The sequence below is a fragment of the Nilaparvata lugens genome, chromosome 11, assembly GCF_014356525.2.
Source record: "Nilaparvata lugens isolate BPH chromosome 11, ASM1435652v1, whole genome shotgun sequence".
In the NCBI taxonomy this organism is placed as follows: Eukaryota; Metazoa; Arthropoda; class Insecta; order Hemiptera; family Delphacidae; genus Nilaparvata; species Nilaparvata lugens.
In genome coordinates this window covers 42,843,256-42,915,344 of record NC_052514.1, presented here as the reverse complement: position 1 = coordinate 42,915,344, position 72,089 = coordinate 42,843,256, and the positions used below count along the sequence as shown (strand labels likewise).

Below are 72,089 nucleotides of genomic sequence, written 5' to 3'. Positions count from 1 at the left end.
ACTATCTGCTTTGCCGAATGATGGACAAGGATAGCAACACCAATATCGATCAAATGTAGCTACGCAGTGTTATTCAGATGCAGCTATGTGTAAATAATAACAGGATGATGGTATGAGAATGAGGCTACACTTTAAAACTACGTCTCAAATCTGTCTCATGCATATAAATTGCCTGTCAGCTGCAATATGACCGAGCATGATGCATTCATTCTACAAGTAATTGTTTTCGCCAATCGATCCAGACAATCAAGTGGAGAGCTCATGTGGATTAATCTGATGGAACATATTTTATCCTGAAGTCCAGTCACCAGGTAGTGAAAAGGGCCGTTTGGGGAATTAATTACAAACAACAACATAAAATGAAAAGAATCTAATGAATACACTAGTGATTGGGGGATTAATTACAAAACAACAACATAAAATAAAAATAATCTAATGAATACACTAGTGATTAGGGGATTAATTACAAACAACAACATAGAATAAAAAGAATCAAATGAGTACATTGATAATATTGTTATACTCAAGTTGAAATCAATGTCTATTTGTATTGTATACAATTGTAATTAATATTGTACAAAAATGTATTTGTAATTTTTGGTAATAACGTCAATTCACTTTTGTATTGTAATCATTGAAACCCTCAACTTTCAATTTATTCACTCAAAATTCATACAAAATATTCACAAAAACAAAATGTTAAAATATTAGAATACTAGCTGGCCCGGCGAACTTCCTACCGCCAAATAGTTTAATGCATCTCATGACAAACTTTATCCGGATGCACACCTGAGGAGGCGCGATGCGGCATTTTATTTATATAGATAATTTTCCAGCTGCATAATTACTTTCCAGTTGCAATAATTTACTAAAAATCAATTGATACTGAACACCGACGACAGCACAATTATTCGAAACAAAGCAATGTCTTTAAAGCATGATTGATTGATTGTAAGTCTTTAATCAGGCCGCACTGCTTGATGGTTACACACAGAACAGTCATTTTGTTTTTAGTCTGGGCGTTTAGAATAAAATACATGGGCGATTATGGAGCAGCACACACTCTTGTCTACTATGTACCGACGGCTGTTGGATGACGCAATGATTATAACAGCTGATTTTCATTTCTGTGTGTGGCCAGATCACAGAAATTTTCTCCCATGAGGATTATATGTAAACTTTGAAGGACCGTTGGAAAGAGACCTGAAGTCGGATTATAAATTTGATAGGCCATAAACATGGTCCTGAACATAACGAACACAACTAAAAAAGTTATTGAATGTCAAAATTTGAGGCTCGATTTTTATTTATATAGATTTATTATTGAGAGATAGTCTCCGTATTTATCTCCTTCTTTGCCTTCTCTAGTTTAAAAAAATATTCACATCTGCGAGTTCCTTAGCAAGTTATCAAGCTTGGAGTATGACCTGGACTATAACTGGAGAAATAGAGTGTATGAGTATAATAATTGACCCAACACCTGTTTCTATCTGGTGGCAGAATCGAAAAACAGTCACTTGAAAGTGTCGACCAATCAGCAGAGAGTAGGGGAAGTTTGGAGGCGTGTCCTAGTAGGTGTGAGAATATGGAACTTGCTTGTGATTGGTCCTTCGGTTCAATGAATAAAATGGCTGATATCAATGTGAAATGTTTTCAGTTGATTTCTTGTAGTTCACTTCTTCCTCATTTTTTCTTCTTCTTCTTCCTCATCATGATTATGTTGTTGATTGATTTTATCATGATTATTATTACAGAAATAGGAAGAAAAAGAGAAGGAGAAAGAGGAAGAGAAGAGAAATGTATCCCACTCTTTTTTCTTCTTCTTCTCCTTCTCCTGTCTTCTTCTTGTTCTTCTTCTTCATCATATTCTTATTCTACTTCTTCATCATCATCTTCTTCTCCTTCCTCTTCTTCTCTTTCTTCTTCTGTCTTCTTCTTCTTCTTCATCAAAAACATCTTCTTCTTCTCCACACAACAGTCACATGCCTTTCGCCTACGTATCATAATATGTTAAAAATAAATGTTTTAAAAAAATATATAAATATAAATAATACTGTTAGAGATAGTAGCCAAAATAAAATCGATTATCTCACTATGTTTTGTATTCAGAATCATCATCTAGGATCTAACCATCTAGGCTATCCATGTTTACAGATGGATAGATACATCTACAGATGGGATCTATCATCTGTCTGTTTACGAGGGTCATTTTTTTCAACCTCCGATTGCCCATAAATAGAAGACGAATGTATATGAGAGAATAAGAGAAGACCACAGATGAGAGAATAAAATTCTTCTACTAAGAGTTACTTACAATAATGGTAGCCCTACTCAAACTGTTTAAACACGGCAGTGCAAGTTGATTATCCTTGAGCGGGGTAAAAGTCTGTGTGGACTCCAGTATTATGATTAATATTCAAAATAATAGAAAAAGCTATCTTTCTATCCATCTATCAATCCAACCTCTATCATCTACCATCAAAGTTAGTAGACAGAAGGTTGGTCACTCATCTATAGTATTTTCGTTGAAATGCAATTGGAGTGGGGGAACTGCAGCCGTGACGTAGGCTGTAGTACAGAGTAGGCAGAATATTGCATTCATGAAAATCATATGGTGTCGTATAGTCAAATTATATAACACAAACATTTTCTGACATGCAATCTTTCTGTTTCTGCTTTACAATAATTATTAAAACATTTCAATAATACAATCATTTTGCCATATAAAAGCAAAAACCCCACCTCCTAACCTTCCCTTTCAAACCCTTAAGGTTTCTTCATCTTCTAGGTCGTGTTTATATTTTGTAGTTTGGCTATACATCAGCTTGTGAATTTCGGGGATGAGATATTTTGATTCTCGTAGAACATGTGCTCGATACCAGCATGTGTTCAGTGCATTTACAATGAATGAAATTCATTGGATTTATCGGGATCGGTTTATCGGTTTATTGCGATGCATTGGTTTATCAAGATTTTTTAAGGGTTAATGTGAAATTATAATAGTATAACATTGTCTACTAACGCTTTTCCAGCTTATTAACTTTTTCGTGTCACGTTTTTAGATTCATGAAAAACTTTCAACTTCATTTTATTCATAAAAGTTGAATGAACTTGAAATATTTAACAACATCATTAGAATCGGTGATTCATTCGCTATAAGTATGGAGAATTTTAAAGTTCTAGGTCAATCTTGAGGAGATTATACGACGATATATTTGAAGATACAGTGAATAAACTATATGCTCAGTGTGGTTACTCTGGAACATTTTTACTACACGTGACGTCACGCTGGCGTTCCCCCCACCACTTTGAATCATACACCTGTGAGTGATCAACCTTTTGTCTACTAACGTTGATCTACCATAGGCTAGATATCTAACATCTATCAATCTACCCTCATTAACAATATTTTTCTCAATCATCCACAGATAAGTAGAAATATATCCAGTATTGCCTTTATCGTAATCCAAAATCTTACAGATTTCACCCCCGTTAACAATATCAATCTATTTAACAAAGGAGAATCAATATCAACTTGTAAAGCCAATTGTATCACAATGTATCGCTCCCTATGATATGCGGGTTGGGCTCATTGCAGGCAATTATCTGTATAGTGAGGTCCACGTTATAATGGCGGTATTTGATTAACACTAGTGTTGCTATCCTTGTCTATCATTCGACAAAGCAGATAGCGCTATACTTTCCTAGCTCCATAACATTGCCAGAACGTTTTTCAACAATGTAGAAATATAATTGATTAACAAAATATTTAATCACAATTGTGGAAATGGTTTATTCAATCATTGAGAAATGTTTTTCTGACTAATAGTATATAATTGATTATTCTAATCAGAATGAACAGTTGATATTACAACATTTATACTGGTATCAGCTATCCTCTACAGAAGACAGTGGCAAGGCATAGAATCGGCCACGCTGTTCTCCTACAGTGAGGTCCACGTTACAATGGCAGTAGAGAAAAATACGAGAAAAACGTTGCCGAACCTCTGTCTTGTCAATGCCTTCTATAGACAGTAGCTGATACAGGTTTATCAATGTAATATTAACTATTCAGCCTAGTTTAAAATAATCAATTATACTGTATTTCATTAAGCAATAAATTATATTTTTCAATAATTTCATAATGAATTTACATAATTAAGATGAAATATATTGTTAATTAATTATTTATTCTGCATTGTTAAGAGACGATCAACAGAGAAAAGCGAGAAAGAGATAGCGCAATCCGCTTTGTTGAATGATACACAAGGAAAGCAATAGCATTGCTAATCAAACACTGCCATTATAGCGTTGACTTCACCATATCTTTCTTCACTGCCATTATAACGTGGACCTCACTAGAGTCTGTGTGAGTGAGTGTATGTGAGTGAGTGAGTGTATGTGAGTGAGTGAGTGAGTGTGTGTAATTGTCACTAAGTATTTGACCTTTGACATTATTGTCACAGTCACTTATTATTAGTCATCCAACAGAGATAAGACTGCTGACATTCAAGACCAACTAGAAAATTCACTTTGAAAGTTCAGTATTATTTGAATACGAAACACTGATATTATCAATGAGAATTAAGCTGACAGTTCAAAGTATAGCTCAATCTATAGTGAGGTCCACGTTATGATAACAGTGGAAGAAGATAGGAAAACAGCGTGGCCGATTCTCTGCCTTGTCGCTGCCTTCTATAGAAGAACCTGATACCGGTATAACTCATGTAATATCAACTGTTCATTCTTGTTAAAAAATAATGAATTTATTCTATTCACCAAGAAATTACATTTTCAATTATTGTATAATGAATTTTCATAATTGAGATTAAATATTTTGTTTCTTAAATATATCTCTACATAGTTGAAAAGCAATCTCTCAACATTCTGGTATCAGCTATCCTCTAAAGAAGGCAAAGAATCGACAACGCTGTTTTCCTATCTATGTATCTATCTCCACTACCATTATAACGTGGACCTTAATAGAGATCACTTCTGTATCCCTATTCTCTTTGAATTGTAGCCCTGTCAATAAAACGAAGATTTTCCAACACAAAATGAGTAAATAGCGGAATTTATCAACAATCGCATCCCTGATCTGAATACAGTAGAAAATCTATTACATCAAATTTTAATTAATTCTATTTGTACATTGTAGAACAATCAACAATCTACATTAGACGTTGGGGAGCTAGAAAAGGATAGCACTATCTACTTTGTCGAATGATAGACAAGGATGGCAACACCAATGTTAATCAAATACTGTAGTTATAACGTGGACCTCACTATAGAACAAGAACAACCACAACATGATACAGTACCGTCAAACCGGCTAACTTGGGACAGTTTTCAACTTTGACTTGAAATTCAGTTCCATTATTATTTTTATAGTTTATTTCTCTTGTGCTCAAGTCTTTAATAATTCTTCAAATATATACATTCAATTTCATTATATTCCAACCTGTTCTGAAAAAAATATGGTGTCCCAAGTTACCCGCAGAGGTTGGGACACCAATATAATTTGCCTGAAATAAGACAATTGAGTGGTTGAAAACTAACTTCTGACATTAGATTTTGAATAATATGTTTCATATTTATAATAAAAATACTTTAACTGTAAAATAATTAAATAATGGATAAAATAATTGTGTTTAATGATTGAGTGTTCACAATAGAAGTTATTAAAGGCTCAATTTCTAGGTTAGTGATAGTAGATTTTTATGACTTAAAAAAGTATCTTAGCTGTTAATTAGATGTTCAAAACGTTATTAAATATTTTCAATGATGTGTTCCCAACAAATCCACAATGCCAAAACTCGGAATGAATTGCACAGACAGCTGGTAAATTGGAATTGGAGGGAAGGGGTTAAACTGTCCCAAGTTAGACTACTGTCCCAAGTTAGCCGGTTTGACGGTATCAAATCAATATGATACAGCATCTGCTTTGTGGAATGATAGACAAGGATAGCAACACCAATGTTATTAAAATATGACCATTATAACGTGGACCTCACTATAGAACAAGAACACCCACAACATGATACAGTATCAAATCAATATGATACAGAATCACCACATGATACAGTATGTTGTGTCATGATACAGTATAACCACACATGATACAGTATCAAATCAATATGATACAGTATCATCTCAACTTGATAAACAACACTATAATAATTTTGATACGTTCGCTATCTGCTTTGACGAATGACAGACAAGGATAGCAACACCAACGTTAATCAAATACTGCCATTATAACGTGGACCTCACTATAGTATGTGTTTGAGCTTGCAGGTCAAATATCGACCGACAGTTCCTGGATTTTATCAACTGTCATAATGAAACCAATGTGACATTTGAGTTGCCACTGAACAGTTGGATTTTGAGGAGAAACAATCCTATTATGAGATCCTCTTTTAACGGTCAGCATTAATTGAATTGTAAACGTTGTTCTCATCTATAGAGTACTAGCCGTCAGGCTCGCTTCGCTCGCCATATCCGTCTAGCCAGGGGGCTCCGCCCCTGGACCCCCGGCTGGATCGTCCAAGAATGAGATCAGCAGAATCGCTTCGCTCGCCTGCATTTTTCATTTGGGCATTTTTATCATATGTTAGGACAATCCAGTCGGGGGTCCAGACTAAACGGCTGGCTAAACGGATATGGCGAGCGAAGCGAGCCTGACTGCTAGTAATATAATATCCCCAGGATTGAAGTAGCAGTGCCCAATCAATTTCTCCGCGATAAATGCATTTAAATCTTCAACTTGGTGCCAACCTAACAAAGTCAACTCAACTTAATGCCAACCTGAAAAAATTATTAATTTAGTTGCCAGTTAACAACTGTTTCGAAGAGGTACTCTATCTAGATTATAGTTCTATAGTAACATGTGAAGTTGTTGCGACTATAAAGAGAAGAAAATTGCAATATTTGGGTCATGTAATGAGGGGTGAAAAGTATGAGCTGTTGAGACTTATATTGCAAGGAAGGATCATGGGAAAGAGGAGTGTTGGAAGAAGAAGGATATCCTGGCTGCGTAATTTGAGAGAATGGTATGGCTGCAACTCAAGGGAACTATTCAAGGCTGCAATCAATAAAGTGAAAATTGCCGTGATGATTTCCAACCTCCGATAGGAGAAGGAACCAAAAGAAGAAGAAGTAACATGTGATATGGAAATTTCAATTATAATTAAGAGATTGGGAGAAGAAGAATATACATGCTAAAAGACGAACTTTAAACCCTTAAAAACAACCCTTAGAGTTAAAATATTGCCAAAAGATTTCTTAGTGCGCCTCTAAAGGGCCAACTGAACATACCTACCAAATTTGAACGTTTTTGGTCCGGTAGATTTTTAGTTATGCGTGTGAGTGAGTGAGTGAGTGAGTCAGTCAGTCAGTGAGTGAGTGCCATTTCGCTTTTATATATCTAGATGCTGTCAGTTGATTTGTTAATATTTGAAAGTGAGGATCACGTTCAACAGTCAGCGTTAAATTGATGGGAAGCAATGGTATTTTTTACGAGCAATTCTGACCGTTAATATCTCGGAAATTCACATCAAACCGTGAGGTACAGGTTACAATGGCAGATTTTGAGATCAGTATTGGTGTTGCTATCCTCGTATATCATTCCACAAAGCAGATATCGCCATCCATTTCTAGCTCCGCAACGTTGCCAGATCGTACTTTAACAATGTGGAAATCTAATTGACAAAATATTTAATCTCAATTATAGAATAGTTATTTGTGCAACTAGTGCGCAAAGTGACAGTTTGCTGCACCGAAAGAAACGTTTACGCCCGAGCCGTAGGCGAGGGCGGAATGGTTTGTTGAGTGCAGCAGAGGAACTTTGCGCACGTATTGCACATTAAGTTTTTCCTACAGTTACCATTGAATATGAAAAGTGGGTAATTATGGGTAAAATTGCCTGAAATGCATCAAATGTTTTTCTGTGTAATTTTATTATTGATAAAAACCTTAATCCTAAAATCCTAAAGTCCTCGTTGTCCTTGGTTATAATATATAATGAATAATTAGCGCGTTGTGCTTGGTTGCACCTCTGCTCACTATAGCAGCCACAGCAGTCACTGTTACCAACTTCATTTTGATTTTGCTGCACTGGTGCTCCATATAACCTACTAAGTATTTTGCGTTGCCATGTTGCAAATCTGGAGTGCAGAAAAATTTTTCCCGCACTAGAGCGGAAAAGTGATTCTTTGCGTTCTGTTATCAGTGCAGCAAAGGCCACTTTTCAACGTAACTGTAGGAAAATATATTTTCTTGACGAATAAAATATCATCCAATATTTGAAACAGTATGAATAGTTAATATTACATCAAATATAGGCTACCGATATCAGAAATTTTCTTTAGTAGACAGTGGCAAAGCAGAGAATCGACAACGTTGTTCTATTTTTCTCCTGTTGTTATAGCTTGGACCTCACTATAGTATGTGTTTGAGCTTGCAGGTCAAATATCGACCGATAGTTCCTGGATTTCATCAACTGTCATAATGAAACCAATGTGACATTTGAGTTGCCACTGAACAGTTGGATTTTGAGGAGAAACAATCCTATTGTGAGATCCTCTTTAAAGTGTCAGCATTAATTGAATTGCAAAAGTTGTTCTCATCTATCGAGTACTAGCCGTCAGGCTCGCTTCGCTCGCCATATCCGTCTAGCCAGGGGGCTCCGCCCCTGGACCCCCGGCTGGATCGTCCAAGAATGAGATCAGCAGAATCGCTTCGCTCGCCTGCATTTTTCATTTGGGCATTTTTATCATATGTTAGGACAATCCAGTCGGGGGCCAGACTACGTCTGGCTAAACGGATATGGCGAGCGAAGCGAGCCTGACTGCTAGTAATATAATATCCCCAGGATTGAAGTAGCAGTGCCCAATCAATTTCTCCGCGATAAATGCATTTAAATCTTCAACTTGGTGCCAACCTAACAAAGTCAACTCAACTTAATGCCAACCTGAAAAAATTATTAATTTAGTTGCCAGTTAACAACTGTTTCGAAGAGGTACTCTATCTAGATTATAGTTCTATAGTAACATATGATATGGAAATTTCAATTATAATTAAGAGATTGGGAGAAGAAGAATATACATGCTAAAAGACGAACTTTAAACCCTTAAAAACAACCCTTAGAGTTAAAATATTGCCAAAAGATTTCTTAGTGCGCCTCTAAAGGGCCAACTGAACATACCTATCAAATTTGAACGTTTTTGGTCCGGTAGATTTTTAGTTATGCGAGTGAGTGAGTGAGTGAGTGAGTGAGTCAGTCAGTCAGTGAGTGAGTGCCATTTCGCTTTTATATATCTAGATGCTGTCAGTTGATTTGTTAATATTTGAAAGTGAGGATCACGTTTAACAGTCAGCGTTAAATTGATGGGAAGCAATGATATTTACGAGAAATTCTGACCGTTAATATCTCAGAAATTCACTTCAAACCGTGAGGTGCAGGTTACAATGGCAGATTTTGAGATCAGTATTGGTGTTGCTATCCTCGTATATCATTCCACAAAGCAGATATCGCCATCCATTTCTAGCTCCGCAACGTTGCCAGATCATACTTTAACAATGTGGAAATATTGACAAAATATTTAATCTCAATTATAGAAATGTATTATCAAATCATTGAGAAATATATTTTCTTGACGAATAAAATATCATCCAATATTTGAAACAGTATGAATAGTTAATATTACATCAAATATAGGCTACCGATATCAGAAATTTTCTTCAGTAGACAGTGGCAAAGCAGAGAATCGACAACGTTGTTCTATTTTTTCCTGTTGTTATAACGTGGACCTCGCTACAGATCAATTCTATTCCAAATAACCAATTGACATCTATATAAATAAAAATCAAGCCTCAAATTTTGACATTCAATAACTTTTTTATGTGTGCACCGAATTTCATTTTTTTTTTTTTTTTCAGTTGTGTGAGTTATGTTCGGGACCAGGTTTATGGCCTATCAAATTTATAATCCGTTTTCTGGACTCTTTCCTACGGTCCTTCAAATTTTACATGTAGGATATGGGAGAAGATTATTTTGTGAGCTGGCTACATACAGAAATAAAAATCAGCTGTTATAATCATTGCGTCATCCAACAGCCGTCGGTAGATAGTAGACAAGAGTGTGTGCTGCTCCATAACCGCCCATGTATTTTGTTCTAAACGCCCCGACTAAAAAAAAATGACTGTTCTGTGTGTAACCATCCAGCAGTGCGGCCTCAGGTTAAAGACTTACATGCTCTAAAGACATTGCTTTGTTTCGAATAATTGTGCTGTCTTCGGTGTTTAGAGTTAATTGATTTTTAGTAAATTATTTATTTTGCAGTTGGAAAATTATCTATATAAATAAAATGCGGCATCGCGCCTCCTCAGGTGTGCATCCAGCTAAAGTTTGTCATGAGATGCATTAACTATTTCGAGGTACGAAGTTCGCCGGGCCAGCTATTAGTTGAATATGTATTCTTAATTATAAAAATTTATTATTAAATCATTAATTCTCTTGATGATTTTTTAAAATTATTTCTATTAAAACTGGTCACTAGGACTAACCATTAATTTTGTCCTCTTATTTCTTATCCTAAAATATAAATTTTTATTGCTAAAGTCTTCCAGTGAAGCCTACAGTTCTAATCTATAATGATGAATGAAATATAATTTAGCCTTTATAACAAGAATGAACAGTGGATATTCCACCAGATATGTCAGTAACAGCTATCACCAATGGAAGGAAGTGACAAAGCAGAGAATCGGCAACGCTATTTCCCCTATCTTCCTCCACTGCCATTATAACATGTACCTAACTATGAATTATTTCTATTTCAAATATATCCAATTGAAGATACATCCCACTCGAGAAATTATTCAACAGTATGATTCAAATTTTACAATGATAACTCCCTCATCTAGAAGGGGATTTTCCTATGAAAACATCATGAATTAATCTTTTGAGTCATTATCAAAATCCGTGGAGGAACTTAGTTATCATTGATTCACTAATTTTTATGATAACTTTGATAAAACAAGCAATAATAAGGAAAGTATAGATAACTAAGTATAGTAGATGACCGTTAGTTTAATAATTTTTAGTCTCAGCTACATTGATAATTAGTAAAACTATCGGAAATCCTAGCTTAAATTCAGAGAACTGTAGTCATACATCATCAATATTTTTTAATAAATGAGGAAATGCATTTCATAGATATACTGATACAATGAATTACACATCTCAACGCGTTTTCCTCTTTGTGAGACGATTCTGTCATCTAATTTTTGAAAAATGATTTATGGTAACAAAAAATAATCAAGATGCATTTTTTAGGAATGATTTATGGTAAAAGAAAAATAATCTAGAAGCCGGTGGCAGGGCAGAGAATTGTCAAAGCTGTTCTCCTCTGTTTCTCCACTGTCATCTGTCATTATAACGTGGAACTTACTATAGGCTGGTAGTGATTAGAAGTTTTAGATTATAGTGGTTATAGAGTGGATTGTCCTTGTCTGACAATATTCAATTCAGACGTTGTAAATAGTTATTTGTGCAACTAGTGCGCAAAGTGACAGTTTGCTGCACCGAAAGAAACGTTTACGCCCGAGCCGTAGGCGAGGGCGGAATGGTTTCTTGAGTGCAGCAGAGGAACTTTGCGCACGTATTTCACATTAAGTTTTTCCTACAGTTACCATTGAATATGAAAAGTGGGTAATTATGGGTAAAATTGCCTGAAATGCATCAAATGTTTTTCTGTGTAATTTTATTATTGATAAAAACCTTAATTTATTGTCAAATTGAATAAAAATGTTGTCCTTGGTTATAATATATAATGTAATAATTAGCGCGTTGTGCTTGGTTGCACCTCTGCTCACTATAGCAGCCACAGCAGTCACTGTTACCAACTTCATTTTGATTTTGCTGCACTGTTGCTCCATATAACCTACTAAGTATTTTGCGTTGCCATGTTGCAAATCTGGAGTGCAGAAAAATTTTTCCCGCACTAGAGCGGAAAAGTGATTCTTTGCGTTCTGTAATCAGTGCAGCAATGGCCACTTTTCAACGTAACTGTAGGAAAAAATAATTGCAGTTCACATCTGTTCCACAGTATGGATCCCACAATTTAAATTGAAATGACTTTAATTGGAATGACAATATTGTCACAAACTATCGTTTATTTAGAAACGTATTACGGTTGCTGAAACTATCGTCAACTTTTGATAATCTCCAGTTTAATTCCTGTAAACTCCGATTTACACTATTAAACACTGAGTTTACTATAGTGAGGTCCACGTTATAATGGCAGTAGAGAAAGATAGACGAAAGACGTTGCCGACCCTCTGTCTTGTCAATGCCTTCAGTTCTATAGACGATAGCTGATACAGGTTTATTGATGTAATATCAACTGTTCATTCTCACTTGAAATAATCAATTATATTTTATTAAGCAAGAAGTAATATTTTTCAATAATGAATTTTCATAATTAATATAAAATATTTTGATAATTAATTGTTAATTCTACATTGTTAAAAGACGATCTGGCAACAGAGGAAAACGGGAAAGAGATAGCGCTATCCGCTTTATTGAATGATAGACAAGGATAGCAATACCATTGCTAATCAAACACTGCCATTATAACGTGGACCTCACTATAGTGATTGATAACGGTGTAACAACCGGAACTATTTTCCAGATTTAATTGAAAATAAGGCTTTGAGTGACAATTATTGGATGAATGAAGATTAAACAGTGGATCAAGTGGAATATAGTAGTTATCAATCAGAGTATGACTTTAATACGATGTAGATATGTAGTTATTTCGGATGAAATCAATTCTTTAGTCTTCTATTGTATTGCTAGAAGTGAATTGGAATATTTTTTACAGTACTATAATTCCATTTATAAATAGCAAATACTCTGCCAACATAGAAAATGAAGACAGACAAAAAAAAGAAAGAAACAGCATGTGTCTTGGCAAAGAAGCTTGAATTGAAAGTATCATCATTTTCAAATGAGGTTACTCCTTAGATTGATCGATTTTCCTTGAAAACTCTAATCAGAATACATTTATATATTTATACATTTATACTTATTGGTACAGTGAAGGTTGTAATATTGAGGTGCATAATGAGGTTCACATGGCAGTGGAGAAAGATTGATTGATTGAGTACTTTATTTATGTAGATTACAATATATACTGGCTTATACACTTATATACAATAGCTTACAATACAGCAAAATTATAGATAAATTTACATAATATAGATCAAGAAAATAATTATTGAACTGTATATGATATGAAAAAGCAATTTGTAATATAATAACTATAGATAATTATTATATTGTTATGCATCTACATAAATTGGCGGAGCTAATTTATTTACTTAATTTAAAGATAGGAGAGAACTAAGGTCTGGTTGCCCAAAAGAGGGTTAAATTTGAATCGTGATTAAATTCACGAGAACCAATCAGATAAGGCTTTTTCGAGAAAGAAAGCTTATCTGATTGGTTCTCGAGAAATTAATCACGATTAAAATTTTACTGGCTTTTGTGCAACCGGCACTAATTGTTTAATCGCAATCTTGACTTGTATGCATTAAATAGATGTTTTGATGGAAGTAGGTTGTCGATAGGTGAATAACCTTTGAAATACATCAATCAGAATCAGTATGCAGTTTGATGCTTCAAATTTAATTAGAGTTAAACTGACATTTATGATTGTTTGTCTGTTTTTCCGCGACACCTGTACAGATGTGTTACAGTATAGCGAGACAAACTCAGTTCATCAACCTCCGTTCGTTTTCCTGATTGTAATATGATATGCAAATATTCAACGCTGAGAAAAACAATATTATTCACACACTTTTCCGATGTTGCAGTTGATTGACTGCACGCAGTTTTTAAAACATAAAAATAGTATTTTATACATTGCAGTTCGGAATGGATCCAGGAACCATCATCTACAATCTATAAAATATATTTGTCTATAATTTGATAAAGCAAATAATCAGTTTATAAACGTACGGGATAGGAAATTCACGAATCGCATCGTCACCTCTGAACTACTGGACTGATCACTTGAAATTTTACATATTGATTCTTAATTCACCGAGGATGGATACAGGCTTATTTCAAATTCTTCAAGCTTTCAGAAGGTCAAGTTTTCAGTTTGTCAAGTTTTTAATAAGATCCTTCGGAGCACGGGTTACCTGCTAGTCTTCAATATTATTTTTTTCATGATAAGCTGAGAAAAAGCAATATTATTTGTTTCATGGTAGAAATAGTCATTTGGAAAGTTTTCTAGGATTTATTGAGGAGATTGGAAAGATTCATTTAAATCATGAGAAAAATTATTGATAAGAAAGCATAGAAGATATCCCATGATAATATAAGTCGTTCTTGTTCCAAATTTCAAGCAAATCTTTTTTCAACTCAAGCCGAATACTCTCGACTAATGTCTATTATTGGTGTTTTCTTGGGGTGATAATGTAAGAACAGCATAGTATGAGAGACTACCAGCGTTACATAGCTTCATGGAAAATAACTAATAGCAGATAGGGTATCGGCTTGAGTAAACAGTGAAATTTGTAACATAAACCATGTGTTATACCCTATGCCATGGGATATTTTCTTATGCTATCTTATCTCTATGCTATTAGTTTGTATTTTCTGATACAATAGGTCCCTGAATTCCGCAACTACGGTTCTCAAATATCCTTAATATTTTGCAAGGAAATGTAGCATTTATCAGCAAAATACTCAAGTAAGGTCAACTTTACAATGAAAGTATTTGATTAGCATTGGTGTTGCTACCCTTATCCATCATTCGATAAAGCAGAAAGGGCTATATAATTTTCAAGAGATTGAATATTTTGTTATTCCGTTATTTTGTTATTTTTGACGTGATGACCAACCCAGCTCATCTGGCTAGTTAATGGTCCTACAAATGAAGATTGAAGATTGAAAAAGATATTCAATGATATTTCTACATTGTTGAAAAACGTGACATTACTTGAAGTACCATACAAGTAAGTAGTAGTTGATGGGATTATTATGAATTATAGGCCTATCCAAAAATTTTGAGATATTACCGTACAGAAATTATAAAATACAGAGAGAGATCAGTAAACCCAAAATTTAATATAGAGTAAAATCATAAATTGTGGTTGAATTTATTAGAAAGAAGAATGATAAGAATTTTTTTAACAAGTTCAAAGCTACAACGTTATCGCGGTAATATGCCAGTTTTTATCATTCAATAGTCTATTGAATGTGTAGCCTTGCTAACCTTTATATGGAAACTGCAAACCTAAATTGATAAGTTAATCTAAATTTGAACCGGTACGTTGATTAAGTTTGCTCGGTACGTTGCTTGTTAAGTAAATGAGTTGAGGTGAAAATTATAAACTAAAGACTATCACCATCTGCAAATCCGAGCTTAATTTCTACATTTAAGTACAACATTAAAATGATAGAGAGAGGGAAAATGAGTTAAACTTGTGTTATCCCTCTCCCAAATTTGGAAAAGGTTACACATGAGCTTATCAGGTTAATGCTATATCCCATTTGTAGCATTGATATTGATCAAGTAATTTGATTCAATCCATGACAAAATTTAATATCAATTAGCACATCTTATGTTTGTTCTTTCTTCATTGTGATTGTATAAGTTACATCTAAACTGCATACACTGCAACAGGACGAATGCAACGCAAAATGCATTATTGATTTTGTCAGGATTGCACAAGGTTGTGATACAAATCACATCGTCAAAAAATAAATAACAAAAATTTCCAAGGAGATGACAGAAAGACTTTGGTAGCCTCAACAATCAAACTAACCAAGATTTAGCTGCATTTTAGAAACATGTTTTACATAACAGCTTTCAGTTATTGCATGAAAGAATCCTGGAATGACCTAATTTCGTTTAAACATTGTAAACTAAACAAATTCGTGTTTTTACGCTCAATCAACCTGATATCGTACTATAATGTCTGATCGTAAAAATAGATTACCTTGATTCAGGGTAGGTTTGAATACAACTTAGGGATGATTAGAGATTGTAAACTGTTTGATATTGAAGATTGTTCAATTGGGTTGGGTTTGAAAGTGTAATTAAAGCAATAATATGGGATGTTTAATTTGCATTTCTGATTTGAAACAGTCTGATGCTTTAAAATTGAGTACCTGAAGCATCAATTTAGGTGAACAGGAAACTGGATGTTTAGAAGATTATGTCTAGACTGTAAATATTATTCATCAGCTTGAACTTACCTGTGCTGTTATATTGCTGCCTTTGGAATTCAGGTAAGGGACCGATCGTTTCTCGACATGAACGCTTTTTTCCGAATTTTCATTTTCAGAGACTGGTCTGGTAACTACCATGGTTTTTCCAACCCCATCTTTGTAGCTGTAGACGTCCAAATTTTCAAAACCGGAGCATTTCGCGAGCCAAAAATTCACGACAAGTAAACTTGCCCACACAAGGTGATTACTCTTTTTGGCTTTAGCCATTGCACAAAACTAGCATCGCATTATTACAATATAATTGAATGCAACAAATCTTTTTCAAGTTTCAATAATAGATGACTGACAAAGTGTCTATCAGATCAGAAGAGCAGAATGAAAGTTTTGGTACGAGTACGAGCAGAAACGTAAACAGATGATGGAGAAAATACAGTATGGCCAACACTGTAGTTTCAATCTCATTGTTACGTTGGCAGTCTGCATATGCGCACCAAACTCAAACTGCAAGACATTGATTGAAAATATGGTGTAATCGCACGTCCAGTGCCAACTCACCTTTCATCAAATTTTTGGTTGGGATCGATTTAGTATGTTATTTTGAACCCAAAATCACAAGAAATAAACGGCGCTCACTATTGTTTTTAAAATAAACAAAGTTCAAAGTTGCACAATTTTACATGCATTTAACCTATTAGAGCCAGCCATTTTGATTATGGAATATCAAGATCAAATTATTGAAAGGTCGATACAGTACATATCGATGTAATACATATTATTCATTGCCAATATATCGATATATCAAAAAGGCCAGTTTCGTGGAACTGTGATCAGTTCCTAACCTAACCTAACCTAACCTAACCTAACCTAACCTTAACCTCGTTAATCTCGTTAGTAATCTCAGTTAATCTCGTTAATAAAGATTCTATTAGATTGAACATAACTTACCATACACATGATATACGAGTTTGTCAAATTCCGTTCAATGTAATACAGTTCATCTTGATACAGTTAGCAGTTTGCTTTTTTATATCAAGTGAATACATTTTTAATTCGTTAAAAATTGAATTTTGAAAAACTAGAGTATTGTTCAAATCCTGAAATATTATGTTTTAATAAATACATTATTAATACTTGTATCTTGAGTTCTGAATATCTTATATTTAGACCAAGAACAATTGTCTAAAATAATAATTCTAATTGAAATCTTTATTATTTCGAAAGTATATTAACTTTCCGTTCATAATCAATATATCATATGACATAATCAGTATATCAACTTTACTTACGTTCCATCTCTACACAATAGAAATTAGAACTAAAAATTGCTTGAATATGTAGCAGACGTTTAGTCAGTTAATAGAAAATAGTGTATAAATGTGACTAATCATGGCACAAATTGTATCTCAACTATTTTTAAAGATACCGACTTATTTTTTTCAATGGGAAAGGAACAAAAAAAATGTGTCTGTACTATAAATTTCAACCTAAGAGCAGAATTAAAATATCAAAAAAATTGAATTGAATTTCTGAAGTGGCACACAACAAATAAGAATGAGGTTATGTTAACAATGAAGAAAGAACAAACCACTCTCGGTCTCAGACAGCTCCGTATCGCACATGCGTTAGTAACGGTTTTTTCCCCGTTAGATCATTGAATGTAACGTTCTTTGTGATGATGGTTACCGAGCACCGTAACTGGAGCCGTCATTCCATTTTCATGAGGATCATTGAATGTAACGTTCTTTGTGATGATGGTTACCGAGCACTGTAACTGGAGCCGTCATTCCATTTTCATGAGGATATATTATTATCCAATGATGATTTATCATTAAATTCGATATAATAATCAATATACTATCATCATTTCATTCAATAAAAGAAGAATACTTCCCAATAATATAATTAATAGAATATAACGGTTGTTATTTAACTAATGTTAAAAAAACACTATAACTAAGTCAGCATAATTATTGTAATTTCAAAGCAAAAACCTAACCCCCTAACCTCCCCTTTCATATTTTAAACCTTAATGAACATAAATCTTTGTAAAAACCTGTAATCCCTTCCAGCATATTGCAATTTCAAAGCAAAATCCTAACTCTCTAACCTATCTTTTCACCTTTGAAATATCAAAAACCATAATTCTACATGTTTCCTGGCCCTTTCTAGCATATTGCAAATTTAAAGCAAAAACCTAACCTAACCTCATGAAACATTATTGAATGTAAATTGAAAAAGTTCTTTAGAAGTGAGATGGTTGTCTTTCATGGCAGCTGTTAACACTAAGAGTCCTAGCAAAGCATCGATTTCAACTGAATTGGTTGGTGATACAGTAGCAGATTGTTGTCGATAACTCTTACTTCTCATAGATATTTCTTCATTTGTGTATTTCACAATATCATCCACAATACTGGGGGAGATAAAAATTTTAAAACAGTCCACAGGTCTTGTAATATTCTGGGCATTATTGACTGGTCTTTGACGAAAATGAATAATATTTCTTCTTTGAGGTCTATTGGTTCTAGTTCTTGGCTTTGATGACCATTTATGTCCATTCTTGCCAGATAAACTCCTTTTTTTTGACAAAACAATATTTTTGTGACTAACTACAGAAGATAAATAAATATTATTTTCATGGGCATCAATACAAGTCACTTGTGATTCAAGAGATCTGTTGATATCAGTCACTTCTGTCATGTCAGTGCAGGATTCATCTGATGAATTGTCACTTGATGATGGATGATATTCGGCATCTTCGTCATCATCGTGGCTGTCACTGTCTATTGACATAGTTGTGAAGGTGTCACTGTTATTAGTTGTAAAATTTGAGCTTTGTTGACTGGTTGATGGCACATTTGGATCAAAAACTCCTGTTGAAATATTCCTATCAGATAAATCTGTTGGATTCTCTGTTAATTCATCCAATTGTATGGACTCTGATGAAGACTCTCCCTCCTGGTTTTCACTATTATGTAGGTGCAAAAGTATTGATGAACGTTGCCCACTTGCACATTGTTGTTGCTCCCCTTCTGATGGATGGTAATCAGGGTCTGCATCAGTGTCATCTGCAGAAGTTTGATGCTCTGATTCACATTCTTCATAATCTGATATTTCACTTTCATCATTGTCAATATCAGGTTCAATATCACCTTCAGAAACACCTTTTTCAAGTTCACACAGCACTTGACGTATTTCACTTTCGTCCTCTAAAGTGAAAACTGACCTTTCCCTATTCATAATGTTTTGTCTGTTAGACTACTGTTGAAAAAACAACACTACCGTTATTCATAAACACTCGTCTCTCAGACTACGGCACAACAAAAACACAACATAACCTCAAAACTAGTTGCAATACATCACCGATCGCATGCACAGCACTGACTGGAGAACTAGTTGGTAGATGAGAAGGGAGGACAGCCCTCCCCCACACTCCCTTCCCAGTGAACTACGATTTCATAGAATTCTGCGTCGTCTGACAGGCGAATGATTATGAATCTAGGGTTAACTTTCCGTTCATAATCAATATATCATATGACATAATCAGTATATCAACTTTACTTACGTTCCATCTCTACACAATAGAAATTAGAACTAAAAATTGCTTGAATATGTAGCAGACGTTTAGTCAGTTAATAGAAAATAGTGTATAAATGTGACTAATCATGGCACAAATTGTATCTCAACTATTTTTAAAGATACCGACTTATTTTTTTCAATGGGAAAGGAACAAAAAAAATGTGTCTGTACTATAAATTTCAACCTAAGAGCAGAATTAAAATATAAAAAAAAATTGAATTGAATTTCTGAAGTGGCACACAACAAATAAGAATGAGGTTATGTTAACAATGAAGAAAGAACAAACCACTCTCGGTCTCAGACAGCTCCGTATCGCACATGCGTTAGTAACGGTTTTTTCCCCATTAGATCATTGAATGTAACGTTCTTTGTGATGATGGTTACCGAGCACCGTAACTGGAGCCGTCATTCCATTTTCATGAGGATCATTGAATGTAACGTTCTTTGTGATGATGGTTACCGAGCACTGTAACTGGAGCCGTCATTCCATTTTCATGAGGATATATTATTATCCAATGATGATTTATCATTAAATTCGATATAATAATCAATATACTATCATCATTTCATTCAATAAAAGAAGAATACTTCCCAATAATATAATTAATAGAATATAACGGTTGTTATTTAACTAATGTTAAAAAACACTATAACTAAGTCAGCATAATTATTGTAATTTCAAAGCAAAAACCTAACCCCCTAACCTCCCCATTCATATTTTAAACCTTAATGAACATAAATCTTTGTAAAAACCTGTAATCCCTTCCAGCATATTGCAATTTCAAAGCAAAATCCTAACTCTCTAACCTATCTTTTCACCTTTGAAATATCAAAAACAATAATTCTACATGTTTCCTGGCCCTTTCTAGCATATTGCAAATTTAAAGCAAAAACCTAACCTAACCTCATGAAACATTATTGAATGTAAATTGAAATAACCTAAACCCTAACCCTTTCACATTCAACACTCTGGATTTCAAGCAAAATCCTAACCCCCTAACCTATCCTTTTATATTTAAAACATTATTAAACATGAATCTTTGTGAAAACCTAACCTAACCTAACCTAACCTAACCCAACCTAATCTAACCTAACCTAACCTAACCCAACCTAACCTAACCTAACCTAACCTTACCTAACCTAACCCAACCTAACCTAACCTAACTCAACCTAACCTAACCTAACCTAACTTAACCTAACCCTTTCACATTCAACACTCTGGATTTCAAAGCAAAATACTAATCTCCTAACCTATCCTTTTATATTTAAAACATAATGAAACATAAATCTTTGTGAAAACCCAACCTAACCTAACCTAACCTAACCCAACCTAACCTAACCTAACCTAACCCAACCTAACCTAACCTAACCTAACCTAACCCACCTAACCTAACCTAACCTAACCCAACCTAACCTAACCTAACCTACCCTTTCACATTCAACACTCTGGATTTCAAAGCAAAATCCTAACCCCCTAACCTATCCTTTTATATTTAAAACATTATTAAACATAAATCTTTGTGAAAACCTAACCTAACCTTACCTACCCCAATCTAACATAACCTAACCTAACCTAACCTTACCTAACCTAACCTAACCCAACCTAACCTAACCTAACCCAACCTAACCTAACCTAACCCAACCTAACCTAACCTAACCTAACCCTTTCACATTCAACACTCTGGATTTCAAAGCAAAATCCTAATCCCCTAACCTATCCTTTTATATTTAAAACATTATTAAACATATATCTTTGTAAAAACCTGTAATCCCTTCCAGCATATTGCAATTTCAAAGCAAAATCCTAACCCCCTTACCTATCTTTTCACCTTTGAAATATCAAAAACCATAACTCCACCTGTTTCCTAGCCCTTTCTAGCATATTGAGAATTTAAAGCAAAAACCTAACCTAACCTTATGAAACATTATTAAATATAACTTGAAATTACCTAACCCCTAACCCTTTCACATTCAACACTCTGGATTTCAAAGCAAAATCCTAACCCCCTAACCTATCCTTTTATATTTAAAACATCAATAAAAATAAATCTTTGTAAAAACCTGTAATCCCTTCCAGCATATTGCAATTTCAAAGCAAAATCCTAACCCTCCAACCTATCTTTTCACCTTTGAAATATCAAAAACCATAATTCTACCTGTTTCCTAGCCCTTTCTAGCATATTGCAAATTTAAAGCAAAAACCTAACCTAACCTCATGAAACATTATTGAATGTAAATTGAAATAACCTAACCCCTAACCCTTTCACATTCAACACTCTAGATTTCAAAGCAAAATCCTAACCCCCTAACCTATCCTTTTATATTTAAAACATTATTAAACATAAATCTTTGTAAAAACCTGTAATCCCTTCTAGCATATTGCAATTTCAAAGCAAAATCCTAACCCCCTTACCTATCTTTTCACCTTTGAAATATCAAAAACCATAATTCTACCTGTATTTTAGCCCTTTCTAGCATATTGCAAATTTAAAGCAAAAACCTAACCTCACCTCATGAAATATAACTTGAAATAACCTAAACCCCAACCCTTTTACATTAAACACTTTCATGAAAGTGTGAAAGTCAAATTTTATGAAATACTATTGCTGCATATCACTATAAATGCAGAACATATAAACATAAATATAAAAAAAAACATATAAACATGAATAGAAATAAATACAAAACCGTCGACTTGAATCTAAGATCTCACTTTGCTTGGTCAATTAATCAATAAATTATATTCTTCAATAATTTTATAATTTCACATTGTAAAAAGACGATCTGGCAACAGAGCAAATCTTTTCAATAATTTTATAATTTCACATTGTAAAAAGACGATCTGGCAACAGAGCAAATCGAAAAAGAGGCAGCTCTATCCGCTTTGTTGAATTATAGACAAGGATAGCAATACCAGTGCTGAGTAAACATTACCATTACAGCATGGACCTCACTACAGCGTTGTAGTTGGGTTCACTTTCAAAAACATTGACAACGGGCGAATTATATAATGGAGAATTTAACATTTTACTAGAGTAGTATTCAATTATATAGAAAAATTCACATCCATTGTGATGTTTTCAAGTTTTATTGACGAGATTGGTGGGAAAAATAAAACAATTTGAATATTTTCAAGTATTTATTGAAATAAACTCATTGAACTCAAATTCATAATGAAATACGAATAAATTTATTGCATTTTTCTAATGATAGCTTCTCTATATGTGCATCACTTATTGATAGTTCACAAATCAATATCGAATTTATTTATCGATCATCGATATTTGTAACAAAGTCCAGTGAATATTAAATTGATTTCTGGTCCCTAAACAGAAAAATATATCTTAATGAAGTACTGTTTGATAATATTTAAGAAAGATTTTGAAGTTTATCGTTAAGAATAAGTGATCTGCATGTTTTGAAGTGTCATTCAGGTACAATTGAAACCAATTTAACTGTGAATATAATATATTAGAGGTGTTTAAAATCTTGTGAACAAAGTGAGGTTAGTAGAACTAAATTATTTTTTTTTAAAATTATGATGAGTGAGCGCCGTTTATTTCTTGTGATTTTATGTTCAAAATATCGAAATGGAGCCTCTATCCACTTATGTGGTAATTTATTAAACATTCTCATTCCAACAACTTCATAGCTATCCTGAGATCTAGTCAGCCTACAGAAAGGTATTTCTATATTTCCGTTATTCCTAGTGTTGTGGGAATGTATATTTCTCATTAGCTGATTATTAGGCAAGTTATTTTTCGTATAACTTATAGGAGACAAGTAAAAATATACAGGTATATTTCTGTCAGTATACCTATTTGAGCGAATAACGGTTCACAATGAGCCAATCTTTCAGAATTTGTGATTATTCTTATAACTTTTTTTGAATTATCAATATATCTTGAACATGTGGACTATTCCCCCAGAGTAAAAGCCCATACGCGATTATACTCTGGAAAAAAGCAAAGTATGCTGATCTGACATAAGACTTGGGGACACAGCCTATCAAATTTTTCAGCAAGTATACCACTCTGGATAATTTGGAAGTAATATAATATTATTTAATGTGAGGCTTCCATGAAAGTTTGCTGTCAATAAAAACACCTAGAAATTTGACGCTATGATGAATGTTTTAAGCCGAGCTCGATCGGTTACATGGGACAGTAAAGCGAAACTATTCAGCGCAGTAGTTTTACCGATGGCCATTTATGGCTCTGAAATCTGGGGACTGAGCTGTCTCGAGCAGATATATTGAGAAGATACAACTCCACTTTTTCAAGAGGCTTCTCCTTCTGAATAGAAGAACGGCTAGTTGGGCAGTACGGCTTGAATCAGGAAGAATTATGATGGCGAATAAAATATTCTACAGAAACTTGATATGGCTTATCAAGTTAATGAAAATGCCAAATCATAGGTACCCGAAAATATGCTTCAGAAGACTGGTACAAATATATACCTCAAATAACAACCAGCGCTTGCTGGATAAAAACAAGTTTAACTGGGTGCATCAATTAAACGAACAAATCGCTGTCGCATCTACGCAGTTTAATTTTCTTGGTATTGACGGTACAATTAACCCCGAAATTGAGAGTATTATGTGGGAAGTGATTTCCAAGCACGCTATTGCTCTTCACGAAGCAGACAGAATGAGAGCATTAGAATCGGTCTCATGCCCGGCATATAGAACGTTGAACCCTGACTTAACTCTAGGCGAACAACTTCTGCTTCAAACAGTCTATACCTGGGTCAGATGTGTAGCTCAATTAAGTTTAGCTTCCACACTTTCGATGTATTTATTTGTTGACAATAAAAGTATTTTGATAGACTGCACTGAATTGTGCCCAATCTGTAATTTGCGAGAAGACGAAACAGTGTCACACTTCTTAGTGCGCTGCCCTATGTATACAGACGCAAGGAGGCAATATACTTACAAATATATTCAAAATGTAGTCAATGTCGAAGACCAATTAATGGTACTATTGTCAAATTTTAGCACAGAGAAAATTAAAAATTTATATAGCTATACACGAAGTGCGGTTAGAATTAGGGAATTAATAATGGATACAACAGGTTGAAGATTTAAGTTGAAATGCCAGATATTCAATTGTTTGTTTTTGTTGTCACTTCTATTGTTATTAGGACTATTTTGTTGCACTTATTTTGTTTTATCGTCATATTGTTATGGATAGTTATATTGATGTGTTATCTATCGATGTGTTATGCAATTATTTTAATAGCATGTAAAAATTTAAAATTTGTTAGAGACAGTTAAAATGAAACAGTAGTATTATTATCTATTGATGTGTTATGCAATTATTTCAATAGCATGTGAAAATTTAAAATTTGTTAGAGACCGTTAAAATGAAATAATAGTATTATTATCTATTGATGTGTTATCTATTGATATGGTATGCAATTATTTTAATAGCATGTAAAAAGTTGAAATATTGTTAATGTAAGAGCAACTCTTTGTATGAGCTAACGCTTTAAACAAATAAACTTATTTATTTATTTATAATTTGACATTACCCAAACGGCCCTCCATAGGTAAACTCTTCAAGCTAAAAATATTTTCTTGAGTTTTATCCTCATTGAGTGAAAAACCATTGGCTCTGAACCACTTTGAAGCTTTAGACAAACTGTTCTTAGCTTCAATCTGGAGGATTTCGAAATTTGAGTTTACATTGAAAAAAGTTGTATCATCCGCATAAATTATAGAATCAGCATTGCTTGTACAGAGTGGCAGATCATTAATCATGAATATGAACAATAATGGTCCCAAGACCGATCCCTGCGGCACCCCACTTTTCATCTCATTAACTTGAGATTTTTCCTTTCCTATGCAAACAATTGACCAAGCGAAGTGAGGTCTAAGATTCAAGTCGACGGTTTGGCATTTCTCTTAATTTTTAAATGTTTATATGTTGCGCATTTACGGCGAAACGCGGTAATAGATTTTCATGAAATTTGACAGGTATGTTCCTTTTTTAATTTCGCGTCGACGTATATACAAGGTTTTTGGAAATTTTGCATTTCAAGGATGATATAACAGGAAAAAGGAACCTCCTTCATACGCCACTATTAGAGTAAAAATCAAAATATAGAATTATTCATCATACATCAGCTGACAAATGATTATACAGATGTGTGGAGAAGCCAGTCTATTGCTGTATTTCCAAAAGGTCTATAGTTTCAATCAGGTACTTGTGGATGAGCATACTGCGTGAGATCTACTGATCACAGAACTACTAGTATTTATCAAGATTCAAAATTCGTTTATCGTCAGAACATTAAAAACAATAAATTATGCAAGACATCGTCAAAAATATACAAGCTATCACAAATTTAACAATAATCACAGGTCATAAAATTACATCACATTATTAAGTATTTCAAACTGTAAGGATAGCAGTCAATTAAAACAAATATTTAACATCAATATAAAAATTACAAATTACATCACATTATTTGTAGATTACATCAAATCATTTATACTGTAAGAACAGCAGTCAATTATAATATTTTTCACACAAATTTTGAACTGTCTAATCTGAGAACGTTTTTTCTGATATCTCACAGTACAATGGATATTTTTTATGAATAGCACAATCTTACATACGGTATCAGTTATTAATATGCAAGAAAGCTGGTCTATAAATTCTATTTTATAGGTGAATAGTCTTTGGATTATGTTATGATGTCTTGTGTAGAATTTTTGCTAGTTTGATTTCAAGCCAAGTTACTTTATTGACCATTGTTATAATCAGTTGTATCATAGAATAGAATCATATAGTGCTTTTGGATCAGACTCATCAAACTAATGAATGGAATAGAATTGGTTGGCGACCAGTCATGACTTGACCCGCTTTTTGAAGCTCACCAGAGGCAGCTCTCTTATTTCATCAGGTATCCTATTGAAAAATCTAATTACAGATATGGAAAGCTTTTCCTGGATCTTTCCAATCTCACCCTGGGCAGGATTATGTTTCCATTTCCCTGTGTAGCATGACTGTGAACCAGATTGGCACTGGTGTACAAATTAATATTCTATCTAACCGAAACCTAGCACTCGTATATGTAGGTGCAGGCTGTAGACCGTCTTCACTCGTGAATGTACAAACAATAGTTTACAGTGATCAATCCAACCAAGCAGCCCTCATCACAATAATTATTCTAATGGCTCGTTGTTCTGATAGCATGAAACATGCAATAGAATCAACTCTATTGTAGCCTATTTGCTTTGACTGCAAATTTCAAGTAAGTAGGCTACGCTATTATTACCCACCAATAACGCTATAATTCTATAGAGGAATCATAAAAAAAGTTATGTCACTTATGTTATTTTTCTCTATGATAATTCCAACCATTTTTCAACGTTTCTGCTCAACACCAGCTACAACCGCAATCAATAATAATTGTGAAGATGAACCTCACGAAGGTGTATATACTTGGATAGATCCAGTGGCGTAACTTACACCCCCGCTGCCCCCGCGGCGCGGGGGGGGGGGCCGGGTCCCTAGGGGGCCCGGATAATATGTAGGCTAATATAGGTTTTCTGAAAAAATCAAATTACCCGGTCTAGGGGGCCCGGGTAAGGGCCCGAAATGATAATTATGTATTGCACACTTTAAAAAGAAATAAACTAGACATTGGGAATTCAAGTATCTCTCATTTCCTCTTTTAGCTATAGGCCTATTCATCAAAAATTGATCGTTTATTTCCATCTCTTCTTTCCTCACAAGTTGATTCTTAACTCATCAATATAGATTCTAGATTCGTTTATTGTCAGATCATTTTTACAAAAACGCAAGACATCGCTGTTAACAATTTGCAATAAAGATGAAATTAAATTTGAAGTTGCATTTGTTGTCAATATTTGCATAGTGATGCAAGTCTTCGGGGTGATTTACAGCATTCAATTGGAATTTTAGTTTAATAATAATTATTAATTTTTAGTAAGATTGAAACAACAAAATCAATAAAAAATACATCATACAGTGGTACATGACAAAATTGTTATACCATCATAAAGGTACAAAAATACAAACATCGATCTATTCGCATTGAATAATTAGTATTTATTACACTGTGGAGGCAGCAGCAGTTGATTGAAATAATATTTTACACAAATTTGGTATATTGTTTCAACTAAAGCTCTATTCAACCAGGTATAGGTATCTGCTTATTGTACAATCTCTTTCCAAATTCGAAAAAAACTAAACATTACAGGTAATTATATACATTTTGTAACTATGAATGGTTCAGTTATATTTCTGAGTCACTCTCAAATAAAGGTCAACAATAATGAGCTTCACTATTTTTTCATTACATAGGTATGATGACTTCGGTAGCCCTACTCTTTTCTCTAAGATAAAATACTTCTTCACATTTCAAATATCTTTTTCATGCAATTATACCAGCATACACTTCATACTTTTCTTACTTGTCATTCAAGAGTTCTTTCTCTTTTTATTATAATGATTTCAGCAAATGATAGACGTTCAATGATTCAAGGATTCTATTATAGCCAGAAAGTACATACCTATATAATACACTAGGCCATGTCATTATAATAAAGTTACAAATAGAATTACAATAGAAACACAGCATAAATAATATAATTATTGTGTATTATGCAGTGCAACAGCAGACTTTAAAGCTATTCTGTTCTTCAGTAAAAAATACTGAAATAACAATAAACAATTACTAAACTACAATTCTATCACAGTCTATACAGCCTATTCTAATTTTAATCCATACCTACTTACAATGAATCTTGTGCAAAATAAAAATATAGAAACTATTATCACAGTAAATTCACTAATCATATAGTGCTTTTGGATCAGACTCTAATGAATGGAATAGAATTGGTTGGCGACCAGCCATGACTTGACCCGCTTTTTGAAGCTCACCAGAGGCAGCTCTCTTATTTCATCAGGTATCCTATTGAAAAATCTAATGCCAGATATGGGAAAGCTTTTCCTGGATCTTTTCAATCTCACCCTGGGCAGGATTATGTTTCCATTTCCCCGTGTAGCATGACTGTGAACCAGATTGGCCCTGGTGTACAAATTAATATTCTATCTAACCGAAACCTAGCACTCGTATAAATGTAGGTGCAGGCTGTAGACCGTCTTCACTCGTAAATGTACAAACAATAGTTTACAGTGATCAATCCAACCAAGCAGCCCTCATCACAATAATTATTCTAATGGCTCGTTGTTCTGATAGCATGAAACATGCAATAGAATCAACTCTATTGTATTTGCTTTGACTGCAAATTTCAAGTAGGTAGGCTACGCTATTATTACCCACCAATAACGCTATAATTCTATAGAGGAATCATAAAAAAAGTTATGTCAACTTATGTTATTTTTCTCTATGATAATTCCAACCATTTTTCAACGTTTCTGCTCAACACCAGCTACAACCACAATCAACAATAATATTGTGAAGATGAACCTCACGAAGGGGTATATACTTGGATAGATCCAGTGGCGTAACTTACACCCCCGCTGCCCCCGCGGCGCGTGGGGGGCCTGGGTCCCTAGGGGGCCCGGATAATATGTAGGCTAATATAGGTTTTCTGAAAAAATCAAATTACCCGGTCTAGGGGGCCCGGGTAAGGGCCCGAAATGATAATTATGTATTGCATACTTTAAAAAGGAAAATTAAATAATAATGGAAGTAACTTTTGTTAAAAAAGCTTTATTGTGGAAAATGACAGGTTTCATTCATTGTGTAAGAAGAAATATGCAATAGAACAATGTTATCAGTCTGGTTATTAAAATAATATCAAGAGAATACAAGTAGAAAATAATGTATAAGGCAAGAAAGAAAAACAATCATTGTTCAAATCTACTCGTAATAATAATTTATTATAGTTCCATTGACAGAGCTTCAATGATTGTGTGCTGGTAGTGATCGAGCTTATTGAAAAATTAGGAATGTTGTTTGTTTACAAATAATTAAAATTTATACATCCGGTGAGACAATCCAGACCAGACTGAGACTATTCAAACCACTTACTTATAGATAAGATTTACTTCTTTTCTCTCTGATTCAAACAAAGATTGTCAGAATGGTTCTAAAGTAAATCGTTATATTTTTTTTCTATCTTTAAGTAAGCATTGGAGGAAAGAAATTATTTTGAATTTGAATTTAACTATGAACTTGGAGGCATGTAGGAGACATCAAATCAAATGTTTTTATAAAATATTATCTTTACTATTTTAATAATTCATGAATCATAAGACTAGATACTACTTACTAACTCTTTCTAGCTCTAAAGGTTGGATTCTATATTTGTAGCTTAAAACATAATTCTCAACTTGAATTGTAGAATTCAATCGAGAACAAGTTTTATTTTTCAACGAAGATATGAAAGCTATGAAAGATGTACTTTCACATTACAGTTTGATGCTTGGGATTGAGGGAGAAGTGGGCTGGAGAAAGGTGGTACGATTTTAGAAGAGGGGCCCGGATTTTTTTGCGGGGGGGGGGCCCGGTTTGGAAACGTTACGCCACTGGATAGATCAGAATATGGTATTGACAAAAATTTTCATGAAACGTGTCTACTCGTTTAAATTACTCTCATCATAATTAATAAATTAGTAATTTATTATAATTACGATTTTTAATTAAATAATCAATCCCTGAAATCTCTATATTGTTAAAAATATCAATTGAACTTCACAAAATTGCAGGAATTTACTTATAATATATTTTTAAAAATAGTGAAATGAGGGTACAGTTACACTATGAGCAAGTTTGCTCAAATAAGTGCTTTCAAACTAGTAGTGGAAACTTACAGGTAAAAAAACAGAATCTGGTAACATGCATAGAAAGACCACTGAGAAAATGACACCACTGACATGCACTGAGAAAATAGAATCCAGGAATAATGCTGAATTAGTTCAATTCTCTCTGGACACATCATAACATGTTTCATCCATTTGAAAAAAAATCGATTTCACCTGTAAGTTGGCGCTACCAGCTTGAAAGTGCTTATTTGAGCAAGCTTGCACATAGTAGCCTACAACTCTGTACCCTTATGTTCTCACAATATTGTAAAATAGTGCCCATAACTTTTTTACAAAATTGTGGAATAATGTTCTCACAATACTGTGGAATAATTTCCTCACAATATTATGGGATAATTTTTCCACAATATTTTGTGAAAATATTCGGTTCAACACTCTATCAATATTGTGTTAATATATTTAAATATTTTAGGAAAATATCTTCCCAACATCCACCAATATTTTCTAATATCTTAGAAAAAATATTGAAGGTTTCATAAAGATATTGTCAGAGTATTCTGACAACATTGACCAACATTTCCAATACATTGAACAATGTTGTGATAATTTTTGTCACAATATTGAGACAATATTAAAAAAAAATATTTTCCAATATTGTGTCAACATTTTCCAATATTTTGTCAAAATATCTTAGCAAACATAAAACAACATTGCTAAAATATCTTCAAAAAATTTTTAAAGGTTTCATAAAGATATTGTCAGAGTATTTTCAAAACATCGACCAACATTAACAATATATTAAACAATATTGTAAAAACATTCCTTCCAATATCCACACAATATTGTTTTGCTACTTGGGAAGCACCTGAACATTCCAAGTGATGCCTTAAACACGTCATTAATTGCCAACCTCAGGAATGAAGAATACAAGTTTACAAATTACATTTATAATTCTCAATAAAACTTTATTTCAAAACTGTTTTGAATTTATTCAACTTTTATGTTGTTTATTCGACAGAGGCTGGCTCAAACAGCACTCTGGTTTGTGAACTGTATCAATTACATCAATAACTTTTTGGGGTTGTCTGGTGTCGGGTAGCAAGTTGAACAATTTAAATGGCAAGTGACACAATAACATAGGCCTACCTTCATGTCCAAATCCTCCTTGCTTCTAGGATCCCGGGTCCAGATCAATACGAGACGAGACTTGTCACAATAAATTAATAGATCACTTTGCAAAAAATCGACATTACGAGAAGTGAGCTGTTCGATTGGCTGGCAGTCGGCAACTGGACCATTATGCTATGCGCATCACCCTTCAATTGCCCCCTCCACCACACAACGCCAGACAACAAAGGAGAACATTGATATAACGTCTGAATATTCCGCCCACCTTGGAAGAACTTCCAATAACAAAAAAAAAAAAAAAAAAAACACCTATAACGAACCCTACTAGGGAAACTAGGAAAAAAAGGAAAATATCTTCACTCCTCAGGGACCATTGAGGAGACTTATACAAATGAGTAGGAGGCCCACGGAAAGGAGAGGATGGGATGAGAAATAATGACTATACAACCTGTTTAGAATCATTTGTTACTTCAGAAATAGAACTTTATTACTAGGCACTGTAGGTTATTCAACACTAGTGTATCTGATAAATTTCCGGTTAAATTTTAAGTCAACATATCGATTACACCAATATTTACTATCAAGTTATATTGATATTTTGAATATTGAGTTGAAGATTTGATTTTTATTGAGAAAAAACGTAATATTACAAGATTTCTAGATATAGCTATCATTCAGTTTACTGCTCATGTATAAGTGTATAAGAATTAATATTGTGGATAATAATATAACATATCTATTATTCCTTCATTATTCATTGTTCTTCTGTTAAAAATTACATTGATCTATAAGGCTAGTTTCACATTCATTCGGTTTGTTTCGTTTTCGGCAAATTCTGATAAGTGTGAAACGGTAATTCGGTTTGAATTCGGTACCGAATAGAAACCGCATAAAACCGAACGCCCACTTGACTCTAATAAATTCCATCAGGTTTCAATTCGTTGCTAGCAAGAGGTTACTTTCACACACTTTCGGTTCGTTTGTTTTCGGCCAATTCCGATAAGTGTGAAACGATGATTCGGTTTGAATTTGGTACCGAATAGTAACCACATAGCACCGAACGCCCCCTCGACACGAATAGGTTTCATTATATTCGAATTCGTTGCTAGGGAAACAGGAAAAAACAAAGTCTTTTACACACGCTTGCCTTTTATGTTTTTATTTTAACCTGATATTGTGATTATCTGTTTCAAAAATTTCCAAGTCAAAATCATATGGTCAATTCATTTCTGTTAGTTCACAGAAACATTTTTTTCTCAATGGATATAGTTTGCTGAAAAAATATGAAAGATATAAATTAAAACTTAGGGAGAATTTTTTTTTTAATTTTTCCTCGAATATTACATGATTTCATCAATGGAGAGAAGAGATGAAGTTTATATACCATGTGTCAAAACAAGGAACAAATTTTCAATTTGCATAAATAATTTCTCTGAACATCCAAAATTAACTTTATTTGGTGAATCATGAAATTTATCTCACAATCAATACATCCCATCTCAATACAGACTCCCTATGTGCTTAAAACTACCGTTCTAATACCAGTAAACAATTTTATAACAGAGTGACGTGTTTATTACAGCTGGTAAGTTCAGATGATAAATCATATTATGACAACATGATCTTGACTCATGATAATCTTCCCATTCTATGTTAGCCAACAGTTTCGAAAACATAGGTCTGTAAAATGGATTAATATATAATCATTAGCCCCCCTATAAAAATTTCTGGTCAGAAACTATCCCCAATATTCACACAAAATAGTCCCAAAGTTTAATTCTGTTCTGTCCAGTAGTTTATGATTCTATAACTAAGGAACAAACAAACTAACACAAACAGTCATTCATTTATAATATTGAAATATTACATTCTTTCTCAATTAAAATTGAATCTTCAATTCGATATTCAAAATATTAATAAAACTTGATAGCAAATATCGGTGTAATTGATATACAGACTTAACTTTTCACAGGGAATTTATCATATATACTAGTGTTGAACATCCCACCGTGTCACTGTAACAGAGTTCTATTTCTGAATAAACAGATAATTCTAAACAGCATAAAGGTTAATTAAATTTAAAATAACTTTAAAAATAAAGTTTTATTGAAAACAATAGATATAATGTTTGTAGACTTGTGTTCTTTGCTAATTGGCAATCGATGATGATATGTCTTGGCCAAAGACCTTAAAGATGCATCTCTTTAGATGCATCTCAAAGATGCATATCCCTAAAGATATCTCTTCAAGGTCTTTGGTCTTGGCTTCACCAGAAAAGCTACTTGTTCTGAACTCTCTCAAAATTTTTAATGGCTGGCTTATGTTAGGAGTGTTGGCTTCTGTTGAAATTTTCCTAAATAATTGAAATTTAAGATGTGTTATTTGTGATCTGAATGTTCCTGTAAAGTTTATTGATTTTATTGAACATACGTGAAATATAGATTTCAATTTTTCTTTTCATTTAGTGTTGAATTTCTCGTTTAATGTTGAAAGCCATAAGCCTGTTTTGAAACCTGTAAACGATAGATAAGTATTTTTTTGAGATACAAGATCAATTATTTCAAGTTTCAAAAAAGGTATGCCTAGCTACTGTTATTGAAAAATTAAATCCTATAGTGAGATAGTAGAATTGAGTAAAGTAGTAGGTAGGGAGTTGTCTTTATTGAAAGTCAACAGTAAAGAAAGTAGTATTGCCAAATTGAAGGTTAGGAAAACAGTAAATGAAGTGAATGTTTACATGAGACAGGTTTCTGTAGAGGTTAGGAACAATGTAAACAAAATGAATCTTGCTTTGTATCAAGTTGATGAATTCAACTTTCAACTGAAAATTGAAAAGGTGTATGCAAAGCATTATCTAGTGAACATGACTGACTTTTGTAAGCAAAATGGCTTTGTTGAAACAAATGAACCCATGAATAAAATCATGTTCTTGAAAAAAACAAAGCACTAAGTCACCATTGATGTGTTAGTATTCAAAGGTTGTTTCAAGTTGTTTACTGATATGATGAAAGTGAATCACATGATGAAAGGGTATTCCCCGGCACTATGTTATGAATAGGAATCCTGTGTCATGCCGGGATTCAGAATAGCAATGACCGTAAATACTATGTATGGTAAGAGTCCATAATTGTATCTTTGTTCTTTCCTGTAGCCTATTTTCTTGGCCCTAAATATTTTCAAATTTCGATTCTTCCCTGTCTTTGTGTAGTATTCAGTAAATTTCTTCTATTCTGCATATCTTAACCAATCTTGTCCATAGTCATTTGAATTTGTAAATTTAAATTTGTATTCTTCTAAAATAATATTAGAAGTTGATATTGTAGCTTATTTTCCCAATCTTTAATAATTGTTGATGAAACTAAACTTTTCTAAAATCTATCTATTGTAGTGTAAATAATTGTGTGCTTGTGACATAATTTTTAATCATGTATCACTTATGTGAAGTGTATCAATTTCATGTGTATATTGTTTTAGGGAATTTATTTACCCATTTTTCCTTCTTCTCTCATTTGCATTTTTTAGGGAACTTATTTACCATACCCATTATCCATCTTGATTTTCTTTATATTGTTGAAATGGTTTGTAGTTATTATACAGTCTTCAAATTCATAAATTATTTGAAAAATGGATGGTTCAATTTAGAAAATGTTGAAATTTAATCTGATGTATAAATTCTTTTGTTATAATAATAAAAACTTCAAAATTTGAAAGTATTAATGAATTGTGTCACCATAAATATGAAATGATCAAGATAAATGAAAGTTAATTTGAATAATGATGATTTTATTGAATGTAAAAGTTTTGTCATATTATTAATTGTAATGAGTTGAAGTTTGAATCTCTTCTAAAATTGAATATTAAATTGATGTCTTTTTTCTAAATTTTAAAACTGTTTTTCTTTATAAACTTTGATATGATTAATTATTATTTGAAATGGATACTGGGGTGTATGTAGAATTTTTAGTGGGGTTTGATGATTAGTATTTTGCTGGTATATGCAATTTTTAATAATTTAGGAATGTTTCATTTCGTGAAGGAAAACCGTTTCCAATTATAGAAATGAGAAAATAAAATTATCAAGAAAACTGCAATCAAGCCCTATTTTGGAAAGCCAATTTTCCAATTTGAAGTCTAGAGCTTAGGTAAATCTCGAGCTCGGAAACCGGCTCTATAAATTTGAAATGGATAAATTGAGAACAGGAACCTTACTGATTCTCCTTCCCATTAACTGCCTGTCTATTAAGAACGAAAGACGTGGGGAAAACTTGTGCAGAATGATCGGACAAAAATGTATGTAGACCCGATGACTTACAACACTATAATCCTCTATTTTAGTCATTATCTATTTCAGTCTTGTACTCAGGCCTGACTCTTGTTGACTCAGAGATTGTATAGTGTAAACTGAATTGCTTCAAAACAAGAACTAGAATTCAGTTGTATTATTCAGAACATCCTATTATATTAAGTGAGAAATTTCTGTATGAATCTATTTATGTATCTAGGTATGTCCAACGGATCTCGAAAACGGCTCTAACGATTTCCACGAAATTTGAAACATAGTAGGTCTATGATATAAGAACTCGATTGCACTACATCTCATCCCTGAGGAAAACTCTCTGAAGGACAAAAAAGGATAATAATTATTGATCCTTGGGAAAACAGCTGATGATTTCATTGTCTGTCGATGGGAGTGAGTGAACGAGTGCATGTGTGTGGGACTGTGAGAAAATTATGATTCAGCTGTGAACTACTGCATTCATTAAGTCAGGTACTCAAGCCGGTTGCACCAAAGCCGGTTAAATTTTAATACTGATTAACTCCAGGAGAACCAATCAGAGAAGCTGTATTTTCAGAATGGTCTTCTCTGATTTGGTTCACGTGAAATTAATCAAGATTAAAATTTAACCGGCTTTTGTGCGACAGGGCCTTTGTGAGAGAGATTTTTGTATTCCGCTGGGAATCTCAATCTCAATCCACTGTGATTGGATAGAACCTTTCTGTATAAACTATAAATATATTATTATCTCCTCTTTCGTAATACATTTTCTCCAGAGCGAAGCTCGGTCCCCCGATATTTAATGTTGAAGTTACCTGCTAAAGTAATTTTACATTCCAGTCTTACATTTATGAGTTATCCGTTCAGTCAATAGAGAGAATTTATCAAAAAAACAAGTTAATATCTCCACTAGGAGGTTTATATACACCACAAATCGAAAATCCAAATTTTTCTCAAAAATCCAACTTCACACCGTACATCTCAATGCCACCCATCACCGTCAATCTGTCTCCCAATAAGCCCAGGCCCAGCAAAGCGTTTGGTGGATTCACGGAGGATCGGCAGCCTTGATTGCGGGTTGATTTGGTTTGTGCTTTCCTCCCCTTCCCCCTCTTCCAAAGAGGCAAGATAACCTCTCTCCCTCACCCCTCCTTCATCCTCCCGTTTATCTTCCACACCAGCACTTCAAGAATAGTGCTCGAGAAGTCAACATCGTTTTCGTTTCGTTTCTCCTGTTTCCGTGGCGTTCGAGCTGAACGCAATTACCTTGTTTCGTTTTGTGATATATGTACAATATCATATAGGCCTACGCATAAAGACAGGATATTGTCAGCAGTAACTTCTACACACGAGATTCAGTCCACTTTCTCGCCAGTTCCAAGGTTAGTGCAAATTAAAGACTTACTTTTGGGGTTGTCGACGTTTTCGTGAATTAAATCTTAAGTGTACCCCAATCCATAGGTTTGGGGACAGGACGGGTGTTACCAGCGTTCTTGATAAGAATAGCAACACCCCTTTTTCTCAAACCACACCTACAATAGCTACAGGACAGAGTCATATTTTTAAATTTTATAAAATTTATTTCAACACATCTTCAGTAATGTGCAAAACATCAGGACTTTCATCTTCAATCAAAATTTCTAAAATATTAATCTTGTGGTATAGACCATCCAAGTTTTGATGAATTACCTTCAAATCATAAACATTCGTCCTCTTATTTATTATTATGGGTCTCCTACACTCAATGTCGCTCCTATAAAACTGCCATTATGGAGAGGGATCGCATGATCTATATTACAGTTACCTGGCACAATAATGTACACCATTTCTTTTTCATCCATCAGTTTTAATATCGATTACATCTCACAAGTTTAATCTCTAATCATCTATCATTTGTAAATTGTATTATATTTTAATTACATCCAGAAGTTTCTGAAACTAATAATAATTAGTGTATAAAATAGATACTGTATTCTGTTGTATATTAATAAATTGAAAGTTCAAAACTCATAAATGGAATTATGTAATCACGAATGAGCTCCGAATCACTTTCGTGTGTTCATTTACCTTTGAGGAAGTTTCCTATTCTGTTTCTCAAAGTCCCAGTGACTAGCGTCACGTCAGCGTCATCTGAAAATTGAAGATATGAATGTTACTCAAAACTTTAAATTCGAAAAAATCAATTGAATGCTGTGAGACTAAAAACTTTTCATCCAACAGGGACTGCATAACTGTTAACCATGATATTATTTGATGATAATTTATTCTCAATAAATAAATAAATGAATGAATAAATAAATAAATATAAATAAATTTATTTATTCACAAATAGTCAAAATTTGAGTTTCACTCAAATGACAGGTGACATGTCAGTATAATCTAATATTAAATTATTCCTATAGCTATCCCATAACTAATATATTGTAGATAAGAATCATCTATTCACAAAGTCAAAAAATCTACCAAAATATCTATCAAAAATCTATAATAAATAAATAGATAAATGAATGAATAAATAATTACATAAATAGATAATATACTATTATTTTAAAATATCGTCTATATCACATTACAAAGTCAGTCAGAATGATAGGAAGCAATTATTGCCACTTCTCTTCTTCCACCACCTTCTACAGTATACAGAGTGAAAGGGGTAACAGCCGGAGACAGTTGATTACACATGGAATTTGCAACAAAACATGTTGAGTAGAATGTTTTTATATTGACCTTAGTTTCGAGATGCATTGAGTTTTTGAAAAAATGTCTATAACTAGAAAACTTTCAGTGTAAATCGAATTTTAAGAAGATGGTTGAAGAAAGGAAGAAAATGTTAATGAGATTCATATGATTTGTTCCTTTTATTGACGTTCTTCAAGTTTTCATGAGTGCTGAAAGTTAAAAAAGTACATTTGACAAGTTCAAAGCAAAATTAACAGTTTGAATGCAAACGAGAGGTTCAAAAACGTTCAACAAAGAAGTATGTGATTCTAATTGGAAATATCTTCCTCTTTCTAACCTTAAACTTAGACTTAGATCTTGACTGATAGTTCTCAAGTTATTGACGATTTTCGAAAATATCAAAATAATCTATATATCTAGAAAACTAAGGTCTAAATAAGAAAATTTAACTATAGTGAGGTCAACATTATAATGGCAGTGTTTGATTAGCAATGGAAGTCCTATCCTTGTCTATCATTCAACAAAGTGGATAGCACTATCTCTTTCTCACTTTGCTCTGTTGCCAGATCGTCTTTTCACAATGTAGATAGAATTAATAATTAATCAACAAAATATTTCATCTTAATTATGAAATTATTGAAAAATATAATTTCTTGCTTAATAAAATATAATTGGTTATTTTAAACGGGAATGAACTGTTAATATTACATCAATAAACCTGTATCAGCTACCGTCTATAGAAGGCATTGAAAAGGCAGAGAATCGGCATCGCTTTTCTCCTATCTTTCTCCACTGCCATTATAATTTTGACCCCACTATAGACATTTTTTGTTGCAAATTACATATGGAATCTGTAGTCTTTGGCTGTTACACATTTCATGGGACACTCTATATAGCTATTATCAAAATCATCCCGGTATATCTGATCTAATATAATGATCAAAAATTTTTGAATCTCGAATGGATGTTAAGCCAGTGATGTGTAATGTGTAACATGTTTGATATGTAGTTTAAACATAACTTTTGTTATAGGATGGGCACGTTAAATTGACGGTCTTGGCTGAAGTATGACAGCCTTATGACAAAAGACAGAAGTATGACAGGCTCATAGATGGCTTAAGATTCTACTTCACATGCACTAAGCAAGCTGGAAAACAAGAATTTTTCCTGTTCTCTGCTCATTAACATCTCAAGAATGTTAACAGATATTGACTTGAAAATTCGCATGGTTCATCTTCATAGTTCTCCCACAGATGGACAATTTTTAATAATTACTTTCTTCTCTTAGTTTTCCTTATTTTGGAAATTTAGCATGATGATGTAATTTTTGAAGAGAAGCATCAACCAGCGTAATTAAAAACGTTGGCATATGGAGATTAACAACATGAATACAAATGAGTTGGAATTTTATTTAAATTCCTTATAGTTTCTGTACTAATTAATTAAACTACTGCTCTGAAGTATGGCATCCATATCTCGCCTCTCATGAGCTGGAATTAGAAAGAATTCAAAGTAAATTTCTAAGGTTTGTATATTTCAAGCGTTTTAAAATGTTCTGTCCTTTCAATTTTCCCACAGCTAACCTAAGAGCCATATTCGATATTCAATCCCTGGAAGCATCTAGGAGCTGTAAATTGCTTTTGTTCCTATATTAAATATTGAACAACCGTGTCCAATCAACCTACCTCCTTTCATTGCTGAATATATATGTGTCTTCAGTTTCACGGCGTTCCGGCTTCAGATTTCTAACTTTCTAGTCACTTCAATTCTCCAATCAACCGCTTGATGAATCTTTATAATTACCATAGTTTTCACCTAGACCTTTTTCATATGAATCCCAGTCAGTTCAAGAAGGCATGTAAGCGGCTCCACCCAATGTGACACCTATTTTTCCCACGCTAGACCTCATCAACTTACATAGAGTACCATATTTAGTAGATGACTTCCTTTCATTCTTAGTTCTGTTATCATTTATCTCATTATTGGAATGTTATTTGTATTTTCTTGATTCTCCTCTCATTATTTTCTCATATTGTAAATGATTTCTAGTACAGTATAATAATAGTATAGTATCTAGTATTTAGTATATTAAGTTTTCAGTATATTTAGATTCTCATCACATTTTTTTTCTCTTCACAAATATGAAATAGTTTTTTCCTTATGTCTTTCTCTCTATTTTTAAGTTTTTTTGTAAAGTGCTTATTGTAATTTTTTTGATTGGGGAGCAATTTTTGGGTTTTCCCGTGTGCTCCCATATTGTTGTAAATAAATAAATAAATAATAAATAATTGTGGAGGGAAATTGTATGATATCACAGAATTGAAGCTCAATAACAATGGTCTATTGCTACCCCCACCAATAAAAACCTTACCCATATTATTATCAACATAACTTTGTTCGAATTGAAAGCTCATATTCTCATCAAGAGATTATAGTATATAGCCCAGATAGAGGTTTTTTGGTCCGAAAAGTAGATAAAAGTAAAATATCTCACCATTGGTAGAAAAAGAGTGTTCTTTTTCTCGAAAGTTCCAAGGAATCCCCCTGGAGGGATTCCCAAGGAAACCCCCCCCACCCACAGCCAACCTCAAAGTTGAAAATGAAGGTAATCGCGGGAAATCAATTATCTCTGTAACCACTCATCGGAAAAAGTTCAACTATATGTCATTCGATTAGTACAACTGAATTGGTCCTATCAATTCTCCCAATGAATCCAACAGTTTTCTCAGTTAATAAGCACGTAGTTGCTAATGACAACGTTAGGAATTGGATTATCCTCTTTATTTGGGATAGATGCAGAAAAGTGACAAAGCCGTCCTATAACTTTGAAACGTAAGTCTCACACTTGGTTGCACAAGGCTGTTAACTTTTAGGGCCGTTTTCCGAGTTCGGGATTTGGCTGAGTTGTAGACTTTAAACAGCTGGAGTCAGGAAATTGGCTTTCCAAAACAGGGCGTAGTTGTAGTCATTGTCATATAGTCACGTTTGAATTAAATTTCGAAAAACTGGAGAATCTAACACAAAATAAGATAGAGAGGAAATAGTGTAAAGTTCCAGCTATTTTGAATTATTTAGGAGTGTTCAATTTTGTCTAGGAAAAACGTTCCCGATTATAGAAATGAGAAAATTAAAACTGTGACTAGTGTCATAAAAACTGCGACTAGGCCTACGCAACGTTTTGGAAAGCCAATTTTCTGATTCCAGCTGTTTGAAGTCTAGAACTTAGCTAAATCCCGAGCTCGGAAACCGGCCCTAAATCCTGATAAAATGCCACGAGAGCCAATCAGAGAAGCCTCAGCACAGAAAAACCTTCTCAGGTTGGTTCTCGTGGAATTGAATCATGATTGAAATTAAGCAAGCTTTAATGCAACCGAGCCTCAGTGTAGGAGGATGGATCTAGATATATTGTTTACTCACCGGCTAGTTTGACTTCGTCTTTTGCATCATTTTCATAAGTTCTGTAGTAAGTGAATGTTATTTGGGCTGTGTTCCCATCCGTGACTCCCTGCTGTATTCTCATTGCCTTCACTTCTACTCCTTCATCATCTGGGTAAGTAATTTGCATCACTCCAATTGTACCGTCATAAATTGCTTTTATTCGGTAGAAAATGGAATTCTTCTGCAAATAATAAATGGATGGAAATTCAAAGGAATAATATTTGGAATGAATAAATAAACAAATCCAGGGCTGATACGTTTTTTAAATAGTTTTGAAATAGTATATTTCGCACCTAGGGCCGAAAATGAGTCTTTTCCAGCTCGAAATCGGTTTTCAAGTCCGAGGCCGTAGGCCGAGGTCTAGAAAAGATTGAGAGCCGGAAAAACATTTTTGCCCGTGGTGTGAACGCTATTTTTCGCCACACAGAAAAATAAACAATATATAGGCCTATATGAGAATAATTGTTTATTAAGCACTTGCAAAAGCAAAAGTGGAAGGCCATAGCTCTAGCAAATCTGAGGTAATCTGAATATCAGGAAATTGTCCAAGTATTTTCATTTTTTATTCTGAATTATCTAAATAACCTAAAAGATTATGTTCAATTATGTGGGAGGTTGGGTTTATACTTTTTTATTCTTTCAAATGACCATAAGATGATATTATCATAAATGTTTCAATTATTATTGAATAATAAACACAAATAATGAAAAGTTTTTTGATCAGCTGTTTTAGCACACTTGAAATTTGGCCAATCTGAATGTCAACGTCAACAATGCTTGTTGTTGTCGACTTTGGAAGTTTAGGTTAGAAGTTCTATCCTACTCTGAAAATTGAATTTGAATAGTTTATAATATCTTATTTGTATTTCATTCATCCAAATAAAATTTTAGTATCTTATTGCAAAATACTTTATTCAATTTCTAGAAGCATAAACTGATTCCGTTTCATAAACTATTTTGTAAACATGTTCACATCAAATTAGAATCAGCTGACTTCAAGGTTATTTTACAGCCCTAGGGCCGTAAAAATTCTACCGGCCTGTTCAGAAAACAATCACTTTTGGCCTCCATATGACGCATGAAAAACAGCTCATTACATCCAAGTGGGGCAAAATAGTTATTTGTGCAACTAGTGCGCAAAGTGACAGTTTGCTGCACCGAAAGAAACGTTTACGCCTGAGCCATAGGCGAGGACGGAATGGTTTCTTGAGTGCAGCAGAGGAACTTTGTGCACGTATTTCACATTAAGTTTTTCCTACAGTTACCATTGAATATGAAAAGTGGGTAATTATGGGTAAAATTGCCTGAAATCCATCAAATGTTTTTCTGTGTAATTTTATTATTGATAAAAACCTTAATCCTAAAATCCTAAAGTCCTCGTTGTCCTTGGTTATAATATATATAAATAATAATTTGCTCGGTGTGCTTCGTTGCACCTCTGCTCACTATAGCAGCCCAGTCACTGTTACCAACTTCATTTTGATTTTGCTGCACTGTTGCTTCATATAACCTACTAATTATTTTGCGTTGCCATGTTGCAAATCTGGAGTGCAGAAAAATTTTTCTCGCACTAGAGCAGAAAAGTGATTCTTTGCGTTCTGTAATCAGTGCAGCAATGGCCACTTTTCAACGTAACTGTAGGAAAAAGTATTTTCCTCCACCTCCTGTCTAAAGAGATTGCTTTACTCCCTGGAACATAATACTAAATTGTATTATGAATGGACTCTTATATATAAATGGATTTCCATGGAAGAAAGAATCAGTGGATTGGCTGCTTTTACACTTTTGAATAAGTGAAAGGAACAGTAAAGCTGCTGCGTTTACACCAAAGTTATTAACAGAATGTAAAAATTTCATTAACATATATGTTTGTCAAGTTTCATTCAATCTAATAGAATCTATAAGAATTAAGTTATTAACATTTTGTTAATAACTTTGGTGTAAACCAGCTTAAGCGATAGGCTATGCCAGAAATTCCAGAATACGCGAGAGATCCATGGATACCAGAGTCAACAAATTCCAAATAAACTTGATTTGGAATTCAATTTTCAATTGTATCAAGCAAAAATAACATGATCACTGCTAATTTGATAACTGTCAACGAGAAATATTAATTGCCAATGGATAAAATCGAGGTCAACTCTTAAGCCCCCCCCTCCCAATATTCCAAAAATTTGCTGCAATTAGTCTACTATTCTATAGAGCACTTTCAACACATCAATTAATTATTATTCAAATGATTAGACTCATTAATTTGTATGCCAAGCTGTGGCCTAATTTCTTCATCTATTGCCAATATATATGCGATAGAGGGCAGATCATAAGATGCTCCTAGCAAATAGTAGGTCCGTGATATAAAAATTTGAGCTGAGTCTCATCTCGGAGATAACTTGAGAGGAAAAATTGATCATCCAAGTGGCAGCTGATTGAAACAGAAATTTCCATCGTTAGTTGAAAACTAAAGAGAGGAAGAGAGAAAATTAACAGCTGTGATTATAAATTTTTTAGCAATATAATTTGAAAACATTGCATGATTCAATAAAAATATTCCCTGGGCCCTGTTTCATAAAAGTTACAAGTCCTGTAATACAGGAGAATCACCATTCCAATTACATGCTCAATATAGCCGATAAAATCAGCTGTTCCTGTAATACAGGATTTCTAAATTTTTATGAAACAGGCCCCGATGTCAAGATGAGTACATAAGAGCAGCTGGATGACACCATAAGTCATCGCTAACTTAATTGCTTTTCTAAATACTCAGTTGAATATATATTTCAACAGTGTCGAATGTGTTGTTCAAAATGAGGTGATAGCAACGCAACTAATCATCTAGGGAGAGCACCTTTTCACATACAAAATTCTATGACAGTGACGAGACCATAATTAATTTAATATTCAAGTTATATTCAGCATGCAATTTTTGTTTGTATGATGGATCTCAAAAACGATTATAACGACTTTGGTAGAATTTAGGTTATAAATATTTTAAAAAATAATCTGTTCTTTTAATTCTCATAGCGAAGCACGGGTACCCTGCTAGTTTACTATAGTAGTCCCTCCACTAGTGGATAGGAAACTTTTTTATTTGAAACAGATGCTAAGCTAGGTAGTCCAGTCAACGAAAAATTATAGAGGGAAAATTTTACAACACAGTTTTCGACCTCGCAGCTCTTTTGAGGATAGTAAGGGGATGAACATATTGAAAGTGCTCACACCTACCCCCGGTCTAAGGGGGTGGGGGTGGTTTGAAAGTACCATATTTTGGTTTTTAGCACATATCTCTAACAATATCCTTTTGGATATTTTTGTCGAATACAAAATTAAAGCTAACAAATTAGCCTACAAGTTTTATCTGTAAAATTTTCCTATATCTTTCCCAGTTTACTAGGTATGAGCTCCCGAAGGTGTGACATTTCGAAGAAAACCCCTTCCGGCTCTGATTTTTCATCTTTTTGGCCTTATATCTTTTTAACGATTGATTGAAAAAATCCGTGCTAATCATGAGCTCATAGAACATCATATTCTCTCCAATTTCATGTATCATTTCACTATTTTACGCATCTCCCTACACGATTGTTGTTGAGCCGTTATGGTAATGAGTGTAAAATCTTCAGTTCAACAAAAATTGATCAATAATTGCCAGGGAAATTTGGAAGGAACGTTTGGAACACAATATTTGACTCCGCAGCTTTGTTTTGACTAGTTAGAAGGTAACCATTTCAAAAGTCCTCATCCCTACCCCTTGTGCTTGAGGAATGAGGGTGGTTTAAAAGTTTTGTTTTTCCATTTCCGGCTTACACACATGTATCTTGGGAAACAATGCATTTCAACGACATGACCAACTGAACAAAAATGAAGCAGGATAAAAATTCCCTACAAGTTTTGTTCATTAGAGTTATGTGATATCTCCTTCAGTTTTCGAGATATCCACTTTTAACAGTTTTTCAACTTTTTGCACATTCAGGGCGTTTTACTCAACAATGCACTGAAAAAATAAGTACTGAACGTTGGGCTGTAGAGGATTCAATTCCCTTTAATTTGATGTAGGCTATCATATCAACATCATGATAATAATTGTCTAAAAATGTTTTGTTTGGATTGATTTATTAGTTCGCCTGTGGTACGCCCAATATTTGTTCCACGTTGTTTTAGTCAACTGTCGATTCAAACGAGACTGAAAGTATTAAATGAAAAAGACTATGAAATTGTCAAAAAACGCAGATTCATTGATAATTAGAAAGACCGGTTTCGGTTATTAAAACCATTGTCAATCTCACCACAATAATATCAGTCTGGTTATTAAAATAATATCAAGAGAATACAAGTAGAAAATAATGAACAAGGCAAGAAAGAAAAGCAATCATTGTTCAAATCTACTCGTAATAATAATTTATTATAGTTCCATTGACAGAGCTTTAATGATTGTGTGCTGGTAGTGATCGAGCTTATTGAAAAATTAGGAATGTTGTTTGTTTACAAATCATTAAAATTTATACATCCGGTGAGACAATCCAGACCAGACTGAGACTATTCAAACCAATCACTTATAGATAAGATTTACTTCTTTTCTCTTTGATTCAAACAAAGATTGTCAGAATGGTTCTAAAGTAGATCGTTATATTTATTTACTATCTTTAAGTAAGCATTGGAGGAAATAAATTATTTTGAATTTGAATTTAATTATGAACTTGGAGACATGTAGGAGACTTCAAATCAAATGAATTATTAACTTTATTTTTTTAATAATTCATGAATCTTAAGACTAGATACTACTTACTAACTCTAACTCTATGGCTACTTTCACACGATAGGAGACGTGCAACTTGAACACTGAACAGTGTTCACGTTTTTTTGTCGAAGTATATTGAGTCAAATCGAGTCTTTCACATGGTGACCCCGAGCCAGGAACCTCCTTTTGTCACGTCTTTTCCCCTCGAGGCAAACAGAAACCGGCTTGCATCGAGATACTAGCGGACAAATCGTCGCTTTCACATGGTGATTCCTACGTCTCTCCGGTCACCACTTTTTCTCAAAAACTATCTTTCTTGAGAATGAAGATAGAAAGATTCTGATTTCGGATTTGGATTCAGCGACCCCAAATTCCTTAAAGCATAAGTCCCGTTTTCGAAAATATCCGAAAACAAGGAAGTTATGGCTGTTTTTAACAGAGCTTTCTATTATCATAATTATAATCATACGGTAAAAACGAACAGGTACTGTACTATACAGTACGTATGTACTGTAGCTATTATAATACAACTTACACTGTATTCGTGTAGGAAATTTGGTAGGATATTTATCTTGATTTCTGAAAATACACCAAAAAAAGGGAGTGTGATAATTTTGGAAAACCAAAGTTTTCCTGCCGATTGAAGAAACATTAAAAATTAGTCTAAGACATTTTATGTCTTAGACTAAAAACGTGTAACAAATATCAGATCACTATTCAAGCTATCAAGCATTTCATAAATTTATTTGTTTCCTCATGGCAGAAGGTTTGCGCCCAACGTTTTCACTTAAACATTCTGTGATTAAATTGTGATAGAACACAATATCGTATTGATCTTCTAAATCCAGTTAGGCCAGTTTCACACGGCAGAGTCCTCGCTCCTGGAAGATCATATTTCATATTTTGCAGCTCTCCTGTGCTTTCACATGGGGATCTTACGAATAAGCCGACAGATCTAACAACTACGCCGACGTTTGCTCAAAGTATGACTCATCACTTTTTCTCAAAGTCTAACTTCCTTAAAAATATAGATAGAAGATTTCTGATTTCGGATTTGGATCCAGCGACACCAAATTCTCTAGAGAGTAAGTCCCATTTTCAAAAATACCCGAAAACAAGGGAGTTATAGCTGTTTTTAATATAGCTTTCCATTATCATATGATTATATAGTAAACGTACTAAGATAATAATACTCCTGCCTCACAAAGGGACAGGCAAAGGTTTCAAGAAGTTTTTGAACACCTGAGAAGTTTAAACATAAACATTTTCAATTTTCAAAAGTTCTCGTTTTCCAAAAAAATATTGAACTATGAAAAGATGAATCCAAATATGAAATCATAAATCATCTCCACTCATCACCCAATAAAATAGAAGGAGAAGGAATGTTGTACAGTAAACTTCACTGAATTTCAATTGTCATTCAACAATCTAATTTATCAGGTTCAAATCATTGAATATCACTTTAAATTCCCAGCAATTATTGACTATTTCTTTTAAACAATCAGAAAAATCTATTATGAACATACAGTATAAACATTGTGCTGATCTGAATATGGTAATAATAGGAATTGAAAGAATAGAAAATGTCATGCCATTCCAAGTAGTGATGTCTGTGTATTAGAACTGCTGAGTGGATAATGCATACTGAAAAAGTCATGAATAGTTCAGACCAGCCTGGCAACTTTAATGCTTTTGAAACCGGAATCTTGTTTTATTTTTATTAAATAATGATACAGAATGAAAACCATGTACATAGTATGAAACATGAGTAAGATTAACATAATCATGACTTGTCGATTTTAGTTGCTGAGCTAGCCATACTAGTCTGACAGAAAAAATATATTGATAATTATATTAATAAGGTTCCAGTTATATCATATAAGGATCCAAAGAACTTCAAGAACTGGCATTGTAAGTTCTAAGGAATTTCAGAAGGATAAATTGGTGGATACCTGTATTCATGACAAGCGTTTTAAGGATCAACTAGAAAAACCATAGTTGGTCCTCATTATTCTCTATTGTATACATGGTTACTGATAATCAGTCATCAACTATCTTTCTGATTTCCTTATTGGTATTCCTCAAGAACTTCACGGAAGCAGCGGTAAGAATTATTGATCACCAGTCATTGAACCCTGTGGTGATTGATTATATTTGGAAAGTTTATGTATCTACCACTGAGCTAGAGCTGCGGTTTGAACCCAGCAATTTTGCGAGCCAGACGGCCTTAACTTTTTGCGAATTTATTCGCAAAATAGGGACTTTAGCAACCGCTCTTATAAACATGAAGAACACTGTATCATCTATAAAGGATTTACAATTTACCACTTCACACTCTGAATAGGTAGAACGAATTAATAAAAGTCAGGTAACATGTCAAATTTCAAACAGAACAAAGTTATTCAGCAATCGATTCAGGTCAAGAAGACATACTCAATTTTCAATCTATACATTTTGGGAACCTGCTAACTTGCTGCATTTAAATTTGGGCCTCGGTCATTCTATGAAATTAAATTATGAGCTTAATAAGAAAAACAACAAAAGTTTGGCACTCACCATTTTAACAATATTCAAACTTGGACTCTTCAGAAACACTCACATACGCTTTAATAAAACTCACTATACTTTACCTTTACTTTACCTTTAATTTGAATGACTTAAGGATGCTTGAAAGTTTCAAGAAGTATTCCAACATGTTCATATTTGTTTATTCCATTTTTCTTTATGTTATTTAATTTTTCTTATCTCTTCAACGTTGATTTTGTTTGATATGAATCTCGAGTTCATGATGTATTACAATGATTCAAGAGAATGAAGAGTGCTTGAAGGTTTCAAGAAGTGATCTCACATGTGTAATGTATTTTTATTTTTCAAATATTTAATTTTTTTTCAACGTTGAAAATTGTCATACCTTTTTTTTATCATATTATCACAACAACAGTAATGTCTAGTACTCATAAAACTAATGCATTTTGCTTCTCACAAATTTATTTGCGGAAATAGCTCAGATTGTATATCTTTGTACAATTAGATATTTAGTGGGAGCTCCACTTTGTTCAAGTCTGAATATGTAGTAAAATACATAGACTACATATAAATATAAACTTTCTTGTCTCAATTTCTTTTTTATATTATTTCATTTATTTTTTCATTTAAAATACTTTAATCACTTATCAGTGACTCTTCATAGTCATGTAACCTCTATATCTCTAAAATAACTCAATTATCAAATAAACTATTATTTTCTCAAATTGTTCAATTAGAAAACTATTCATAGTGTCATTGCATATGGTTTTTTGTACTGATATATAAATTTTCTCGTTTCTTAATTATCAATATGTCTGATTTCATAAACGAGCTGAAGTCAATTTTTTGTGATCATTCAAACGCACTAAAGATGTGTCATATCAATGCCCAATCTCTACCGGCACACTTTGATGAGTTCAAATTGATGCTCTCACGTGTTAATATTGATGTTATTGCCATAAGTGAAACGTTTTTGAAGCCAAGTCTTCCGTCTAGCTATTTTGAAGTCCCTGGGTATACCCTATTCAGGAACGACCGAACCGGTAAGGGTGGCGGAGGTGTTGCTGTGTACATTAGATCGCAGTTTCCGGCCAAAGTAGTTGCATCGTTGCCCCAATTATACTCATGTTCACCTGAATTTCTGATGGTTGAAGTGACGGTTGGCTCAGAGAACTTGTTGGTTGTGGTTGTATATCAACCTCCCAAAGCAGGTAGATTGTTGATCTTTGAAAGCGACCTGGTTAATGTTATGCATAGGTATCAGCATCTAATCACTCTAGGGGATTTCAATGCAGACCAGATGAAGGATACATTTGAAAGTAGGCAGGTGAGGTCCCTATTCGAGTCGATGAATATGACAATTCTCGATAGTTCACCCACTTTCCATACTGAGACTTGCCACACGTTGCTTGATCTTGCGATAGTCAGTGATCCAGATTTTGTCCTATCGAATGATCAAATGTCATTCAGTATGTCAGCTCATGATTTGATCTATATCATCTATAGTCTTGAACATAACATCAGATATACTTCAAATAGTAAAGGCAGGAATCTGAGGGATATTGATCTGGACCGTTGCTTTGCTGATGCTGTGGAAAAGTCTTGGCACGATATTGTGCATTTGGATGATATTGATGATAAGGTGAATGCTTTCAACTCCATGGTTTTGTCAATTTTTGATCAACATGCACCGGAACGTGACTTCAAGATCAAGCGTAGACCATGCCCTTGGTTTAATAAGGAGATATCTCTACTTGAGACAAAGAGACAGAGGCGTGAGAGAGACAAAGCTAGGCACGACCATTTGAGGACCGGCTGCAGTGTAGACTTTGTAAGGTATAAGACTTTGAGAAACCAGTTGAGCTCAGTTTGTAGGAGAGCTAAAATCCAATATTATAATCGGCTATTTGATGGTAAGCAATCTACTTCAGATATCTGGAAGAACGTTCGGAAGGTTGAGATTGTCCCTCCGAAGTCAAGAACTACAGCTGTAAATGTGTCCTTGGACCAACTAAATAGGTTCTTCTCCACTCCGTCGCCGCCCTCTTCATTTTCTCACCAATTATTGAACTATGCCATGATAAACCAAACCAATCACACACTTCCATGTGAAAAATTCTTCTTTGCTTACATCCTTCCTGAGAAAATCTCCTCAATTATCCTTTCAATTAGGAAAAATAATAAAGGTGTTGATGGCATTCCAATAACGTTCTATAAAATTATATTACCCATTAACCTTCCAGCAATTACACACATATTCAACTTTTCCCTACAAATGGGAGTTTTTCCTTCACTTTGGAAGCACTCTTTAATATGTCCCGTCCCTAAATTAAGTAGTCCTTGCTCCCCTGAAAACTTCCGTCCTATCAGCATAGTTTGCACTATTTCTAAGGCGCTTGAGAGGGTGGTACATGAGCAGACGACATCATACCTGAATTCATTCAATTTCTTTGATCAAAATCAGTCTGGCTATTGCTCATCGCATAGTACATCTACAGCTCTTTTGAAAATAACAGATGACATTCGTAATGCCATGGACAACCGTATGTTCTCTCTCCTTGTCACATTTGATTTCACTAAAGCCTTTGATAACGTTTGTCATTCAATTCTGCTACATAAACTTGCAAATCAATGTAATTTTTCTTCTTCATGTCTCCCCTGGTTTGAATCCTACCTAAGCAATAGGTATCAACGTGTGAGAGGAGCAAAACTTCAGAGTGGTTACCTGTTGTAGCAGGCATTCCTCAGGAACAATACTTGGTCCCCTCCTCTTCTCTATTTATATGAATAATCTCCCTCAAATTTTTCATGACATATCATACCATATTTATGCTGATGACCTTGTGTGTTACAATCACTTTCCTTCCGACAATGCTGCTGACTCTATTGCCGCGATGAATGTTAACATTCAGAATTTGATTGTTTGGGCTAATGCGCACTGCTTGAGACTCAATGCAAATAAATGCAAAAGCATCATTATCGCTTATGGTCGGTTGTATAACCAAATAGATTTTAATACACTTGCTCGAGTAATGCTGGCCAATCATGCTCTGCACTTTGAAAGTTGTGTGAAAGTCTTGGGCATACAGCTTGATAAAAATATGAATTGGTCAAATCAGATTTGTGAACTGACAAAGCGAGTGTTTGCCACTATGCACCAAATTGAAACGGCTGAAAAATTTCCTTCCAACCCACCTTCGTGTTTCACTAGTACAGAGCTTGGTAATTCCCATCATTGATTACTGCAGCATCGTTTATAACGACATTACTGAGGAGCTGAATTTGAAATTACAACGATCGCTCAACTATGCGATTCAGTTTATTTTTGATGGGAGAAGGGATGACCACATCACTCCATATTACAGGAGGTTAAATTGGATGAAGTTGAAGGAGAGGAGACAATACTTCATGTTGAGTCTTGTTTATCAGCTGATTGTCAAGGGGAGAGGTCCCCAGTATTTGAAGGAAAGATTCACACTCCTGGCTCATATTCACAGCAGGAACACGAGACAGCATGAATACTTCCTTCAAATACCTCGTCACCGCACAGTTATGTATAATAACTCATTTACGGTCACGGCCTCAAGACTTTGGAACGATCTGCCCAATGATGTTATTTTTGCGGCAACCTTGGGTACATTCAGGTCCAGGCTTGTTGCTCTGTTGAATGAGAATACATAGATATGTTTTTAGCCACAATCTTTTTGTAGATGTTGTGAATACTTTTTTATCGGAAAATTGCAATAATCGTTTTACAGTAACAATATTATTTTGCTTGTTTTGCTGGAGTATTTGAGCGTTTGATTGACACCTACTAATACCTGTAAATCATAATATCCAATGGCATTTTATTTTCGTTTAGTGTATGTATTATTATGCATCTTACATTTTTTGTTAATTATTTTAGAGTTATATAGAATTATTATCTAAATATTATCATATCTCTTATTATTATGAGAATGTAATAGAATAATTTATGTTATGTAGCTGTGTTATCATTTAAGATGATTTGTAAAACTATAATTTTGTAACCATGTTACGATAGGCGACAAGCCTAGTAATGATTGTAAAATAAAATCTATCTATCTATCTATCTATCTATCTATACTTGAACTCACAATCACAAATAATTTCCTGATTCTACTCCTACTAACTCTATAAAATTTGGTTTCCTATTCAACTAGATAAAAATCACTGATAACTGAAAACATAACAATTTGTCCCTCTGAATGGGAAATGGGCCCATTCAGAGGACCGAGGCTCGCACACCGTTACATGTTTTCCCAGTTACGTCTCAATTCCAACTGTGGCCTTTTCACTGAAAATTATTCCCCCTCCACAAGCGTTGAGCATAACTTCCAGTGGAAAAGCCAAAGCTGCAAAAGTCAATGCTCGTACAATTTTCAAATACAGTGGCTTTTTCGACAAGAAATTGAAACTGCATTTGAAAAATGCACGAAAATTGCTTTAATTTCGACAACTAAGCAACAAGTTAGCAAATTCAAACAAGACAGAGTCAATTCTCACATTAAAAACGCAGGGTTCAACAAACAGTAAAATCAAAGTTCATTTCAGTTCAATAACCTGAAAAATAATATAAGATACACACAAACAACTACAATAATACCCACTCAATATCACACTATTACATTACCCTCTTCCCTAAAAAAGACGATTTCACCAAAATTTCATTCACTCTTAATTTGCTTTCACACTAACACTTGACACTATTATCTGGTCGACATCAAGCCTTGAGCTGGGACCTAGAAAAGCCCTTCGATATGGATGGGGGTGGTCGAAGAGATGCACCCATGCACCCGACGGTAGTACCCAGACATCTCAGCCCGTGGTAGGTGGTTGACATCAGCCAGAAAAATTTACTAACACTGTAGCTCAAAATAGAAATGACCGGGCCCTTTAAAATTAATTCAACTCAAAATATTCACTTTTCGGGTATCAAAATTGCAGGAGAAAAATGGCGGATAATTGCTAAAAAACCATGTTTTTCACGATTTTCTCAAAAATAACTTGACCGATTTTTCTTCAAATTCATACCCTGTATAGTTATTTATCAGCTCTATCAACTGGCATAAGTCTCCTTTCTGGGAAACCAATGGAGGGTCCACCCCATCCTTTGGAAATGGACTTAGTAACCTCCTTCTCGTGCATGAGGTAGGTAGGTAGCTCAGTTCATAAAAAGAGCACATAGTCGAGATATTTCATCTGTAGAACAACTGTTTTGACGACTTTAAAAAAATGACGACTGAAAAAAATAATCGAATTTCACAATTCACACAAAGAAAAAGTACTCTGAAAACAATTATACATACACATATACTGACAGAAGTCTGATCGTAGTTTCAAATATGAGCAAGGAAAGTTGTGTGAGTGTACCACACCAGATTTTTACATTAGGAAAAGCAACAACAGTTATTAGGCTGTTCTAATAAATTGCCCCTTTCTTTCGCCCAAGTTTTATTTTGGCCGAATTTCCTCATTCTTTGCAAACAGAGTCCACAACGGACCCTTCTGAAGTTTTAAAAATACCCTCCATATATCATACTGAATTATTAAAATTTAATCGAAACAGTTCAAGCAGTTTTCGCGATGTCGGATATACAAACAGAATTGGTCTTGATAGAATAGGATGAATTGATTGAAGCAACTCCAGTCATAAAAGTTTGTTTTATGAAAAATAAAAATTATCTATACTCCCAGGAATAGGTAATAGCTCTGATTGAAGCAGCAGTGCCCAATCAATTTTTTCTCAATAAATGCATTTTAATTAGTTCTTCAACTTGGTGTCAGCCTAATGAAGTCATCTCAACTTAATGCCAACCTGACAAAATTATTGATTTGGTTGCCAGTAGTCAACAACTGTTTTGAAGACGTACTCTCTTTAGATTATAGTTCTATAGTAACATATGATATGGACATTTCAATTATAATTAAGAGATTGGGAGAAGAAGAATATACCTGCTAAAAGACGAACTTTATATCCTTAAAAATCACCCTTAGAGTTGAAATATCGCCAAAAGATTTCTTAGTGAGCACCTAGGACGTATGAGGAAGCTATATTACAAGTTTTGTTGCAGATTTTTTCCAGAAAATCATGATCAGTGAGTCAGTGAGATTAGAATTTTATAAGTATAGATAATGAACACTTTGGTGATAGAATATCTCACTATAACTGAAAAGCAATCGATAGAAAATACTCTGCCAATTATGGCTGCCATCTTGAATTTTTCTATGATGACGAATATTCTCATTGTTTCCATCAAAAATATTTTTATTCTACTTGTTATAATGAAGAGATTGAGACCATTTTGCAAATTTTCATCATGAAGTGGATAGTCATGATAAAAACTATTCTATAGTTGTAGTTTTCACCTCATGCTTATGAAAAACGTACCAGATAAAACGATCTAATCTGATACAATCTAACATTTTTTTATTTCTTGAGTTTTGGAAGTTCATAACTAGTAAAATTTACATTTAAGAGGCAAACTCTATATGAAAAGAATTGTGGGAGAAAGTTTACGAAATATTTTCGTGAAAGAAACAGCTTGATATCTTGAACGGTTATAAAAAAAACGACATAACAAAACCCTGAGAATTTTGGGGGTGATCTTGTTTTGGAGGTGTTTGCATGTTATTCCGACTGATCATCATTGCCTTTCTCATTATACTTTAGTCCGAGAGATATTACTTTTTACACGGCTCTTTCTCGAAGACAGAGAGGGTGGATACTCTTTCCTTCACTAATCACTGGCACTACCTAACAGCATTCTCCCTACTATTGTGTCAGAGCATCCAGCATGCTTACTCCACTACTTCACTCTACACTCACTCTGTCCATGCTACAAGCAGTGAGTATAGAATGTAATAATGGCTACAAGGAGAAATCGGTTTCCCCTCTTCGTGTTAAAAATGTTAATGTTATATCTCTCGGACTATAGTCATAAGGAAGAAATTGAGACATCTTCTACAACTGTTACCCGGAAATGACCACGGAGTACCTTTTTTGTACATTTGCGCCCTTGAGCATATCGAGAGCCTTCTACAATGTAACGATTTGATTTGATTTAATTGATGACCGCTTGAATCGATTTATGAATTAATTGAAAAATTGAGAATTTTATTAAACATTACATCACTCTTCCATGAATCACTTTGGTTTTTGACGGATCTTCAGGTTCAAGTAGTTCCAGCTGAACATACGATCCTCTGCTTACAAAATATGATTGAGTAATAGTCTTAACTTTTGCACATACTCCATTAACATGCCTGAAAAGTAATATCAAATTCAAATACAAATTTACTAAATATGCAGGTAAAGACAAACAATTGAATATACATAGGTAGCCTTTTTTTTATATTCAATACTATAGTAAGGTTCACGTTATGACAGTGGAGGAAGATAGGAGGAAAACGTTGCCGATCCTCTGTCAGTTCTAAAAACATCCAAACATCTGATATCAGGACCTCTAACTTATATTATAAATCTTGCATTGAAAACTAATGAATTCCCAAGTGAGCTAAAATATACTATTGTGAAACCCCTATTCAAAAACAGGAATCAGAAAAAACTTAGTAATTGAAGTTGCTTTCCATGACACTGTGTTACTAGTAAATATTTGAGAAAACACTTACTTTTTCTTGGAGTCTTGAGGAATGCATTTCACTCCTGAAGAGGAGCTTCATCAGCCTGACACCAGGGGCGCTTGCTCTTATGGGTTGGACTGTGTGGCCAAAATGTGGGAAAATATTACATTTGATTTGAAGTTAAGTTGATCATTTAATAAGTTGGATTTGTCATAGTGGAGGTGTTTGAAAATTTCGTATTGTTCTAGTGTGTTGAGTCTCTGGCTTTTTTGAAGAATGTGTAGGATTTCGATAACTGTGTGTATGTTTCTGTGATTGTGTCCTGTGGCTATTAAATGTTCTGCATATGTAGATTCTGAATTTGAATTTACTGCTTTTATGTGCTCATTGTATCTTATTTTGAAGCTACGGCCGGTCTGTCCAATATAGAATTTTGGACATGTATTACATTTTAGTTTATAAATTCCTGTCTTTTCAAATTGTGAGCTGTCTATTTTTCATGTTTTTAGTTGGGTTTTCAAGTTGTTGTTGGTTCTAAATGCTGTTTTGTAGCCTGATTTTTTGAATATGTTTGCTATGGATTGTGATTTTTGATTGAAATATGTTAGTGTAACATATTTGTTGGGATTTGGGGGTTTCTGTTTCTTGTTTTTCATTTTATGAAGTATTTTGTCTATTACATTGGATGAGTAGCCATTGTTTTGTGCCAGATATTTTATAGTGTTCAATTCTGTCTGGTAATCTTCTTTTGTAAGTGGAATGCTTATTAGTCTATGGATCATGGAGTTAAAGGCAGCAAGTTTGTGTTGTGGTGGATGATTTGATGTTTCATGTATGAGTGTATCTGTCATTGTGGGCTTTCTGAAGATACTAAATCTTGGTTTGTTGTCCTGTTTTGATGTGGAGAGGTCCAGAAAGTTTAGGGCTTTGTTGGTTTCATATTCTGCAGTGAAATGTATGCTTTTGTGTATTTTGTTCAATTCTGAGAGGAGTTGATCGCATTGTCTGGCATTTCCTTTGTAGAGTAGTATTATGTCATCAACATATCTTTTCCAATAAATGATTTTTTCTGCATGTTTATTTTTGAATATTTTTGTTTCTTCCATGTGTTGCAGGAAAATTTCAGCTAGTATACAGGAGATTGGGCTTCTCATTGGTAGGCCCTCTTTTTGACTGAAGTATTTTTGATCATGAGTGAAGTAATTTTGTGATGTTATGATTTTTAATATTTCTATTGGCTCTCTGGTGTGTTCTGGTGGATTGTTCTTGTTGTTCAGTATTTTTTCAATAATAGCTATGGTTTATTTTACTGGGTTGTTGGTGTAGAGGTTCTTGATGTCAAATGATGCTAGAGTGGAATTATATGGAATGTGAATGACTTTAATTTTATTTACAAGGTCCAAGCTGTTTTTTAAATATGCAGGATGCTGGTCAACTAAGGAAACTGATACCAGTAGACCAACTTGAAAACCCAACTAAAAACACGAAAAATAGACAGCTCACAATTTGAAAAGACAGGAATTATAAACTAAAATGTAATACATGCTCAAAATTCTATATTGGACAGACCGGCCGTAGCTTCAAAATAAGATACAATGAGCTCATAAAAGCAGTAAATTCAAATTCAGAATCTACATATGCAGAACATTTAATAGCCACAGGACACAATCACAGAAACATACACACAGATATCGAAAGCATACACATTCTTCAAAAAAGCCAGAGACTCAACACACTAGAACAATACGAGATTTTCAAACACCTCCACTATGACAAATCCAACTTATTAAATGATCAACTTAACTTCAAATCAAATGTAATATTTTCCCACATTTTGGCCACACAGTCCAACCCATAAGAGCAAGCGCCCCTGGTGTCAGGCTGATGAAGCTCCTCTTCAGGAGTGAAATGCATTCCTCAAGACTCAAGAAAAAGTAAGTGTTTTCTCAAATATTTACTAGTAACACAGTGTCAGAACTTCAACAAAGTTACTTAATAATTATCGGCCAATAGCAATTTCGCCAGTTTCTTTCAAGATTTTTGAAAGAGTTGTACATGAACAACTCTCAAAAAATTTAGAAATAGATTAGATCCTGTTCAAAAATCAATATGGGTTTCGCAAAGGTCATGCAACTAAGGATGCTGTTTTCATTGTTGTATATGATGTGCTGGAGAGCTTGGATCAGAAAAAAAACATGCAATGGGGATCTTCTGCGACCTCTCCAGAGCTTTTGTCCTTTCAACATGGTTAATCATAAATGTTTGATTAAACAGACTTCCTAGAAAACCCATGGTTATTGTTTTTTGTAAAGTTTTTGTAGAAAATTGAATTCTTGATTCAGAAAGAGATGCGCCAGTTTGTAACTTCGCAAGGTATCATTCTTCAAAATAATTTTAATTCGATTTAAAGTTGAAAAACTTTAAAATATAATGGCATAGTGAAATGGGTGAGTAATTCAGGAAGTGAGTAGAATAAATATTCAAATTCTAATGAATAAATTGAATTGTGAAGTACAGTAATTGAAACATTATATGAGATATTGTGAATTTTGGAAACTGTTTCCATGTACAATCTTGGATTGACATGCAGTGAATATTGATGAGAGGATAATACGAGAGTATTGGTGAAGAACAAATTAAGAACATACTTTTTACTATGCTGAGGTCCTCGTTTTATTGACAATGGAGAGAACAATCTCTGCCTTGCCACTGCCTTCTATAGAGTGTAGCTGTTATTGGTATCAGATGTAACATAACCTGTTCATTCTTGTTAAAAATAATCAATAATACTTTTTTCGACAAGATAAAGCATTTTTCAAAGATTTGATAATGAATTTTCATGATTCCTCTGTTGTATATCCATACTTTTTCACTGTTGAAATTAAACTTGAATTTTAAGTGACAATGCACTTTCTTTGTATAGTGACGATCGTTTTGACCTGTTGTTGGTCATCATCAGACCTGAAGTGCATTTTCACTTCAAAAGTTTTTTAAAATTAAAGTTTAATTCCATGATTCATTCATATTTTTACATTATAAGAACCGATCTGGCAACGTTGCTGAGCTAGAAAAGGTTTGCACTATCTGCTATGTCGAATTGTAGACAAGGATAGTTACAACTAATGTTGTAACTACTGCTATTATAACGTGGACCTCACTATAGCAACAATCTCATGAGGTTTGTTTGGTCATAGCTGAAACAGATATTCTTCAAATTAAGTGGAGACTACACGATCTTTAGTTAATAAATTATCAGAATGGATAACGAATTTCATATTTCAGCTCCCTCAAAATATCAGATTTGTTGGATTAAATTTTGAAACATGGACTGAAATCACAAGCCATGCTACCCACATTCAGGCTTCTGATAATATTGAAATCGCTCGAAATTACATCTTAAATATTGATTATATTGGAAAGATTTATCACAAAATTGAGATATTTCAGTTTGTACCTATTTGATTGCTTCTGTAACTTATCATCAATTGTTTTGTTTGTTCTGTTGGTTTAGTTTCGTGGAACTCCTTTTCATTTCTCTTTTATTCAGTTAACTAGTTCATAGTATCATAGTAGTACTGTAGCTCAATGTACATAAATATTATTGTCATCGTTGGTAATTGCAAAACCATTAGGTACCATAAGCATAACTATTAAATAGTTATGCGAACTTTGTTGTTCAATTATACAGTAGTCTAATGCTTGTTCTATTTATAATCTTGCTTTCTTTCTTTATAATTATAATCTCTTTCACCTCATCTCTGGAAAGTTTCCACTTTTATTTTTTTAGGTACCTACTTTAGTTATAATAATTATCAACTCGTTTGTAATTTTCTTTGTGTCTTTGTTTGATCTTTTTTTAATAACCTACCTGCGCACAGGTTTAAAACCTATGCAGGTATCATTTTCCCTCAAATATTACCCGTAATTATTTATAATAGACATAATAATTATTCCCAGCAGCAATGTTACTTTCTTTTTGATAAACTATAAATATATAGCTACATTTAGCATCAACTTGCTAATGCAATAATTAAGTTCCCTTATTGTTTTTCGTTTTATTTGTTTGTAATGTTTTTTGGAAAATAAAGTTCATTTCGAAATTTCAAAAAAATTGAGTAAATACAGTACAGAGTCGTTATTTGAACGAAAATTACACGTTGTATCGTTAATACTCCGCACTTGTTAATAGCTATTGTACTATAATGGAAATTTTAGAGTCAGTGAAAAGGATACGTCAGCATAGTTTCCAAGTTTTCCCTTTCAACCCTATAGTGGATAGCTGTGATTCAGGTCACCATTGTATTTCAAGGGTCTAATTAAAAACTTGATCAACTGGAATCTTGAAGAATTTAAAATAGGCATATAACCATCCTCGGTAAATTGACAATATATCTGCAAAATTTGAAGTTAATCAGTTCAGTAGTTCTGACGTGATGATGCGTCATTCGTGTTTTTCCTATCTCATACGTTTAGATGAGACCTTGAGATTGGGATTTGACCTTGAGAGGTTGTGAATGAAAGTACTACATAATTTCACTCCTGGGTATTGGAAGATTTTGTGTTATAAATAGTCACGGATAAGTACAAATTTTGTGTTTATTTCATTATTAATTGTTTCTTGATCACGTTTTATCATTTTGTTTTAGATTTCAATTCTTAATTCTATTTTAAAAAGCCAAACACCGTTTAGAGGTTAGTTTGAGGTTAGGTTTTCGAGATTTAAAAATAAACATAGATAGTTTACTTGACTAAAATTATAACCAAATTAAAATCCTATCATTTATAAATCAATTATTATTATTGCAAGTAATATAATTTCTTAGATAGGAAGATGAGCTCAAGTAAAACACCGAAGGTTAATAATAGAAATGTAAACATAGCGAGAGTACTTACGTGTTCCCAAAACCAAAATTCAAAAACGCCAAAACCAAAAACCCCAGTTCTTCAAACTACTTTAGCCGAAAAAGTTGCTCAACTACAAAGTAGCCACACTAATTTAAAAAACCAATTAGAAGTAACTTTAAAAACGTCTGAGGAAGAAAGGTTAGGGATGGTAGAAGAAATTAAATCTTTGGAACTGATTATAAAATTACAAGATGAAGACCATAAAAAAGAAATACTAAATCTAAAAAATCAATGTAGTCTAATGTCGGAGGAAATAAAGAAACTAAAATCTGATAATACTAAATGTATGATAGAACCTCCATCCAAATGCAAAAAAATAGAATCTAACCTAAATGATGGGAAATGCTCTGAAAATGGTCGAAATAAAACGTACAGTGAGGTTTTGAAGACAGCAACCAAAAATATAGCTGAGGGAAATAAAGATAGGAAAGGGAGAGTTCTGCTACTGACGTCCAGTCATGGACGTGATTGCAGTGATCTCCTTGATAAAAGATTGAAAAATAAATTTGATGTCCAATGTTTTTTCAAGCCAAGTGCATCAATTAATGCAGTTGTAGAGTCAGCTAGGGAACAAACTAAAGACTTTGATGAAAATGACTATCTAATTGTACTGGGTGGCTCAAATAATATAAATGAACCTAACTTGAATCATCTTCCTCAAGTAACAGAAAAAATCAAGGAAATTGTGCCACTCAGCAAAAAAACAAACTTAATAATAAGTACTATTCCTAATAGGTTTGATAGGCCAGAATTAAATGAAGCAATCAATTCGACAAACAAATCAATCCATAATACAATCAACAGCCTAAAAAATAAGAATTCTAAACAACTGGGGATTTGTTTTCTAAATGAAAGGCTGAAAAGACATAACTTCACTAATCATGGGTTGCATCTAAATCGATCTGGCAAAGTAATCTTTTGTAATAGATTGGCAGAGCTGATTGAAAGCCGTTTGCAATCCTCTGGTTTAAAAACAGTCAAAAAAACAAATAACGATTTTTTAGTAAATTGGCTCAAAACAGGGAAAGGGAAATAGCTACAAATGCTAGAGATAGAGTAGCACAAGATGGTAAGGTTTTTAGTATTTATCATCAAAATATTCAGTATCTTTGCAACAAAATTGACAGATTAGAAGTATTTCTTAAACAGGAGGATCCTGACATTGTTATTTTCACAGAGCATGGCTTAAAAATAAAGGAAATAAATCAAATTAGGATTCCAGGCTATTCACTGAGATCAGAATTTTGTAGAATAGCTCATAGAAGTGGTGGTGTATGTATATTCACTAGCAATGCTAAACATACCCAAACTTATGAACTGGATTTTGTTAAGAGATTTTCTGTTGAGATGGATTTAGAGGTGACGGGACTAAGGTTAAAAATTGATGATCGATTTGAGGTAGTAGTGTTAGGTATCTATAGGTCACCAAATGGAGACTGGCAAAAATTTTGTGAGCTGTTCCATACACTTTTGGAAACTACAACCGCTCGTTTCACAAATGTTATAGTAGTAGGAGATTTCAATACTGATTTTGCCAGGCACGATAAAATGACAGAGGATATTAGAGATATTATTAATATGAATAATTTAGAAATTAAGGTCCACGAATATACAAGAGTAACTCGAACTTCACAGACAATTATTGATAATATCCTCACAAATATAGAAGGTTGTAATGTCAGGTTAGGTAGCTCAGATCTATCAGATCATAACTATCAAATTTTAGATGTTAAGTTGCAGGGCCAGAATCCAAGCAGAAAAAAAACTTTTGTGAAAGAAATTCAGCAATATGAGCTAGGAAATATAAATTGTTTGAAGCAGGAACTGCTTCAAGAAAATTGGAGTAGTGTTTATAACAGTTGTCACCTAAATTACAAATATAAGCAATTCATTGATACTCTAAGATTTCACATTAGTGTATGCTGTCCGATAAAAAAAGTCAAAGTAAAAAGTAAATTAAACAAAGTAGATGAATGGATAACTGAAGATATTCTTACTCAAAGAAATATTGTTAGGGAAGCTTATGAGGAATTTAAATTAGTGAGGGATGTTCCGAGTGAGGTCAAATACAAATGTCTAAAGAAAAACTATGCAAAAGAAGTGAGGAAAGCTAAGTGTAAGAAAACAGCTGAAATATTAACAACTAGTACCAATTTTAACTCTGCTGTTTGGGAGGTAATTAATAGAAATAGGAGAGCAGCTCAAAAGATACAGTTACTAATGTCCCTAGGATAATCGATGAACATGGAAATTATATGGATGATAGTATAGACATTTGTAACTTTTTCAATAAATATTATCAACAGGTTGCATATAATCTCCAAAAGTCACTGAACACTAATACTTATAATACAACTACATTAAATGCTGAGCCAATTGAAAAGGTATTTAAATTTCATCCATTATCAAGAGATGAGTTGTCAAGAATAATAAAAAATTTGAATAACAAAAAAACAGTAGGATTGGATGGGGTCTCAAGCAAAATTTTAAAAGAATGTGAAAATGAATTACTGGACCCTTTATTGCATCTCCTTAATACTTCACTAGAGCAGGGTATTTTCCCTGATGATCTGAAACAAGGAAAAATTTTGCCAATTTTCAAGAGCGGTGATTCTGAAAGAGTTGAAAATTATAGACCCATTAGTATTCTAAATGTAATAAGTAAAATTTTTGAAAGAGTAGTTTTAAATAGGTTATTGATGCACCTGGAAGAAATTAATTTCATATGTGATGAACAGCATGGGTTCCAGAAAGGGAAATCTACTAAGACTGCAATAGTATCCCTTGTTGAAAGACTAATAGATATAATAGATTCAGGTGAGAAGGCAGCCGCAATATTTCTTGATTTATCCAAAGCTTTTGATTGTGTGAACCATAGAATATTATTGGAAATACTAAAAACTGTAGGTGTGAATGGTATAGAACTAAAATGGTTTGAATCATATCTCATAGGTAGAAACCAGTGTGTTGAGCTTACCAAGGTGGATGGGAATGAAATAGTAAAAATTAAATCTCAAAACTGGAGGTCCAGGCTGGAGTACCTCAAGGCTCAATTCTGGGTCCCTTACTGTTTCTGTTGTATGTGAACCAATTACCAAAAGAGTTAAAAGATCACAGAGCTCTGTTGTTTGCTGATGACACATCGCTTATCTTTAACAATTATTTATTAGATAGTCTAGAAATAAATGCTTTTACTGGAGTACAGTCATTGTCCAATTCTTGAAGCAAAGGCAATTAACAATAAATAGTAAGAAATGTCAATTCCTACAATTCAAAAGTAAATATAATTCAGTAGAGGTTAGAGAAATAAATGTGTTTGTAGAGGAAAATGAATTAGACCAAGAAGAGAAAGTAGCATTCTTGGGAATTTTATTGGATAGGAAATTAACATGGCATCCTTACATTGAGAGGATATGTAATAAGATATCATCTGGGGTATTTGTCCTGCGGCAGCTTGCTAGGCTGAATGATAAAAAACTACTGTTAACTGCTTACCATGGACTTATACTATCTCATATTAGGTATGCTATTTTAGTATGGGGTAATTCATCTCAACAAAATATGGACAGAGTGTTTAAGATTCAAAAGAAGGCACTCAGATGTATAGAGAAAGTGAATAGGTTAGACTCTTGTAGGCCTTTATTTAAAAAGCTTGGTCTATTAACTGTGCCATCTTTGTATGTATATGAAGTTGTAATGCATGTGAAAACAAGTGGTGTGATCCAGAATTCAGATGTTCATGAGTATAATACGCGAAACAGAGCAGATTATCATATAATGGGTCACAATAGTAGGTTATTTGAACAAAAACCAGATTATATTGGTAGGATTTGAAATTGAAATTTATTTATTTCCAAAAGTACAAAACAACAAGCAGTATGCAGTAAAACATGATACAATATGATATAATACAAAAATAATGTTTTCAACATTTTAAACTAAAAATCAATACACTTCGGAAACAATATAGTACCCGCAAAGAAAAAACTGAGCGCGGATACGAGTTGCTTTTTTATCGTACAGCAGTGTGATTTTAGACGTATGATTTTGGATGTGGAGATGAAATGCAGAAAAAACAGATGAAAGTCAAGTGAAACAAAACAGAAAAAAAAAAGACTAACGGAGATTTCAAAAACTCTATACACGCGATTTGACAATAGACAAACACACACAAGTGGGCTCACCAAGTGGGCTCATAAGCCTTTATCCAGTCGTGAAATTCACCAGCCTTATGTTTATCACAGCTAATTTTAATAATATTATCAGGAACTGTTTGTAAGATTTTATTTACTCTAAAATTTAATTGACGCCTACAAATTTCTAGGTCAATTCTGTCCTGTTCAACTGTCTGATTTCTGAGATTATATGGAGTTTCACGAATAGTATTTCAATATTTTTCCTTTTTACATGTTGAATTGAACTCTTAATGTATAATCTTTTAATTGCAAAACATCAAATGTTATGAACAATTCAGCACTCGGGAAACGTCTTTGTTTTCCAAGAGCCGCTCTTATTATATACTTCTGCACAAGAAATAACCCATTTATGTAACAGTTTGCCGCACCACCCCAAGCCAGTAATCCATACTGCAAGATGGACTGAACATATGCAGTATATAGCATTTTGCAATACTCTTATTGTTTATTAAACTGATTCTATGGAATCTGTAAATCAAGTATTTCAACTTCTTACATTCATCATCAATGTGATAGTTCCATCTTAGATGTGCATCAATTATAACTCCAAGGTATTTAGCATGGTCAGTTTCTCCCAGTAATGGACACCGGCACGGGGTAGATGTGGACGAAACACAGGATGAGGCATGTATTTGTAGGTTTATATTTGTGGGTGAGTACTGATGTTTGGTGAGAAGGTTATGAAATTACTTTTTTTATAGTTAAGTGTCAAGGTGTTATTATCTAACCAGGATTTGATAACCTTCAGTCCCTCCACTGCTAGGTCATTCACCTCCTTCCATGACCCACCCGTAAAAGTTACTGTGGTATCATCTGCAAATGAAATTAGAGTTCTCTCTTCATTGCTGAACCTGAGTAGATCATTGACATAGATGAGAAATAATATTGGGGAAAGTACAGTTCCCTGTGGTACTCCATAATCTGTTAAGCTAATTTGATGAGATTTATTTCCAACAGTAATGACCTGTGCTCTGTTTTTTAGATAATTTTCAAATAATTGCAATTGTCTGTCTCGAATTCCTATATTTTCTAGCTTTTTCAACAATTTTCTATGTGGTATTGTGTCGAATGCTTTGGACAAGTCTAGGAATACAGTGAGTGTTTTCTTTCAATTAACAAAATTATCCGTTACTATTGATATTAAATGTGATATGGCGTCCTGAGTGTTTTTACCAGCCTGAAAGCCATATTGATTTTTATGGAGTATTTTAAATTTTTCCAAATAGCTTATTATTCTTTTTTTTATTATCTTCTCCATAATCTTTGATAAATTGGAAAGCAGGCTTATGGGTCGGTAGTTTGAAGGGTCATTCATATTGCCAGCCTTATGAAGTGGAACAACTCTTGCAATCTTGAACTCCTTTGGAAAGTGCCCATGCTCGAAACATTCATTAATAATGAAAGCCAGAGGTTTTGCTATGTATTCGGATATCTTTTTCAAACATACACTACTAATTCCATCAATGCCAGGTGAGGAGTCACTTTTCAACGAGTTTATAGTGTTTATTATTTCCTGTTCATTTGTGGGGAACCAGAACAAACAATTTGGAAGATTGGGAACACGACGATCAGTTGTATTATCTATAATTATATTTTCTTGTAATTTTTCAGCATATGTTTTGCCGACTTCAGAAAAATATTTATTTAATGTTATAGGTTCAATTTTAATATCAGAATTTTTTTCTTTGTATCCAGTAATTCATTTATACAATTCCAGAGTTTTCTACTGTTGGATTTATTTTCTGTTATCTTATTTTTAAAGTAATTTTGTTTTGCTTCTTTTATTAGATTTCTTAAAACATTCCTATACCTATTGTATTCCATTTTCAGTTCAAGATTGAAAGGCTGTCTTGCCACGTTTTTAAACATTTTATCTCTCTTCCTTATACAGTTAACCAAACCAATGCTAATCCAGTTTTTAAGTGGTTTCAGTTTATGCTTTAGATTGACTTTAGTTTTTGAATTTGTTATATGGTTATTAAGTTTGTCAATAAATTTACCAGTCAAACTCTCTATGTCTGTGTAGTTTACTATATCATTCCATGTTTCGGTTTTTAAATCATCATTAAGTTTTCTATAATTTATTTTTTCAAAAACATTATTCTCATTTGGTTCACAAATGCGGCCCCTGAATCCCAAACAGAGGGATGTTCCAAAATGATCAGTGATATCAATCTTCAATATCGCCCCCAAACCTCCTCTGATTCGGATGATTCATTCTTATAGAACATGTGATCCAGACATGATATTGAATTATTCTGTACTCTTGTGGGTTTATTTATATATGACTGAAAACCGTTTAAGTGTAGAAGGCTGCAATATTCATTAACTAGATTTGTGTTGAGATTTATGTTGATATTTATGTCACCGACCAAAACAATGTTTTTCTTACTATTTAAATCCTGTAAGCATTGATCAAGGTCCTCAAGAAACTGACCAACCGGCAGTGATGGAGACCTGTATATCGCAAGAATCGTGATATCTTTTTTCAGCCGTGGATCGTGAATATCTAAAATGATACAATTTGCAGATACAAAGTTACTATTTAAAGTTTCAGCTTTCAAATCAATTCTAACAAATATGCAATTCCATCACACTTATTTAATGTAGCTGGTGAATCAATTTCATAGTATCCATTTAGATTGAAATTGAATTCATGTCTGTCCGTCATCCAAGTCTCCGACAAAACTATCAAATCATACTTCGTTTTACAGTTTTGCAGAAAGCATGAGAATTCATCAAAGTTTCTATTTAGGCTGCGTATATTCAAGTGCAATATATTTAAATACGATTCACAGTTTCCATGAAATTTACTTGAAGGATGGAATTCAAATACATTTTCTATTTCTAATGTTTCATAACAACCATCCTCAACATCTCCACCAAAATCATTCAATAATACCATATGAATGTCCGAAAACAACAACTAATGTATGCAAAAATGGAAATAATGAAAAACAGAATGGGATAAGGAAAAATATCAGTAGATAAACTAAAATATATGGAATAAGTAGCAGAAGCAAAAAGAAAAAAAAATTATATACATATATAGAGCATCCTGAGCACAGCCGTGCGTCATCTAAAATTTAAGCTAATTCAGCGCAATATTATGAGCATAATACATGAATAAATGATTTTCCTTTTCATCAAGCCAGATAGGCGGAATATAATACAAGCTATAAAGACCAACGCTTCGAGGGTTTAGATTCTTATTCAACACAAGACAAAATACCAGATCAAAAACCTTGCATATAATGTTCAATAAATATATTGTCAACATTTATATTTGGTCAGTTTCCTATCCTCCAAGCAATCGAGCTTCAAAGATTAAGATAGCAGATGTAAGAAGGTTGAAATAAGCAAACATCATGTAATCGAAAATAATAAGATAGCCGTTTGGCAGATAAGGCCATGGCACGTTTTGGTCAGTAATATCATTTTTGAAACAATTTCGATAACCGATTTGGGAGAAGTGAAGCCGATAAATATGCACTGCAACAAATACGATTCAGATAAACAAGCGTTCATCAGATTGTAAAGCCTCACTTAATACTCATTTGAATTTCTTCAATAGTTTAATCAATAAAATGTATTCAACTTCCTCTTAAGGCTTGTGCAGTGTGTAATCTAGACGAAGTGATAATAAAAGCATGGAAAATCACATAGAACACACTAAAGTCTATTGAAATGATAAATTATTTGTTAAAGAGAAAATGTTCTTCTACACTACCGTAATAAGACTTTAATTCGTTATTATGAATTTTACCTCGCCACTATGAAACCATATCTGTACTGCTCTTACTTCATAATTCATAACTATAGTTTGAACACTTGTAACATTTATTTATATGAGGATAAGTTGAATTTGATTTTAATATAGTAGACTTAAAAGGTGGTACTATAACTCAATAGGCTACAGTGCTTCCTCGGAAGTACCTAATTTCACATTTCCTCAAATTTCTCTATAATGTTTTGAATCATTTCTAAGCAAAAATTATTTGCGAATTATCTATTTTAGAATACTCCAGAGATTTTTAAAACCAAAATTTCCCTATCAATTTATTATGAATCCAACAAGAATTCTACTAAAAAAAAAAAAATAACATTATATCTGGCTTACTCTCTTATCTCACTTGTTTTAAAAAACAATAATGTGATTACGCAGTGATAAATAATCCTGAGCTCAATTCAACTTTTCTATGAAACTATTCTATTTTATGCAACAATATATTAATCCACCACATGATAGCATCGATCACATAAGAACGAAGTCACTACTATAATGGCAGTGTTTGATTAGCAATGGTATTGCTATCCTTGTCTATCATTCAACAAAGCAGACTCTTTCTCACTAACTCTCATTCATAGCACTAACTCTTTCTCACTTTGCTCTGTTGCCACATCATCCATTAAAAATGTAGATTTGATAATTAGTTAACAAAATATTTCATGTCAATCATTGAAGTTTATTATGAAATTATTGAAAATATAATTTCTTGCTCAATAGAATATAATCGATCATTTTAAACGATAATGAACAGTTTATATTACATTAATAATCCTGTATCAGCTACCGTCTATAGAAGGCATTAACAGGACAGAGGATCGGCAACGTTGTTCTGCTATCTTTCTCCACTGCCATTATAACGTGGACCTCACTATATAGTGATTCATTAGAGACAATACTCACAGCTGTAAAATGAAGATGACCAGTGCAGAAAAGCCAAACAATAAGCTGACAAATTTATGCATCTTGTCACTCCGAATGTCGAACTGTAACTGTAACATCTCTCTTGTTTGTCAGAAAGCGACTGCATAATTAATTAAAAATATTCTATGAATGTCTTCAGCAAAACACAGACTGATTCGTTCTACAGCGCATTTGTATGTTGGATGATAAAATGCTATGGAAGAAAATTGTCATAATATAGAAAATTTTGTACTGGTGAAGACTTTGCCTCTGATCCAGTAACACGCATGTCTATTAAATTTAACCACGGTTAACTCTCAACTTTGCAATGATAGGCTTTATTTGGCAAAATTTATTATTTTTTGCTTTTTTCCATCTCTATAAGGCGTGAATAAGATTTAGGAATGGATTAATTCAAATAATTTAATTTCAATACATTGTTATGATAATGTTTTTTTTTTATTTATTTTTTTTTTATTATTTTACAAAGGCGACTTTTTAGAAGTATTTTAAGCCTAGGTGATGATGATGATGATTGTGATGAATGATAATACAATGAAGGTAGAGTTTCTTGTGGGGATACACTTCCAGGCTACCAGGAAATAATATATGATATGAAATATAATTCAGAACATGATATGAATAATATTAGCTTAGAAAAAGAAGATCAGTTTTTCGTTCTGTTGTGAGAAAAACTACAAAATTTCAAGGATGATAGAAAAAAAATACTGGTGCTGATGAATTCATCGATATTTACTGAATAAATTTCACTATTCCCTCAATCGAAATGAAATTGATACTCCCAGAATGACATTTTGATGAGCAACGAGTGATAAGATATTTTTAAAACCTTGATCGGAAGGCATGGCAATCGTATTACTGAGAGTTCAAAAATATCATCCGGATATTCAGATGATTGGATTTGCATCCATCATAGCACGCAGCTCCCATCATTTCAATTTAACTGACTTCAATATGACTTTTAATTGACTTTTAACTGACATTTAATTGACTTTACAATCCAATTGACTCTCAACTGATTGCAAACCCATTGATGGCTGGATCTATAATTTTCGAAATTGTTTCCAGAAATATGAGTGATGTGGGAAATTCAACTCTGCGATCTTTCTGACATTTGTGAAATGAATTTGATTCCAATGATGTGGGAAATTCTGTTGGAGATATTTAATAATATGATTCTTTGACATTTCAATGGTAATATTGAAAATGTTTACAGTATTAGTGTATCTGTAATAAGTCATGTACTTATTAGTTGAAGGTGATACCATAGATCGATATATAAAATATTGGTATATTTGCTATTAT

At 33.5% G+C, this 72,089-nt stretch overlaps 2 protein-coding genes across 3 annotated transcripts in view; both read right to left on the bottom strand.

Moving 5' to 3' along the window:
• The window catches only part of LOC111057872 (sortilin-related receptor-like), a 160,793-nt gene extending 144,130 nt beyond the window's left edge, over positions 1-16,663 (bottom strand). Inside the window, exon 1 of the mRNA XM_039437313.1 lies at positions 16,274-16,663. Within this exon, the coding sequence (XP_039293247.1) occupies positions 16,274-16,513 (240 nt within the window). The 5' untranslated portion in view covers positions 16,514-16,663. The remainder of the gene's footprint in view (positions 1-16,273) is intronic.
• Positions 16,664-37,817: 21,154 nt separating this feature from the next.
• Positions 37,818-70,878, bottom strand: LOC111060425. Of its 2 annotated transcripts, XM_039438471.1 has the most exons (4): positions 70,764-70,878; positions 56,520-56,654; positions 42,089-42,290; positions 37,818-38,122 (listed from the first exon to the last, which is right to left on the bottom strand). In XM_039438471.1, the coding sequence occupies exons 3-4, from the start codon at positions 42,234-42,236 to the stop codon at positions 38,052-38,054; spliced, it is 219 nt and encodes a 72-aa protein (XP_039294405.1). In that variant the 5' UTR covers positions 42,237-42,290; positions 56,520-56,654; positions 70,764-70,878; the 3' UTR covers positions 37,818-38,051. The 2 variants fall into 2 exon arrangements, with proteins under 2 accessions (XP_039294405.1, XP_039294406.1); XM_039438472.1 differs by lacking the exon at positions 56,520-56,654 and having other exon boundaries at positions 70,764-70,843.
• Positions 70,879-72,089: the final 1,211 nt, after the last annotated feature.

Excerpts from the sequence above, each read along its gene's own strand:
- LOC111060425 (XM_039438471.1), bottom strand. The coding sequence starts at position 42,236 with ATGCAAATTACTTACCCAGATGATGAAGGAGTAGAAGTGAAGGCAATG. Across the intron at positions 38,123-42,088 it reads AGACGAAGTCAAACTAGCCG|ATGACGCTGACGTGACGCTA; the intron begins GTGAGTAAACAA and ends TTCAATTTTCAG.